This window comes from Gossypium hirsutum, chromosome D06 (genome assembly GCF_007990345.1).
Source record: "Gossypium hirsutum isolate 1008001.06 chromosome D06, Gossypium_hirsutum_v2.1, whole genome shotgun sequence".
NCBI lineage: Eukaryota > Viridiplantae > Streptophyta > Magnoliopsida > Malvales > Malvaceae > Gossypium > Gossypium hirsutum.
Genome location: NC_053442.1, coordinates 43,657,993 through 43,730,081, shown reverse-complemented (window position 1 = coordinate 43,730,081; position 72,089 = coordinate 43,657,993). Strand labels below are relative to the sequence as shown.

The 72,089-nt window shown below is 34.6% G+C and overlaps 2 protein-coding genes and 1 non-coding gene across 4 annotated transcripts; 1 reads left to right on the top strand and 2 right to left on the bottom strand.

The window, feature by feature from the left end:
• The first annotated feature begins 36,466 nt into the window (after window positions 1-36,466).
• LOC107900631 (caffeoylshikimate esterase) lies at window positions 36,467-37,853 on the top strand. Its single transcript, XM_016826301.2, has one exon. The coding sequence runs from the start codon at window positions 36,736-36,738 to the stop codon at window positions 37,762-37,764; it is 1,029 nt and encodes a 342-aa protein (XP_016681790.1). The 5' UTR covers window positions 36,467-36,735; the 3' UTR covers window positions 37,765-37,853.
• Window positions 37,854-37,915: 62 nt separating this feature from the next.
• LOC107900630 (helicase-like transcription factor CHR28) lies at window positions 37,916-46,584 on the bottom strand. Of its 2 annotated transcripts, XM_041095854.1 has the most exons (13): window positions 45,991-46,584; window positions 45,421-45,496; window positions 44,996-45,322; window positions 44,515-44,868; window positions 43,817-44,385; window positions 42,744-42,815; window positions 42,056-42,133; window positions 41,089-41,977; window positions 40,843-40,973; window positions 40,460-40,678; window positions 39,446-40,045; window positions 39,117-39,326; window positions 37,916-38,545 (listed from the first exon to the last, which is right to left on the bottom strand). In XM_041095854.1, the coding sequence occupies exons 1-13, from the start codon at window positions 46,150-46,152 to the stop codon at window positions 38,441-38,443; spliced, it is 3,792 nt and encodes a 1,263-aa protein (XP_040951788.1). In that variant the 5' UTR covers window positions 46,153-46,584; the 3' UTR covers window positions 37,916-38,440. The 2 variants fall into 2 exon arrangements, with proteins under 2 accessions (XP_040951788.1, XP_016681789.1); XM_016826300.2 differs by having other exon boundaries at window positions 43,817-44,868.
• A 16,675-nt stretch (window positions 46,585-63,259) lies between these two features.
• LOC121218779 (small nucleolar RNA R71) lies at window positions 63,260-63,366 on the bottom strand. Its single transcript, XR_005915256.1, has one exon. It is a non-coding gene; the product is annotated as a small nucleolar RNA R71 (small nucleolar RNA).
• Between the last annotated feature and the right edge of the window lie 8,723 nt (window positions 63,367-72,089).

Genomic DNA, 72,089 nt, shown 5'->3' with positions numbered 1-72,089 from the left:
GATAAGAGATGTTCAATGGTTGTGATTGAGGCGTCTTTTGGCATATTTGTTGTATGGATATTTGGTGTAGAGATTTGGTCATTTTATGCATGCTTTGGACATGATTTAGGGTCTTGGTTATATGTGCAAATGTGTTGTAGGTTCATGCTTGAATTGGGTGAAAGAAATGGCTTCATTTTGGCTTATTTCTTGTCCACACGGCCATAGGCACGGGCGTGTGTCTTAGCTGTGTGTGACACACGGCTATGCAACACAACCGTGTGTCCCCAATAGGTTTCAAAGGGTTGAAAGTCAAGCAGTTACACGGCCTAGCATACGGCCTAGCACACAGGCATATGAGGCCATTTTGAGAGTTTACACAACTTGGCACATAGGCGTGTGGCCTGGCTGTGTAACCCAAGTCAAAGAGTTACACGGGTATGGACACAGGCTGAGGCATGGCCGTGTGTCCCTATTTCAAATGTTACATAGTCTGAGACACGGGCGTGTGTTTCAGCCGTGTGAGGCACACGGCCGCGCGACCCCTGCAGTGTAAATTTTTCCAACTTTTTCCTTAAGGTTTCATATGTTCCCGATTTAGTCCTAAATCATTTATAAAGTTTTCTAAAGCCTCGAAGGCTCGAATAAGGGACGATATGTATGTGTTTGAATGAATTATGCTATGATTTATCTAATGTTTGGAAATGAATGTTTTAAGCTACGTTTTTACGGTAATACTCTGTAACCCTATTCTGGTGACAGATACGGGTTAAGGGTGTTACAATCGATATCTATGTGCAAGTATCGATACCTACGTACTTATACTGGAAATTTTGCCAAGCTGTTCTAATACATGCTCAAGTGTTAGTAAATGCTTAATTAAAGTAGGTGTAGCAATTTGTAAAGATAATTAAGGATTTGTTTGACTTAAAACTTATGCAAATGTTAAAATAGAGGATGTTTCATTAATAATGAGCCATTTTGTATTTGTATAATGTGAGACGGTGGTGTGGCATCCTGATATTCGGGCTTGGCGACCGGACCGGGTATAAGGTGTTACAAATGTGTTAAGTTATTCAGATAGTTGTGGCATCCGATACCTGGACTTGGTGATTGAGTCAGGTAACGAGTGTTACAGGCCACACCTTGGGAATTAAGTTGGATGTATCAGCATTAAAGTTTTAATGTAGAATCATAATTATTGCTAGAGTTGATAATATAGTAAATTTGCAAGAATTTATTTCTCGAATGATGAGGATTATAGCTGAAGTTAAATTTTGTCATTTGACAATGTCAAAATACTTAAATAAATCATTCTAGAAATTTTATTAAGTTATTCGGGTTGTTTGTGGCATTCGGTACCTGGACCCGGTGATCGGGTCGGGTATAGGGTGTTACACTCGTGTGTAAAAATCATTGAAGACAATATACAGAAGGTATTAATGTAATTAATGGATATTATTATTAAACCGATTTGTTCAAAAAATGCAAGTATACAAAATGAATATATTATACTTAGGGCATCAGATCCAAAATTACCCTAATAGCATATCCTTAATCTCATTGGGTTAAATTCGTTCACCTAATATGATCTATTTTATCTCATAGCGATCATTACATCTTTCTTCATGAAAAAGTCAATTACTGACAAATAGAAATTAAATAATTTGTCCTAAACAAATGACTCGTGGCCATGTTATTTTTACATCTATTATGTAATGTTAATGAGAGGATATCACTTACCATTTATTGGGGTTACAAATTCTAGTATTATAAATGAAGTTACACAATGTAGAAGTTGTATGCCGAACGTACCAACTTCTGGCTCTACTAACAATTGAACTTAGATTTTCAATACATCAAAACATACGAGTCATGCACACATAGTTTGTCACTTACTCAAGATTAAGATAAGTCACACTATGAATGTCACAAGTCAATAAAATCATAAGCTGATCTAGGAGTTATTCTACTTGGATCTTGTCTAATGTATTATCAGTCCAAAAAATCACAACTATATCTTTATGTTTTGGGAGTCATCTGCTCTAATACCCAAGACAAGATATCTCGTATTCGGACTTGATAGACAACATAATAGTATTTTGATTGATTTGCTCAATTTTGATTAAACTATGAATCATATAGATTAGCTACTAATAAAAGTTGTCTTCTCGCATTATGATTCGACCACATAATGCAACTTAATATTAATTAAACATTAGATAATCAAAGAACCAATATTTTTTTATTCATTTTGTTTTGCGTGCAAAAACTATTAAGGATGCGCACTAGATCCCAATAGTATAACTAAGGAGAGAACGCATGTTTGAATCTTAGAGATAACATTGTTGGGGGGAGAATCATGAACCTTGAGCATAGACGGTAAAACAAACATTGAAAATACTAAAAATTAAAATGAAAACAATTTGAATTATATTCTAAATTTTCATTATTTGAAATTATAGTCTTGAAATTTCATTTTATTTGAAGTAGTGTTACATATTCTTTTTTACACATATTTGGACATGGACGTAATCCTCCAATGATTCTAAAAATATGGATATGACAAAAAGATCCTGAAACTATTGAAACTTGATTTGACCAAAAAGTGAAAATTTGAACTAAAAAAATCCAAATTTGAAATGGTTTGAACTCAAAATGACCCAAAACCAAAATAGATCGAACACAAAAAAGCTCGAACTTAAAAAAAATTAAAATTAGAAAATTTTGAATTTGAATAAACCTAAACCCGAAACTAACATGAAAATAAATTTAATACTAAAATAAAATAATCAAATTTTGATTAAATATTTTATATAAGATTTATTTTTTAAATTTTATTCAAATATTTTAACAAAGTAATTAAAAAATGAAATTATTATATATATTATAACAACAAAATAGTAATTTTAGAGGGAGTATCATTATCACATGCAAACTTTATGCTAGTCACCTAAAGTTTGAGTTCTTTCTCTCTAATTTCTTGTCCTATTTAAGTCGCTTTATTTTAATTTTTTATTCTTAGAACATAAATTTACATTAGATAATTTAATTTTGTTAATTTTGATATAAGAAATATTTGTATATGATCAAGAAAGATAAAGAAATGAGGGAAACATTAAATAGCCTTTTTCGAGGAAAAGAAATAAGAAAACTTAACAGCCAGTAAAAATATTTTTAAACCATCATTTTTATTTTCCAATTACAAAAAGTCTTAACCAAATTGTATTTTTAAGTTTGAAATATGCAGCAAAATCATCATATCTATTATACTCTTTTAAAGCAAATTAGAGTACATTAAAATTCAGAATTTCTAAACGTTAAATAGTAGATCACTTATAATTAAATACTAATAAATTTATTTAAACATAATTAAATAATAACTAAATATTAATAATTCTTGAACTTAAAATCTTGGATTTAAGAGTTTAGCGTCTACTGTTTTGAGTTTAAGTTCTAGAGTCTCGGATTTAGGGTTTTAACATTTAATTATAATTAATTATAATTTTATTTTATTTAAATACAATTATTAATATTTATTTATAAACTCTTTACTATTTTTTATTTTATTTAATGATTATTATTTATCAATAGTACATAAGATTTATATATTAATAATGCATCAAATACTCTCCTAAACCAATATCGATAGTGAAGATTGAATTTTATCCAATTTAAGTTTATTTAAAAGTGATCGCTTAATGCCTATAAATTGAAGCATTATTTGAACGTGCTCAAATTTTGTTCATTAAGAGAAACTTTTCAAGAGTTCAATTCTTTCACCATTTTGTTCTAAGCTTTATAAAGGAAAGAATTAAGTGGAGAGAGTGATCACTGTAAATTAATGGGAGGAAGCTCCAACAATTTATGGGTAGCTTTGCTTAAATTATATCTGACAGTTTATATTGGATCTCCCATTAAGCAAAGTCTAGAGGTATTCAGGGATCGAGTCGGGTTGGGTTAAGGTTTAATTTTTAAAATAAAAAATTAAATTTAAGCCCATTTTTGGGCTAATTTGATTGGCCCAAAAGATCCATTTCATTATTTAAAAATTAATAAAATATTAAAATTTAATTTTTATTGATATTTTATATACTTTTATAATTAAATTTAAATTTTAAAAAATAATCTTATTATTTAAATTGCATTCGGACTAAGTCAGGTCAATTTGAGATGTGAAAATTCTTGTTCAAATCTGACCCTGGTCGGGTCGGGCTTACCAGGCCAAGCAAGCTACCTAACTCTTGAACATATCTAACAAATTCCTATAAGCATGGTTTAATTGAACCAAACTGCATAAACACCTATTTGTGTTTATTTATTTTTATTTCATTCACTTGTTATTTCGTGAGTTACAGCTAGACTAGAAACAAGTCTAAAACTTCAATACTATAAGATTATATCATATCAAATTTCATATTAATTTTAATAATAAAAGTTGAATGTCAAGTTAATACGCTTTTTTGTAATTTACAAATATATAAAAATCTTGTTTTATTTTATTCCTAGTAAAGCTAGAAGTTTCTTATTTCATAGTAAACATAAATGATAATGTATTACTTGAAATTCAAGTTTACCTGATAAAATATTTTAAATATTAGTTTAACCAAATAATAATATATCATATTTTATAGTGAATTATTTAAAATAATTAATTTTATATAATAATTTAATATTGTTAACCAATTTCATTAACAAGGAGAAGGAAAGGGTTGTTTTGGTGGAGTTTCACCTTAGGTTAATGTGAAGAGTTACTTAAATTTGGTAAGGTATTTTGGTGATGGGTTTTTAAAAATAAAAAGTGAAGAATTTGATCCCACTCGTCAAGTGCTATACACTAGGAGACCAAGATGTTTATGTGTTTAGAGTTTACTGACAATGAGATCATATATTGTTCTCTTGCAGTGACAGTAATATGATATCCTAAGATATGACTTCTTAAGACAACTGGGTAATCAATGAGTCTGGATCCTCACATGCGTTCCATGTATATCTAATGAAGGTTATCTTATACAAATTCACCACTATACCATGATATGAAGTTCACCAAGTTCATTCAGCTAAAGGTTCGCCCGTCGTTTGTGGGATAAGTAGAAGGATACGTGATTGAGGTATAACAAATATTATATCATTCTAATGCTAATAAGTAACAAGAATAAATATTGATTTTATTTAAATAATAATAAATTTTATATTACAACAAAAGTTCACCAAAATAATAATAAATTTGTTATAAAAATAAATAGACAAAGAGTAAAGAACATAGAAAATGGAAGAGCAAAAGAGAGAGTGTATTTTATTGATCAATGAGAATGATTACAATGCTTCATTAAGGTCTCTATTTATAGGCATAAGAAGTATAAATGAAATAGAGATCTATTTCTAATAACTATTAGAATTGAAAGTACATCAAAACTTATATTAACCATAATGGACATCCATTTAATAAGATCTTCATAACAAAATTAATAATTTACATTTTGATGTAAACGTTTAAGTTGAGATAAATCTTAAAATTATACATGAATTTTTATTTAATGTGTAATTTGATACATGAACTTTGATTGTAGTTCAAATATATAAATGAAACTTTCATTTTGATTAAATTATACACATTTAAAGAAATAAATATATCAAATTATTTTTATATTGGATAAATATAATTATTTTTATATGCAATAAATAAGTATAAAATGATGTTATATCGATAATTGTGTTTATATCTTATGAGAATAGGATCAAATCAAAATTTCATGAATAAAATTGTACAAAATCAAAGTTCATGTATAAAATTACACATTTGACCAAAGTTAATGTATTGTTTTGAGATTTATCCTCATGTAAGTTTTGTAGATATAATTATATAAGGCAAAACATATTTGAATTCAAATTGAACCTGAAACAACCCAAACCCGAAAAGACATTAAAGAAAACAAAGAATACAAAAAGGCCTGAACCAAAACTCGAAAGTGTTCAAATTCGAAAAAAAATCTATACAAAAAATAATCTAAATTCAAAAAGACTCAAACCTAAGTCCAACCTACTCATTATCAGCGGTTAAATACATTAAAAATTAAATATACATAATTAGTAAAGATATACTTGTACCGAACCCTTACGAATGCGAAAAACATATATTTAACATGCTTTCATCATTTATTAAATTGAATCTAATTAAATTAGCATTGGTTGTGTGCCTAAATAAGTATTTCCTACACCAAAGAAGCTCTAGTTTTTGGGTAGCATAGCCCCCATTCTTGAACTACTTCAATAAAATGCAGGCAAACTGATTAGGCCAACTCCTATATATCTATATATGAGTATGATATTGGGGTATAAATTTCAGTTGTCAGTGAAGGTTTCTTTCTACTTCCACTAAACAAATGTGAATACAACTTTTGCTTTCGCAACACTTATTTGACCTTATCTAAACATGGATAGGAATATTTCATATGCATGATGCTCTAATTGTTTTTTTTTTTTAATATTCATGTTTAATACCCCTAACGATATATATATATATATGAGGCAGTTGCTGATGACCAATAACCAAACCCACTAACACTATTATGTTTAGATACCCTAAACTAGAGTACCTCATATTTAATAAAGTAAGCCAATAAAATTCAATTAAGATTAAAGCCTATGAGTCCATTTGATAATCTACATTACCATTTACTGTGAACCAAGACACCCTTGGTTCGGCACTAAAGATAAACCTAATACCCTGAACAAAAAAAAGGTATAAACCTAATCATCTAATAAAGTAAGCCAATAAAATTTAATTTTTAGTTTAATGCAATAAATTTGATATAGTTTTTATATTTTTAATTTATCAAATTGATATATTTACTTTAGTTTATTTGTAAATATTTTCATTCTATGCTCATATTGATTTTTTTTTAAAAATACAATATTGACTTGGAGAAAAAGGAGTGTAATTTCTTCAACCCGATCTAGATGTTAGACTCGAATTCGGGAAATTACATCGGCCACTGAAATGATCTAATACGATCGGAATTCTTAAAACGGTCAATGTAAAAATATTATTTATTTTAAAAGAAAACTTAACATATTTTCAGAAAAATCCAAGAGTAAACTAAAACCAATTAATTTTAACATTTTTCTTATAATGATAACTATTTTTGAAACTTAGTTAATTTTCTATTTTTGAAAACTTAGTTAATTTATTTATTCTTCCAAAATTTATTTATAGTCTAGTAGTGAAAAAGTGATAATAGTTTATATTTTTAATAAAAATCGAAGTTCTTGCATAATTAATTAATATTCATATTAATATCCTAAAATAAATTTAAAAGACATGCATGCTAATTTAAAACTAAAACTTAAGTCCCATGCACAGTTTAAAATAAAATAATATAGTTTCTAAATAATAGAAATATCAAATAGTAATTTTAAAATATTTTTATGGTAAAACAGTCAGTCCGATCCGAGACCCTTCGAATGTCGCGTCTACATCCTAACCTTGCGGTTTATCTGTAAAGATGGAAATAAAAGGGGAGTGAGCTATGAAGCTCAATGTGAGTTCAGTCATAAGAAAATTGGAACAAAACAAAAAATAAACAAAGCCCATGGATTAGCAATTCTGGGATTAAACACAACCATAAAACACCTCAGATTAACGGTTTTTCACATAAAACACTTCACTTTACTATCTCGGTATTCACAGTTATATATGCACGTGCTTATGAAAGTAATACAGTTTCAAATTAACAGAAAAGTCCTACCCAACTTTGCTACACACCTCACTTATGAGTTCCCCAAAACTCATCTACCATATCACTCCGAATTATGAACGAGCCTGTAACAGCTCGTTTTTGGGTCAAATCAGAACAGTGGTTTCGAGACCACAAATCCAAAGTTAAAATATTAATTTTATTATTATATTAAAGTTTACATCATGATAGAATTATTAGGTGAAAGTTTTGTAAAGAAATTTTACTGTTTGAATGCTTAATTCGGTAAAAAGGACTAAATCGCGTAAAGCGTAAAAGATGAGTTCTAATAGCTAAAGGTATTAAATAGCTATAGGGCTTCAAAGTGGATGTCCTTATATGGTAATTAGCCCATTAGAGTTGCTAGTAGATTTTAATGGCTTGGCATTTGTGTAATTTTAAAGTTATTAAAGGTTAAATTAGTAAAAAGGTAATTAATGTTAAAATAAATAAAACAAATAAAGATTTCATGTTTCTTTCTCAACCAAAACCGAATGTAGAAGAAGAAATAGACATTTTTGAAGCTTTATATTCAGCCAAGCTTGTATACCCAATTGGTAAGTGATTTTTATTTCGTTTTTAATTATTTCTATGTTTTTGCGATCATTGCATCTAGTACTAGCTAGCCTGTGTCTTCGATTTCAAAATTTTTAAAGATTTTGATAGTTGCAATTGATGAGCTTATGTGTTCTTTGATGTTTAATGATAAATTATGAAGGTTTAATGTTTTGTAAAGTGATTTTTGACAAAAATATCAAAAAGGGATTAAATTGATAAAATGTGAAATGTGGTGGTTAAAAGTGTGAATAAATTGAAAATATGGGCTGCTAGTAACATTTATTAAATTCATTTAAGCATGGGTTTGTACTAAATTGCATGAATTTACAATTTTATGTGATAATGACTAAATTATAAAAATGTGAAAGTTTAGGGACAAATGTGTAAAATAGTGCTAATATGTGTTTTGGACTAAATTGAATAAATATTTGATTAAATAAGCTGATTTTGATAATATATAGATCAAGATAAGTCGAGATTTGGATTAGATTGGGGAAAAAGAAAAGTGGGCGAATAGTCGATAATTTTCATCCGAGCAACTTGAGGTAAGTTCGTATTATTAGAATCGAACTTTCATTTAATTGTAATTGTATGAAATGCATATGTATATATATGTGTGAATTGAATGGTTGAAATAAACGATATTTAATTGCTTAATTTGAAATGTATTGAGTAATACTGATCCCTGTTTGAACTATAGGAAATTGTAGGATACGAGTGACATGTCACTAAGGTTACCGTTTTGGTCAAGCTCCTGCGTTTGTTGCGGACTCACCACAGCCCGTATGAGCTTACCGATATATCAGCTCTTATGAGCTTACCATTTCACTCTCTAGAGCTTACCGTTCTTCAGCTCAGAATGAGCAAAAATGATAATGAATTGATGGATTACCAATTAATGCACATAATGTGTATCACCTGAGTATCCTTTGATGTTTCATTAGGTTCAACAGGCATTATATTGTTACTGATTATATGATTGAGAATGGAATGGAATATGATCTATGTGAATTGTATAGATGAAATATGATATGTGTTATAAGGACGTATGGAATTGGAAACGAGATTTTATGAAATGTATGAATGAAATGTTGTGTGAGTTGAAAGCCAAATTGAATCATTCATGGATGAAATGTTGGTTATATTCATATTTGAGTCTTTAACTTAATAAGGTGTATGTATGATAGGCATTTGAATATTTGAGTTGGACATATTGATTTAATTGCTTAAATTATACAATGTGGTAAGTTTAAATTCTATTATACGGGCTTACTAAGCTTTAATGCTTACTCAGTTTATTTCTTCGTTTTTTATAGAGGTTCATTAGCTAGCTCGATTCGGACGACGTCAGAGATAAGCATCACAGTATCCAGTCGATTTCTCGGTACTTTTGAACTCATAGAAGTTGTGTAAATATGACATGTATAGGCTAGTTTATGGGAATATGTTTTTGGTTACTTTAGCTTATTGTATAGTTATGTGTTTTGATGCTCTTAAGCCATGAGATTTGGCTTAATTGTTATAATGGTCAAATGTGTATAAGATGATATGTTTTGGCAAGTTTGCTTATGAAGGATTTGATGCATATGATAATAGTGGTATGTGATGAGTTGGTAATTGGAAAATGCTTGAATGTTATTTGATATTAGTATAGGTATGAGGTTGAATCATATTAGTTTGATATGTGTTTAAATGCACAAATGGTATTGATTTGAGAATGTAAATGGTTGGTTTTAAAATGGCATATATGTGCATTGAAATGGTTGTTTATAGTTGCTCATATTGTATGTGAATTTGGTACTATATGAATGGTTTAGGTACATGTGTTTTGAGGTGTGAAAAGTGGCTTAAACCAAGCCTATTTCATGCCACACGGCCTTAGTACATGGGCGTGTGACCCTTATTCGAAAATTTTTCTAAGTTTTCTCAAAACTTTTATATGTTATTGATTCAGTCCCAAACGTATGAATGCTCTATTTAAGCATGTTATGAATATGAATAGTTGATAATTACTGAAATGAAATGATATTTGTTAAATTTTTGATGAATTACCGATCTAAACTGAGTTGAAAGTTCGGTAATGCCTCTTAACTTATTCTGGCGACGGTTACTGGTTAAAGATGTTACAAAGACACCATTGATTTGCAGTTAAACTGCCACTTTGTAAAGAAAAATGTGGGTAAACCACTAGTATTTTAGATAAAAAAAAACATTTGCAATTACTTCCACTTGTTGTGAGTGCACAACATGGTTGTAAATTAAACAAACAGTCACTAGGTTTGGGGACGAGCCACATATTTGTAGTTACTACCACTTGTTTTGAGTGCACAACATATTTATAGATTAAACAAATTAGCCACTGGGTTTTGTAGATGAGTCACATATTTGTAGTTACTGTCACTTGATGTGAGTGCACATTATATTCACAGATTAAACAAACTGCCACTAGGTTTTGTGGACAAGCCACATGTTTGCAGTTACTGTCACTTATTGTGGGTGCATAACATATTCGCAGATTAAACAAATTGCTACTGGGTTTTGTGGACTAGCCGCCACTTGTTTGCAGATTTAATAAATTGTCACTCTTCCTCCGTACAATGTCTCGCCCTATGGAACGCATTATGTCATACTTTGTATTATAACAAATCAACATTAGTAGTAGACATGTAACATGTGTTCAATTCATCACTAACACTTAACATTGTCGAAACCAATTTTTTGAAAAAAAAAGTAGTCAACTTTTGTTTGAAAACTAAAATTAAAACTGGAGTCGCCACCGATTATTTTTATAAGGTGTGATCGGGTCACCTCGTAACGATTTAATTTATTAAAATAACAATTTTAGTCTACGAAATTCTGAAAAAAGGGTTCGGGAGTCGGTTACGCATGAGGAAAGATTAGCACCCTCGATACGCCCAAAATTGGTACCTAGTTGATTAATTAGTGTCTCAGTGTCGAAAATTAGAAATTTTGAAGAGATTTAAAATACGATCCTTTGTTAAAATATTGAAAATTTTGAGAAAGGGGCATATTTTACGTTAATCGAGAACGAGAATTAGGTCTAGTAAGTTAGGACACAATGTCTTGAATTCCCAATACGAGAATAAATGCCAAAAAAATTTACTTATTTGAAAGATATTTGATTATTTCGATTTTAGAAAAGACCATATTCCGTAAGTTAGAACACGATCTTTTATTAATTCCCGAGATTATTAAAAATTTATGCTTAAAAAAAGGTTCGTGTATTTGGATTTGTCGAGAAAATCGAAACCCCGTGAGTTAGGGTACGACTACTTCGAATCTCAAAATACGAAGTGTTACTTATTTTCTAATTTTATATTTTTTACAAATTTGGATAAAAATGTGTAGTATTTAAATAATATGCGAATGAGATGTCATATTAATAAATAACAATTATGAAAATAATAAAGACAATTTACAAGAGTCACAAAATATATTACTTTTAACATTAATAAGATTAATCAAAAAATAAATAAAAATAAATAATCCACATAAAAGGACAATACCAACTAAAACAAAACAAATAAATAAAATAAATATATATAAATAATGTAAGAGAAAATGATTTATGAAAATATTGAAAATAAAGAACCAAAATTAAATAGAAACGAAAATTAAAGACATAATTTGGAATAAAATATGTAAATAAATAAAATAATGAAAACCATATAATAATAGTAATAATAATGAAAGTCAAGAATAAAATAAACAAAATAAAATAAAAGCATCATTAAATATAAAATACAAAAAGAAATAGTAACTAATAAATTAAATAAATAAAACACAATAAAAATAAAAATAATTAAATCCTAAACGTAGATAAACGGGATTAAATTGACATTGAAATAAAATTAGGAGCCTAAATCCTAATAAGATAAGCTTTTAAATAAAAAGGGGACTGAAATTATAAATAAATAAGTGCAAAAGGACTAAATTGAAGTTTAATAAAAAATCAGAGTAAAAATCGAAAGTAAAAATAAGAGAGAGGGCCCAATTGAAAGGCGTGAATAACTCAGATGGACCAAATGGGGAAATACCCTTGCCCTCTGAAACGCGCCGTTTGCTAGGACCAAATTGAAAGTGAAATAAAATTAGAAGTATAAATTAGAAAATAAAAAAAGACTGGATTAAAAAACTGAAAAATACGGAAGGGCTAAATGCGTAAATTGCCCATTAATAGAAAACGCGCGGGTTGGTGGGTTGTAGAGACCAAAACGGCGTTGTTTTGGCCTCTAAACCTAAAACTCAAAACGGCGCCGTTTTGATAAGGGTATTTAAGCCCAAAATTTTTTAAAAACCTCATTTCATCCCCTTTTCACAAAAAAAAACTAAAAAATACTCTCCCCTTTTCTCAAAATTTCCAGAAATCGGTCAAGCCTCCAGCACCGGACCACCGTGGAAAAGTCAGAAAAGGCCATTTTTTGGCTTTTCGACCCTCTGACTCAAAAAGCGTCATTTTTCATCGGAAACGATGAACCTCGGCCTCACAACAGCGCAAAAAAGGTACCTTTATTCCCTTTCCCTTTTTATTTTCTCCTTTTCCTTCTAAAAACAAATGAGAACGAAAGAAAAAAGAAATAAACAATAAATCCGAATAAAAAAATGAAACTGCCTTCGAAAATGTATTTGTGTTTGAATTTGTTTGATTTTTTTGTATTCAATCTCTATTTTTGTATTAGTATTCTCTGTAAAAAAAATATAACGCTGTTTTTAGGGCTTTCATAGCCTAAAAATTACAACTTTTTTTCTTTTTCTTTCTGTTGCTATCATGTTGCTATTTGCTTATAGGTACGGAGGCCGTACGGTGGTGATGTGGAGGAGCGACGCGCGTGGGAGAGGCAGCGGCTACAGCTAAAGATGGATAGAGCTAAGGGTTTTTTGAAATGTTAAGATAGTGGGATAAGGTTTGGTTAGGTTTTGGGTTAATTTTGGGTTTGTAAATTGGCTTTTTGGGTTTGATGTAATTTGTTGTTTTTATTTTTATTTTTTGGTTTGTAATTTATTTGTAAACTGGGCCAGGGCGAAATTGGGTCATTAAAGTTGCCCCTCTTTGCTCATTGTCGTGTAATGAGAATAGAGTAAAGACTTTAAAAGGGTCAATTTTGCCCGGTCTTGTCGAGTCTTGACTTCTTCGTGTTCATTTTCTTTAAGTAGCCTCGTTCTAACCCACTGTAATTTCAGGGAGAAGAGATTTGTAGCTTCGATCTACTTCGTTGTAATTTCAAGAGATAAGAATTGGTAATTTCAACCTGCTCCACTACAACTTCAGAGGGATAAGAATTATGTCTTCGATCTGCTCCACTGTAACTTCAGGAAGATAAGATCCTCCATGATTTGTAGTTTTAATTTGTTCTACTACAACGCCAGGGAAATAAGATTCGCTGTCTTCAGTCTACCCCGCTGCAACTTCAGAGAGATAAGGCTGGTGGCTTCAATCTACTCCACTGCAACTTCAGGAGGATAAGATCCGCCATAACTTGTAGCTTTAATCTGTTCCACTACAATGCCAGAGAAATAAGATTCATAGTCTTCAGTCTACTCTGATACAACTTTAAGGAGATAAGGCTGGTGACTTCAATCTGCTCCACTGCAACTTCAGGAAGATAAGATTTGCCATAACTTGTAGCTTTAATTTGTTCCACTGCAACGCCAGGGAGATAAGATTCATTTTCTTCAGTCTGCTCCGCTGTATCTTCAGGGAGATAAGGATGGTGGCTTCAATCTGCTCCACTACAACTTCAGGAAGATAAGATTCACCATAATTTATAGCTTTAATTTGTTCCACTGCAACTACAGGGAGATAATGTTGGTGGCTTAAATCTGCTCCACTATAACTTCAGGAAGATAAGATCCGCCATAATTTATAGCTTTAATCTATTCCATTGCAACGCTAGGGAAATAAGGTTGGTGGCTTTAATCTGCTCCACTGCAACTTCAAGAAGATAAGATCCGCCATAATTTGTAGCTTTAATCTGTTCCAGTACAACGCCAGGGAAATGAGATTCGCTGTCTTCAGTCTGCTCCGCTGCAACTTCAGGGAGATAAGACTGGTAGCTTCAATCTGCCCCACTATAACTTCAGGAAGATAAGATTCGCCGTAATATCTTCAATCCATCCCACTGCAACTTCAGGGCTCTAGGATTTGTAACTCTACTAATTTGTTCTATGGGGAACATGACTTGTAGAATCCATTTCACGGACCTATTTATGCCAAATAATTAGGATGTCATGATCAGAATGAATCAAATGCTCCTAACTGGATGTGTACAGAATGTCATTTTTTGAGAACGGTCCCTTGTTAATACTTTGGTTATCATTGCTCTTTGTTCATCAAAGTTCTATCACTGACGCATTAATCTACCTTCTTGCTCGACTGGTATCTTCGACAGAAAACCCAAAGAAATAGTCTCAATTTAGACTATATTTTCTCAAATGTTTCCAACCCTTAAGTTTGGTTAGTTCTAAATAATAGTCCTATTTCAGGTCCTCGTACTATTTAGAAGCTTTCAGAGTAATATGCAGAACTCTTTTTGTTCGAATATTATCAGTCCACTAATCGTTATTTCAATGAAAAATGCTTGAAAAAGATCATAACACTGGATAAGAATAGAATTGATTTGGAGCATATCTCGAAATGAATAAATTATCAAGGATGGTAAAAAAATAAAAAATAAAAATGGAATTGATTGGGAACACATATCTTGGAAAGAATAAACTATTCTAAGAATAGCATATTCAATATAAGTAATATAAAGACTAGGTGCCCCAGATATCATAGCTTAAACTTCTTTGTACAAACTTTCTAAAAACCATTTTGAGTTTGACATGTGTTTAGGAGATCTAGAGTACTTTGCCGATGCCCCAGATATCGCATTCCCTTTTCTGTTGATTTAGGTATAGCAAGATCACCACATGCTCCATTTTGATCAAAATTTGAGCCGCCCTTTTTGGGTTTTCAACTCAAATCCCTTTGGTCTCAAGGCGCCCTTTGTGGGTTTTCGCCTTGGTCCCTTCACTTTCTTTAGGTGAAATACTTCTTGACTGAATCTGAATTTATAGGATTAGACAAGTTTTTACCATCCATCTCGGTCAAAATCAACGCTCCTCCAGAAAAGACCTTTTTTACCACATAAGGTCCTTCCCAATTTGGCATCCACTTCCCTCTAAAATCCTTTTGTAAGGGAAGGATCTTTTTCAATACTAGGTCCCCCTGGTGGAATTCTTTGGGATGAACCTTTTTGTTGTAAGCTCACATCATTCATTTTTGGTACATTTGACCTTGGTGAATAGCTTTTAGCCTTTTTTTCTTCAGGTAGGTTTAATTGATCATATCGAGATTTGATCCATTCTGGTTCATCCATCTTTAGCTCAGCCAATACCTAAAGAGACGAAATTTCGACTTCAATGGGTAAAACTGCCTCCATCCCACAAACCAGAGAGAAAGGCGTGGCCCCGGTGGAGGTCCTAATGGATGTTCGTTAAGCAAAGAGGGCAAATGGTAATTTCTCAGTCATTTTCCCCACGATCTTCTTAATATTTTTATTAGCTGCCTCTACCGCACCATTCATTTTTGGATGATACGGTGACAAGTTATGGTGTCTGATCTTGAATTGGCTGCAGACCTCCACTATTGTGTTGTTGTTCAAATTCAACGCATTGTCAGGTATGATTCTTTCAGGCATTCTGTATCAACATATGATCTCCTTTTTCAAGAATTTGCTAACTGCTAACTTTGTGATGTTAGCATATGAAGCAACTTCCACCCACTTAGTGAAGTAATCAATGACCACGAAGATGAAATGATGCCCATTAAAAGCCTTCGGCGATATTGGCCCGATGACATCCATACCCCACATTGAGAAAGGCAATAGAGAAGTCATAACATGGAGAGATAAAGGAGGTGCATGTATTTTGTCTCCATAAATTTGGCACTCATGGCACTTCTTGGCATAATTGATGCAATCTCCCTCTATGGTGGACCAGAAGTACCCGAATCTTATAATCTGTCTAGTCATTGTGAAACCATTTAGATGCGTTTTGCAGATACCCTCATGGACTTCTTCCAAGATTTTCTTAGCCTCCACAACATCCACACATTTTAAAAGTACATAATCCTTTCCCCTTTTGTATAAGATCTCCCCATCTAAGACATAGTCACTGGCTAGTCTTCTCAATGTCCTCTTATCATTCTCAGTTGCCTAATCAGGGTACTCGCGATTCTTCACATATTGTAGTAAATCTTGGTACCAAGGATGATCATCTTTTTCCTCTTCTTCGATGCTGTAACAATGAGCCGGGGTCTCATAGATACTCATTTGGATAGGCTTAATAGCCTCTTGTTTGTTTACTTTGATCAGGGAAGCTAGGGTAGCCAACGCATTAGCCATCTAATTTTCATCTCGTGGGAGATAGCAGAAAGTAATGTCATCAAACTCATCAATCAATTCGAGAACCAGCTTTCAATAACTAATTAATTTGGGATCTCTTGTCTCCCATTCTCCTTTGAGTTGGTATATCACCAATGCAGAATCCCCATATACCTCTAGTACTTTGATTTTATGTTCTATGGCTGCACGGATGCCCATGATGCACGCTTCATATTCTGCCATGTTGTTTGTGCAATCAAAATCCAATTTGCTAGTAAAAGGATAATGATATTTGTTTGGGGATACTAAGACTGCCCCAATTCCATTGCCCACAACATTTGAGGCTCTGTCAAATTTTAGCTTCCAAATGTGACCCACTTGGGAATTTTCTTCAGTAGTTGCCAGATACATCAGGTCCTCGTTTGGGAAATCAAAGTTCAAAGGCTCGTAATCCTCCAAGGCTCTACTAGCTAGAAAGTCTACTATTGCACTCCCTTTCACGACCTCCTGGCTCACATAAACTATGTCAAATTCAGAAAGAAAAATTTTCCATCTGGTCATCCTTCCATTCAAAGCAGTTGACTCCATCATATACTTTAAAGGATCTAATTTTGAAATTAGTCAAGTCGTATGGTACAACATGTACTGTCTCAGTCTCCGCGTTGTCTAAATCAGGGTGCAACATAATTTCTCAATAGGTGAGTATCTCATTTCACAATAAGTGAATTTCTCACTAATATAGTATATCGCCCTTTCTTTCCTTCCTGTCTCATAATGTTTGCCTAGCACACATGCCATAGAATTATTAAACATTGTTAAATATAATATCAGTAGTCTATCTAGACTAGGTGGTGACAGTACTGGGGTATTGGACAAATACTGTTTTACATTGTCAAAAACTTCTTGACATTATTCGTCCCATACACTTGGATTATGTTTCTTCAGAAGGCGGAATATGCGCTCATATTTCTCGGTTAGTTGTGAAATGAAACGGGCAATGTAATTCAGTCTTCCTAGGAAACCTTAAACTTCCTTCTGAGTACGTGGTGGAGGTAATTCTCGTATCACCTTGACTTTATCTGGGTCGATCTCGATTCCTTTTTCACTGACTATGAAGCCTAACAGCTTTTCTGACCTAGCTCCAAAAGTGCATTTTGTTGGATTGAGCTTAAGATGGAACTTCATCAATCTTAAGAACAATTTTCTTAGGAATTGCACATGTTCCTTTTCTGTTCTGGATTTTGTAATCATATCATCGATGTAAACCTCGATTTCCTTGTGCATCATGTCATGGAACAAGGTTACCATAGGTCTTTGGTACGTTGCTCCCACATTCTTTAATTTGAATGACATCACTTTCTAGCAAAATGTTCCCCACAAGGTTACAAATGTGGTCTTTCCCATATCTTCAGGATGCATCTTTATCTAATTGTATCCAGAGAAGTCGTAAGGAAAACAGTGAGTAGCCTGTCGTATTATCCACTAAAATATCAATGTGAGGTAATGAGAAATTGTCTTTTGGGTTGGCCTTGTTCAAGTCCTTGTAATCCATACAAATTCGTACTTTCCCATCTTTTTTAGGGACTGGGACGATGTTGGATACCCATTCTGAATATTTGACCGCTTGTAAGAACCCAGCATCAAATTACTTTTTGCCTTTTTCTTTTATTTTTAGCACAATGTCAAGCATCATCCTCTAGAGTTTCTGCTGAACTAGCTTGCAATCCTCTTTTATAGGAAGGCGGTGTACTACAATGTCAGTACTTAACCCGGGCATATCCTGGTATGACCATGCGAAGACATCTTTGAATTCTTGGAATAACTCAACTCGGTCTAGCTTCGTCTTTGTGGTAATGTCAGTTCCAATCTTCACCTCTTTTCCCTCTTCTAAGCTCACAATTTCCATTGATTCCTTGTGAGGTAAGATTTGTTTCCCTTCTTGTTCTACCATCCTAAACAAGTCCAGAGATAAGCCACAGTCTACGTCATGTTCAAAGTCATGGGATCCCTCTGAACACATGTCTTGTTCAAAAGGGGATTCTGATTCCGTAGTAGCGTCTCTCATGTCGTTGATATCCAGGCACCTGTTGTAGGTACAAAAGAATATACAAAGAATATATGAATTTAAGAATAATTATTTGTACGGTATGATTATGAATGTAATGAAAGAATAATTTGGAAGAAAATCCTAAAAGAATGAAAGAATCTAAAATAATTACTCGTATGGAAAGAATGAAAGGATATTTACTCAAAATGAACGCAAATATGTACTTCATTAAAATAATAATGTTTAAACATGAGCCTATTTCATAGAGGGGTTCTTATAGCTTCTAGGCTAAAAGAAACAAGTATGTTTTGAATATTACTCTAAGTAAGCTTTAAAAACTACAAGAATTTCTTCTGCAGTCCAATTGTTTAGCACACTCCGTGGTTCATAAGGGCGGATATCTAACAAGGTCCCTCCTTCAGTTACTTCTTCGTATATGGCATTGATGTGAACGTTTCCCAACATTTCTTCAATACTTTCTTTCCTTGGCGTCCTTCGCTCAGGATGAATAATCCCTCTCGATACAAAATTTTTGGATATGTGGGGGAAGGTCATAGGCTCTCATTTGACCTCATTCCCACTCAAACGTGCTCTCTTTCTTTCCTGTTTCTTCTCTAACTCCTTCCTTCTTTGTCTCGTATTTGGCTTGTACCCTAAGCCAAAGCGGTCATGCTTGTCCTTCAGCATTGGAGCCTTAACTCTTCCCTAAAGATGTCCCCTAGTCCTTTTCCCGGTAAGGCTCCTCTTCCTATCATCAACTGTAGACCCATCCTTATAGTCTTGGATATTTTTAGCATCGGAATCCTATTCCCCTCGGTAATAAATGTTATATTCACAAACTCTAAAGACCAAAAAGAGCATTCAACTGCCTCATTATTTGTCTCCAAGTACGGAGCATCACTGGTTACGGTCGCAATAATATCCTCTTCGGCATTTATTGTCACCAGTCGACCTTCTGACACTAGCTTTAACTTTTGATGTAGTGATGAAGGTACAACCCCTGTCGAATGTATCCAAGGTCTCCCTAACAAATAATTGTTGGAAGGCTTGATATCCATTACTAGGAAGTCTACCTAATAGGTAGTTGGACCAATCAACAGAGGTATTTCAATTCTTCCCATGACTCTCCTTTCTATGCCATCAAACGCCCTTACTATATTTTGGCATATCTTCATGTGTAAGCTATCCACAGGTAACCTATTAAGGGTGGATAGGGGAAATACGTTCAATGCCGATCCATTGTCGATCAGAACCCCCGGTAATGTGTACCCTTTGCATCTGGTAGTAATCTACAGAGCTTTAGTAGATCCCATATCCCTTGGTGGTATTTCGTCGTCGTTGAAGAAAATGAAGTTATCAGCACTTATGTTATTAACCAACCGGTCCAGTTTATTGACCGAAATATCATTGGCCACGTACGTCTCGTTTAGCACTTTCATCAATGCAATTCAGTGTACTTTCGAGCTCAAGAGTAAAGCTAGTATAGATATGCGAGCCAGTTGTTTATGTAGCTATTCCACAATACAATACTCGCTGTGTTGCAAAAACTTTAGAAATTTCTTGGCTTCTTCCTCTTTTACTGGCTCATTAATTAGCGATTCAGGTTCGGCTTCTTTTCGTTTCTTTTGCTCCACCGTCAGGGCTTTTCCTTTTATATGTTTTGCTCGAGCATATATCAGATCGTAGCATCTCCCACTACGCGTATGAGAACCTACATCTTAATCCTCTTTTGAAGCATTGGCTAAATCTTCTTTTCCCAGGATTGTCACATTGCAATCATTCCAGGAGACCCTCTTGATATCCTTATAAGCAAAAACTGCAGGTTTCTGAATTATGATCTTTGGTGTTACCTGTACTCCAGCTTCATTATTTTTAGGTCGCAAAATGATGATCACAGGATAATTGACTTTTGGAACCCCCGTCGTTAATTCTGACGTGCATATACTTCCCTTTTCTTTAACTTCTTCACAGAACTCTATCTCTTTATTGTCCATCATGCCTTGAACCAAGGCTCTGAATTGTATGCACTCTTGGATCTCGTGCCCCATTTCGTGAGGGAACTCACAGTAGTTCCTCATTTTTCTGCAACTTCCTCCTAAATTCGAAATGATTAACCCCCTTTTTACCATCTCCTTCCAAACCCATCTCAAAGGAGTTTTTACTTCTGCAATGTCTGTCTTAATTCTTCTCCCCAGATCTTCACTCATCACGTTTACCCCATTATCAATATGATTGGGTAGTGGATTTTCTGCATTAGATGGGTCATCGAATTTGACGATGTCCATATTGATGAGTCTTTTGACCAACTTTTTGAAAGCAGTGCAGTTTTCTATCAAGTGCCCTGTGATTCCTACATGGTATTCGCATTGGGCGTTTGCACCATATCATTTGGGGTATGGGGGTTGTATTGGTTTTAACTAAAAAGGGGAAAGAACATGTGCATTGAATAAACTTTGATACAACTCCCTATACGTTATTGGGATTGGCGTAAATTAGAGCTTTTCAGTGTTTTACTTTGTGTCAGATTCTTGTCTTGATGAACTTTGTTGACCAGCAACGACCTTTCTTGGCTGATTTACAGTAATTGATTTTGAGTAACCCTTATTATATGTACTTGTGTTTTTCACGTCATTTTCCTTTTTCCTTAAGGTTGACCTTTTGTTACTCTTTCCTGCATCTATCTTTCCACTTCTTATGGCATTCTCGATCATTTTGCCATTCATAACTATATCTGAAAAACTTTTTGTGGCGCTTCCTAGCATGTGTGTAATGAACGAAGCTTTTAAAGTGTTGATAAAGAGCGTAGTAGTTTCTTTTTCTAGGAGCGGCGGTTGAACTTGGATGGCAACTTCCCTCCATCTCTGTGCATATTACCTAAAACTTTCACTTATTTTCTTCTCAATGTTTTGTAAATTAATTCTATCAGGAGTCATATCCGTTACATGACTATATTGCTTCATGAATACTTGTGCCAGGTCCCTCCACGAACCAATCCTGGTACGACTCAATTGGTTGTACCATTTGGATGCTACCCCTACCGGGCTATCCTGGAAGCAGTGTATTAGTAGTTGATCATTGTTAACGTATCCAGTCATCCATCTGTAAAACATGGTGATGTGAGCTTTGGGGCAACTAGTCCTATTGTACTTTTCAAATTTTGGCATTTTAAACTTGTAAGGAAGTACTAAGTCTGGAACCAAGATCAGATCTTTAGCGTCAATTCCATGATGACTATCAGCGCTTTCCATTGCTTTAAATTTTTCCTCCAACCATTTACACCTGTCATCTAGCTATTTTGGCAATTCTGCCTTTACTTTTTCTTTTTCTGCCACTTCATCAAAATCGGGGATAACGGGATTAGTTGGGTTATCTCATGGGTTTGAACCTGATCCAGCTCAAAATTTCATCGACATCGAAGCACCGGCCTGAAATTACTGATGCCTAATTATGACGGATGGTCTTCGCGGGTACATCTCAGCTTGGGTCTGTGTATTTGGTGGAGTAAAACTTGGAGGATAGAACGGTTCCTCATTATCCTCCCCAAGATTGGCCATTGGGCCTTTTCCCTTATCTATTCCCCAAACTAATAATTGGGTCAACTGAGTCATCATGTTTCTATGAGATTCTAGCATTTTGTCCATCATGTCTTGTTGGATCTTAGCTAGCTGCTCTTGCATTTGCCTTTGTAGTTGGTCTTGCACCTCCTTCTGGAGTTGTTCAAGTCTTTCCAATCTTTGGTCCATATCTTTTGTCTTTGTTCGGATATCGTAACGATGTTTGGTTGGTAGGTTTTTATCGGTTTCCAGATTAACTGAAATGATTTTAATCAATTAGGATCTTTTAGTGGACTTTAATGCATATGATGTAATGTAATGCAAATACATGAAATGAATGCAAAAAGGTGTTTATTCTGATTTAATTCCATTTAGAAAACTTTACTAGAAAACAAAATTCTTTACATAAAATAGATTACATATATGACTTTACCCTAATACTCAAAAATTTAATTTTCCTAAGTAGTGAAGCTAGCTCTTGCCCCCGGTCTGATTCCAGTTCGTACTTTACACTTAATATATCGACATGCACTGCCAAAGTCTGCAAGTGATCTGCTACCTCCCGAATCTGAGCCACGACTTCTCCCATAATGTGATTTCTGTTTCTAACTTGGTTCTGAAAAAAATGAAGCTTTTCTTTCTGATGCTCTCCACTTGCTTCAACGAGTTCAATATGGATTTCACAGTTTTGTAATGTCGCTTATAATTCTTCTACTCTTCTTTTCACTTCCTCGATCTTGCTTAAGCTCACTCTTAGCTCCATCGCAGAATTATGATTTCGATAATGATGAAGAGATTTTTCAAGTTCAGCCACTCTAGCTTTTAGTTCACCCTTTTCATTTCGGCTTTCTGACAAACTCTTCTCTAAGGCCTCGTTTCACGTTTAAGCCTCTTGGAATTTCTTTTCCCACCTATCAGCCTTGATCTTTTCCTCTCGAATCTCTTAATGCCATTATTCTAAAGTTTTCCCCAACTCAGCGATTCTCATCGATAAACGCAACTTCTTATAATCTGTTTTCAAGCTATCCAAATCCTCTTCAGCCTTATTTTTGCCCTTTCTCAATTTCTCAGTCTCTAGTTTCTAAACATCAACATCTAACCTTAAGTGCATTTTTTCCTCCTCCAATTGTTTTATCTTCTTTCCTAGCTTTGAATTTCTCTTTTCAAAATCTTGCTTTATAATTTCTATCTCAGATGGGACCACTTGCAGATATTCCTCCATCGATCGAATGCCTTCTTGACTTGGCTCAGCGATGTTGTCATTGACCCTTTTACTCCACCACCCATTATATTCGGGGGTCATCATCAGTCCTACGGTAAATCTTTTCATCCGACGAGTTTGATTCCAGGCGTTAGACATTTCCCGAATCTTTTTCTTGTAGTTATCCCCCTTATAAGAAAATTCACATTGAGTTAAATCTTGTGTTGCCAGTATGAACTATCTTGATTTATATTGTCTTAAAATGAGCAGAGGAGTATATTCGACAGCTCCCCAAATCCCAAGCAAAGGAACCCAGTCGATGTTCCCGCATCAGTACAAAATCTCATCGGGTACCATCCAAGGAGCTCTTCATTCGACATATTCATCTTGGAGATTTTGAAGGATCGTTATCCATCTTTCCTCTGTAATGTCGTCGCGCCTCGGTGTTACTGCTAATTCTTTCAACGGAGAATACTCGATAAGAAACTTTATCTACTTTCCAAAAGTGACTGTGAAACCAAGCTAACAGTAACTGTGCACATCCAATGAATCTTCCTTCACCCGTTCTCTGACATGCATTAAAGATCTAAATGTTTCGGCCAAAATCGCCGGGACAGGTGTGACTCTCCTATCCAGTCAATCGAACAAGTCTGTAACTGTCTCATCTACATGTCCAAGCGCTTTAGGAAAAATAACCAGCCCATAAATGCTGAAAGCAAAAACATCGACCTTTTTCTTCGTATCAGGGTGTGCCAAAATCAGATCTCATAGACTTTTCCAATGGATACATTTACTTTCTCCTTTTTGCTTGATTCGTGCTGTGACCCACTGCTCACTCATTCCAGTGATATTTATTAAATTCTTTACAAAAGTAGGGACATTGACGACTCTAGAATAGGCTTTATCAGTTTGGATCCTCAGGCAACGAAGTAAAGCTGTATACTCCTCCACAGTAGGCACCAAATCTACCTACCCAAAGGTAAAGTGTAATATCCCGAAAATTGCTACTGTAATACCCCGAAAATTACTACAGTAAGAAAGTAGGTATCCTTGATAGTAAAATAAGGAAATAAAGTGACAAAAATGGAAATTTTGAGTTATGGCAACATTGGGAATTACATTATGACATATTAATTCAAGAAAGGATTAAATCGCAAAAGTGAGAAAAGTTTTGTTGCCCAAAGAGTAAATACTCGAAATTTGAGGGGTTAAAGTGTAAATAAAAAAATTTGAAGGACCAATAGTGTAAATATTTTAAGGGTGGAATAATCTAGAAACTAAGGAAAATGGATGAATTAGGACCAAATTGAAAATGTGAAGAATTTTGAGGGACTAAATCACAATTTTACCAAATTAAGTGATAACTCAAGGATGGAATTTTTAAAGATTATGAAGAATAAAATGGTCAATTAGAAGAGAGAGAAATCTAGAAGACAATGATGATGTTGGTGATATTTTAGATTAATTAATTAAATAAATATTAGTTTATTAATATTTTAATTTAATTTTTAAATGATATTTTATTATTTTATTATTATTATTATATTTAGTATACATATGGAAGGAAATATGAAGAATCTTCATCTTCTTCCATGCAACTAACGTGAGAAGAGAGGAAAAGAAAGAAAGTTTTGCTTTCTTTACAATTTGGTCCTTCCACAAAAAATTTACCATTTTCACTTAGAAATCAAAAGAATTTTCATAGCTTCCAAGAGAGAAAAATAACAAAGAGACAATGGGGAGCTAGAATATCAAGTTAGATTCAAGAAATAGAAGCTGGAGGAGAGAGAAAATCAAGTTAAAGATTGAAATCAATACACAAGGTAAGAACATCAAGATTTCAATATATTTTTAAGTTTGATATTATTGAAAAAGCATGGAAATAATGTTATAGTAGTGTTTTCTTATATAAGGTCTTATGTTATTGATATATTAGTGAAGAAAAATAATGAAAGTGATGGGAAATATTATAGAGAAAGGGAATAAGGGAGTTATACACCTAGTAATCAACATTTTGCACTAAAACAGTTTTGGACAGCAGCAGTATTCTAACTTTTAAAAATCACCATAAATCGTAAAAATTGAATTAGAGGATGAAAAAAATATGAAATTAAATCTTATTGAGTGTAGTTTCTCATAGAAGAAACAGTGTAAGCAATGGAATTGTAAATCATGAGTTATAATAAATTTTGTGAGATAAGGTCAGAATGATTTCGGGTTCCCCTGTTCTGACTTTGAAAAATCATCAAAAATTGGAGAAAAATGATTAGGGGCTTAAATTTATATGTTTAAAATAGCCTATTTTCAATAGAAATAGACGGGAACATTATCCAAATCTTGTACGAGGAGATAATTAATTTTTAGTGAAGAAGGGTCAAAACTGTCAAACAACAGAATAGGGATAAATTTAAAGAATAAGCTGTACTTATTGGCTAAACCAAAAATTCTGAAAGTTTTATAATAATAAGATATGTGAGTCTAGTTTCAGAGAAAATTTTCGAATCTTAATTCGGAGTTCTGTAGCTCAAGATATAAATAATTTTGTGACAATGATTCAAGTGGACAGCTTTGAATGAACAAATAAGTAAAGAGTGAAATTATAGATAATGTTACATATAAGCATGTTATATACATTAAGTATGTGGAATGGAGAGGAGGAGGAAAATATATGATTATTCAACTAGCATGAGTTTTCATTAAAAATGACTAATTTGCATGTTTTAGGTTCAAGGACTAAATTGAATAAAAGTAATATTTTAAGGGAAATTTGTAAAAATGTCAAAAAGTGAACAAATTGCATGAAATGAATTTTTTAATTATTTAAATTAATAAATTGTATGAAATATTAATTTATATCAAGATTGAGTGGAAATTCGAGGAAAAATAGAAAATTACCAAAATGTCCTTGAATTTTGGTATTTCTGCAATTTAGCTTGGTAAGTCCGTGTACTTGAATTATATTCTTAGATAATTGAAATATATATTGGATTGAGAAATTGATTTGAATTGTGAACATGAGAAATTGTGAATTGAATGAAAGAGAAATGAAGCTTTGAATTACATGTGTAAATATTGGGTCTCGTACGCCCTATATGTTATGAATATAATATTTTGAGGATATGTTGTAAAGAATTATAAAAGAAAGTTAATAATTTAAAAGTTTTAATTCGGATGAAATTTTGTAACTCGGTTTAATACTTATGCAAATGTATGTCTTCTAGTAATGCCTCATACCCTATTCCGGTATCGAATACGGGTAAGGGGTGTTACAATGTGACATCACCAGATTTGCTCATAACGTTTAGACCGGGTTTGGGGTGTTACATTTAGTGGTATCAGAGCTATGGTTTAGTCGGTTCTCGGACTAACATAGCGTATGTGAGTTTAGCTATACATGCCATATTATTACTCGCGATAATGTAATATCTTTCGACTCCAATGAAATTGTTTTGTAAGACAGATGACTTCTAACCGAGTTGTTTCCAATAATGCTAAAAAATAGTAATGCCTCGTACCCTATTTCGGTGTCGAATACGGGTAAGGGGTGTTACAAAGTGACATCGTCAGATTTGGTCACAACGTTTAGACCGAGTTTGGGGTGTTACATGAAGCAACTATAAGCAGAATTCCAAAATTGGGCCAAAGCACGAAACAAATGCTTGTCCACCTTGATATCGAGCAGATAGGGCAAATCACCATAATTGGAGTAAAATAACTGCTTGAATTCATCATCCTAATGGACCCATATTCCTTTCAACTACTGAAGGTTGTTCTGCGTCACACTGATACGAGTGAAGTCCCATAGTTCTGATGCATGCCCCTCTATCAAACTATCACATTTCTCTAGTTGCGTCTTCTCTGACCATATTCGGACAACCGTATTATCTTCTATTTTATCAAGAAATTCATTCTCCATGGCAAGCTCTCTATTTAGTAATTGAACGTGAATCGACACCTTTTTTATGATGAGAATGTCATGCAAACAAAATAAAAAAACAAAGCAATTCAGTACATTTAAGACTAAAATTTAAAGCAAGCAAGGAATAATAAACAAGGCACTTACTTGGTCGATTATTAATGGTTTGGTGCAATTTTACCTAGGGTAGGCTCTTATAGTTCACTATATATGGTTTGGTTCTAAAGAAAGGGTACCTGAACCGGCAGATTCCTTGATCCTCACCCATTATAGGCTCATACGGACTGAGTTCAGTTCAGGGGAATACACTTCCCTATGACTATACGGAGATAAAAATCTCACGAAGACATAGGTACGGATGTATCCCGAAAGCAATCCGTTATCCTATACAGAGGTGAAAACCCCACGAAGGAATAACTTCTCACTTCCACTTAAAAGGATATAATCGAGCGATCACCTAATGCAATGTGCAAAAGTATACTAAGAGTCTCGAACCAAAAAGAAGACATATCCAAATGATGAAAACCACAAAAAATGAAATGCAATGAAAAGATCTTAAATTTAAACCAAATTATCAATTTTCGATAAAAAGACAAACAAATAATCAATTTACGGCTTGACTCTCTTATTTAGGATCCCCGGTGGAGTCGTCAAGCTGTCGAAACCAATTTTTTGAAAAAAAAAGTCGTTGACTTTTGTTTGAAAACGAAAATTAAAACGGGAGTCGCCATCGATCATTTTTATGAGGTGTGATCGGGTCACCTCGTAACGATTTAATTTATTAAAATAACAATTTTGGTCTACGAAATTCAGAAAAATAGGTTCGGGAGTCGGTTACGCACGAGGAAGGATTAGCACACTCGATACGCCCAAAATTGGTACCTAGTTGATTAATTAGTGTCTCAGTGTCAAAAATTAAAATTTTTGAAGAGATCTAAAATATGATCCTTTGTTAAAATATAGAAAATTTTCAAGAAATGGGCTTATTTCATGTTAATCGAGAATGAGAATTAGATCCCGTAAGTTAGGACTCAATGTCTTGAATTCCCAATACGAGAATAAATGCGAAAAAAATTTACTTATTTGAAAGATATTTGATTATCTCGATTTTAGAAAAGACCATATTTCGTAAGTTAGAACACGATCTTTTATTAATTCCCGAGATTATTAAAAATTTATGCTTAAAAAAAGGTTCGTGTATTTGGATTTGTCGAGAAAATCGAAACCCCGTGAGTTAGGGTACGACCTTTTCGAATCTCAAAATACGAAGTGTTACTTATTTTCTGATTTTATATTTTTTTACAAATTTGGGTAAAAATGTGTAGTATTTAAATAATACGCGAATGAGATGCCGCATTAATAAATAACAATTATGAAAATTATAAAGACAATTTACAAATGTCACAAAATATATTACTTTTAACATTAGTAAGAATAATCAAAAGATAAATAAAAATAAATAATGCACATAAAAGGACAATATCAACTAAAACAAAACAAAACAAATAAATAAAATAAATATATAAATAAATAATGTAAGAGAAAATGATTTATGAAAATATTGAAAATAAAGAACAAAATTAAAATAGAAACTAAAATTAAAGACATAATTTGGAATAAAATATGTAAATAAATAAAATAATGAAAACCATATAATAATAATAATAATAATAATAATAATAATAATAATAATGAAAGTCAAGAATAAAAGAAACAAAATAAAATAAAAGCATCATTAAATATAAAATACAAAAAGAAATAGTAAACTAATAAATTAAATAAATAAAACACAATAAAAATAGAAAAATTAAATCCTAAACGTAGATAAAGGGGATTAAATTGACATTGAAATAAAATTAGGAGCCTAAATCCTAATAAGATAAGCTTTTAAATAAAAAGGGGACTGAAATTATAAACAAATAAGTGCAAAAGGACTAAATTGAAGTTTAATAAAAAATAGGGGTAAAAATCAAAAGTAAAAATAAGAGAGGGCCCAATTGAAAGGCGCGAATAACTCAGAGGGACTAAATGGGAAAATATCCCTGCCATCTAAAACGCGCTATTTGCTAGGACCAAATTGAAAGTGAAATAAAATTATAAGTATAAATTAGAAAATAAAAAAGACTGGATTAAAACAACTGAAAAATGCGGAAGGGCTAAATACGCAAATTGCCCATTAATAGAAAACACGCAGATCCTCCCCTTGGTCGGGTCAACGAGCGGGTTGGTGGGTTGTAAAGACCAAAACGGCTTTGTTTTGGCCTCTGAACCTAAAACTCAAAACGGCACAGTTTTGATAAGGGTATTTAAGCCTAAAATTTTTTAAAAACCTCATTTCATCCCCTTTTCACAAACAAACTCAAAAACACTCTCCCATTTTCTCAAAATTTCCAGAAATCGATCAAGCCTCCGACGCCGAACCACTGTGGCAGCCACCGATCGCCGCCGACGACGCCGCCGTCCACGATGGTCGAAAAGTCAGAAAAGGCCATTTTTTAGCTTTTCAACCCCCCGACCCAAAAAGCGTCATTTTTTATCGGAAACGATGAACCTTGGCCTCACGACGACGCAAAGAAAGTACCTTTATTCCTTTTCCCTTTTTATTTTCCACTTTTCCTTCTAAAAACAAATGAGAACGAAAGAAAAAAGAAATAAACAATAAATCCGAATAAAAAAATGAAACTACCTTCGAAAATGTATTTGTGTTTGAATTTCTTTGATTTTTTTTATTCAATCTCTGTTTTTGTATTAGTATTCTCTGTAAAAAAAATATAACGATGTTTTTAGGGCTTTTATAGTCTAAAAATTACAAATTTTTTCTTTTTCTTTTTGTTGCTGTCATGTTGCTATTTGCTTGTAGGTATGGAGGTCGTACAGTGGTGACGTGGAGGAGCGGCACGCGTGGGAGAGGTAGCGCCTACAACTAAAGATGCATAGAGCTAGGGATTTTTTGAAATGTTAAGATAGTGGGCTAGGATTTGGTTAGGTTTTGGGTTAATTTTGGGTTTGTAAATTGGGCTTTTTGGGTTTGATGTAATTTTTTGTTTTTTTTTAAATTTTTTTTGGTTTGTAATTTATTTGTAAACTGGGCTCAGGTGAAATTGGGCCACTACAAACATGCTTATCATGTACTTCGTAGGGCAATAACAAATTATTACTTTTAATTTAACAGTTTCACTTTATCAGAAAACACATAATGTTCACATATCATGTGATGTAATAAGAGCACTTAAGGAATTAAACACAAATTTTAGGATTCACACAATATCAGAGGCCTCATTAAGCATAGAAAAACTCAAAAAATAATTCAGGGAATATACAGGGATTAAACTAAACATATCATACTTTTACATAATATTAATAATTTCCATCAATCAATCATGGATTCTAGCCCAAACCATTCTGTTATGGACTTAATTGAATAAAATTAAACATTAAAAATAGTTTGGCAATTAATTAGGGACTAATCTAAACAAGATATAAAAAATCTAGGTCAAAACTGTGATTTTTGTAAAATAGGAACAAAACTGTAAAATCTAAAAAATAGGAGTAAAATTGTAAAATAAAAAATAGGGATAAAACTGTAAAATTTGTAAAATAGGGGACACATGGTTGTGTGCTTAACACGTTTAGGTTGTTTTTTGGTTCACACGGCCACAGTCTATTACACGACCTGGCGACACAATTGTATGACCCCAGATTACACAGCATTAGGTTGTTACACGATTTTGAGACACAATTGTATGATAACACCACTTGGCCTCAGCCTTGTCACACGGTTGTGTGACCCCTGTTTTAACTTTTTACCTATTATTCTGTAAATGTTTCAGATTGGTCCCGATTTAGTTCTATACTTGTATAAAGGCTTCCATAAGATCGGTTGAGACTTGTTTTGATTGTAATGCATGATTAACATGAACTTGACTTGTATACATTGATTTATTGAATGATATTGATTAACATCCTGTAGCTTAGGTCTGGTGACTAGATCGGGTATGGGGTGTTACAATTTCTCTATATACATGCAACAAAAATAAAAATGTTCAATCAAACGTCAATTCCTCAGCAACGGCACCAACAACTTGACCGCCTCTCCCTCAACCAACAAGAGAGAGAGAGATATGTGATCAACACTCAAGAATTAAAATAAGATAAAATTATTGCGACTTTACTGTAACTGTGACAGGTCAGTTGTAATATTTATAGTATTACAATGGAACACTGGAGTATTCCAAGGATCGAACCCAAGAGAATCGTGGATTGAACAATTTCTAAATAACGTGTGAGTAAAATAAAAGTCTAACCAACTAATCGCAAAAAGTTATATTACGAAAAATCATAAATTCAAGAGAAATTAAACTAATTTCTACCTATGTGTAACGCCCTGAATGATTTATTTATGTTTCTGTAAGTATTTGACACAAATGTGTATCTGCTTCAGTGGTTAAGTGTTCTGGGTGTCTGTTTGAGGTTTTGGGTTCAAGTCCCACTTTTGATAATTTTGTTATTTTTTGTCCAAGCCTTACCCTTGTGGAGTGGGCTTACATAAAATTTTTTCTTAATTTATATTAGAATGAGCCTGCTGGTTCGAGTGGAAAAAGAGTTAGTGTGTTAGAGGTTCTATGTTCAAATCCTTGTGCAAGCATGGATGTTAATTTTTACTTGGTTGTTTGATAGAGTTTCAGTAGAGTTAAAATTTTGAGGGAGTTATGAGTTACTGGGTTAGTGGGAGTAAAATAAGGGATATGTGGGATTATCTTTTATTTTTATTTCTTTTTGCTAAAAGTTCTCTCCCCTTCAAAGAAAATCTGACGTCTAATGTCTTTTATTTTTCCCCTTCTTGACATTTCTTTTCTCTTTTTCAGCAACCCTCTGTTTTATTTCTCTTTTGATTCAGCTCGTGAATCCATTGTTTGATCGTGCTATTGGAATTGTCGGGTTTTCCTTTTGGTTTAGTAAGTATAACTCTGTTTTCGTTAACTTTCGATTTGGGATTTTTAGCGATAACATTTTGTAGTGGTTGATTAGTGGTAATTCGTGTTTAGGAGTAGATTGTGGAGTAGGGAATTGCACTTCAACGATTTAATATGCGTTAGAGGTGGTTTGTCATCGGTGGTAATTGGTTTCGTGTTAATTCTTGTGTCGAATTCGTTAATCAATCTACTAAATCGGTGTTGGGTACTCTATTTTTATGTTTCAAAAGCCTCGGGATTATTTTTGCATCAAAATTGTACCAGGTGTGTACCTAAAATGTGAAAAACGAGGTTTTAGCGAAAGCAAAAAATGCTTACTGTCGACGCTACATGGGTATGTGGTCGTCGGTATGGTTGGCCGTGTGTCAAGACACGGCCGTGTGGTGGTGTGAGTATAGCCGTATGGGCCACACGGGCATGTGGACCTATACGAGCGTGTGGGTTTTTGGCCAAGCCGTATGGGCCACATGGGCAAGGCCAATCTGGGTGTGTAGGCCACACGGACATGTGGGCCCATAATTCTAAAATTATCCCTAGGGTCGCACGGGTTGTTTCGATCGACTGTGGGCCTACCAAACCCTAAAATTATATGATCTGATAGTCTGATGTTCTGCTGTGCGTATGACACTGTTATGTATGTCTAATTAGTCTGATATATATATATTTGATATCTGTATATGAGCATTTAAGCATGGTAATTCTAATTTTGTATATCTAATTGGGGTTGGATTTGTTTATGTGGAGGAAGTGTTCTGTATGGCGATCATCACTTATATTCTGGTAGCTTGGCTGCATATTATCTGATGTGTGTTGTAACAGCACGATATGGTGTGTAGGGATGGGTGGGTGCTTTTAACCCCACATGGTGCGTTGGGATGGTCGGAGTTCGTACGTAGAGGATGGGGGTAGGATTCTATATATCTGCTCTGCATATCTGTTTCTGTTATCTAAATCAGCAAAGGTCTTAGGTCTGAATCTGATTGTGTATGCGACTTCTGTGTGTATAGCATGTCTATTTCTATTTTGTTACACACTGAGTTTATGAAAACTCACATTCGTTTGTCTGTACTGTTCAACTAATCCACAGATTTAGACAGGTCGGTGTAGCGGAGGCTCAACGGTGACCATTTGATTGAGAACTATTTTAACTTAGTAATCTATGGTTTTTATTTATAATTCTGGTTTTATTTGAGATTTTCTAATTTTTGGGACTCTCCAAACTGTTGGTTTTTATTTTGGATTTGGATGTGTTTTTGACGTTTTCATTGCAATGCATGTCTAAAATCACAGTTTTACGAAAACAAAGATTTTCTAAAAATACGAACTCCATTTTTAAAATATAACGATTTTAAGACTTTCGCTGTAAATTATGTTTTGGCAAATAAACTAATTAAATGACGTTTTCAGTACTAATTATGAATGAATACGAGTTATAAAAGTTGAATGGTTTATCAAAACAACTCAGTTTTCAAAACCCGTTCTTTGTGACGTCTCCGGACTCGGCCATAATGTTTAGGCCGAGTTTGGGGTGTTACACTATGTAGCAAGGACTAAATTGTAAAATATACAAAATTACGAAATTAACAATTAAATAAAAAACGATGGTTGGTTGACATTGATGTGGTTCACTAATATTTGAATTAGGGATCCAAATTGCTTAAAGTCCCAAAATGGATCCATTTTACCTCTCAGTCTCAATTTTACCAAGTTAGACAAATTAATTTGAATTTTCTCTCGATCTCACCGGTTAACCTAGGACTAATGATTTGGTGCTCAACAATATCTCCTCTTGGTCTTACTTGCCTAAATATTCCCTTAAGGTCGTCAATCTTAAGTTTTTAGGTTCATTCAAATTAGTCTAATTTATTACGATTTGGTCCCTTATCCAAAAATCAGCTCACCACATCTCCGTCAACCAATTTCTTAAAGGTTTAGCTACTCATGCTAGAAATAAAGCTAATAAAAATATGAATTAAAAACATGGAAGCTATTAAAGAAAGCTTGAGAAAAATATAAAAGTTGAGATTTTTATGCAAGAAAACTTAAAAGGCATGTGAAAACAAACATTCAACAAGAAAATCTAAAGCAATAAACATAAAAGAAACAAACTTTAACAACTGCAAAATAAAATAAACTGAAATGCATTAAACTAAATCTAAAAATGTCTTACAACCTAGGTACAAGAACTAAAAGTACAAATAACCTTAAGTTACAGTGATAACTAACTTAACTAACACTAAAAAAAACTAAAATAAGAAGAAAAGTTGCAAAGAAATGTTAAATCTACAACTAAGGAAATGAAAATAAGAAACCCTAGAAGAAGAGAAAGAAAAGCTAAGAGAAAACCTAGAGAAAATTAAACCTAAACTAAGCTAATGTGACATTTTTTCCTCTCTCAGCCAAATTTTAACTGATATAGCAGCTATTCTGACCTAATCCAAAAAACCCTTGAATGAGCCTTCAATGACTACCTTTCTTGTCCATTTTTGTTCCTTCACGATATTGGTATCACGATACCAAGGAACAAGATATCACGACACTTTGAAAAATTTTGAACTTGGGTGTTTCTTGGCAGGTGGATATCGCGATACCACTGAAGGGTGGTCTCCAATCCCAGGTTTGTTGGAGGTATCGTGATTCCAAGGTTTGGATATCGCAGTACCCTCTCCTTTGGTGTCGTTCTTGCTCAATTTCAGTCTCCAAAATGTCCCTACATCACTTAACCATAGGTTAAGGCCCCCAATGGCATTATTGGCCAATTTGAGGTCTTAAAATGAGTAAAAACAAGACATATACACTTTTTAACTTAAAACCTAAAAAATATGAAAAAACTACAAAGAAGGCACTACTTTGCTTGAGAATAAGCTCCATAAATGTATCGAGAAAGTCAAATTTGTCATGTCAAATTACAACAGATCAAGAGCAATAAAAGATCTAACAATAAGATCTAAGAGATATGTACAAGAGAAAATAAAAGAACAAAGAATTTGAGGTTTTTCTCTTGACTTTGATGCTTGGATATGTCTCTATTGAATCTTAAAGTATTGTTGATGAGTGTTTATACCAAAGTATAAATTTGTAGACATTTATGGCCATTGGAGGTAATTTGAAACCGTTGCAAGCATGAATTTTGAAATGAAAAAAATATTTCTACTACTCAAGTCTTGATCTTTATCAAGGAGGTATTAGTACTTGGCTAAAAAGTAACCATTGAGAGGCTAAGTCTCTAGACTTGCAAACCCAAGTCTCAAGACTTGCCTAGTAAGTCTCAATATCATGCCCTTGTAGAAAATGTTGTTGGCTACTGACTTGTAAAACCCCAAATATTGATACTTGGTTACCAAAATGCCTTAGAGAACATTTTATGCAGCTTTAAATACTTTGGTATTGACTAAAGAACATTTGGAACATTATGAAACACACATAGAACATGTTTTTGAGTTTTTGCAAGTGCTGAAAATGCATGAAAAATGTTTGATAAGATTTTCAACCATATTTTTATGACTTAAGAAATATATATAATTTATATTAACAATTAATGTATTTTTTTAAAGAAACATAGCTAAAGAACTAGCTAATATGATTGAAAAGGAATAAATGGTTGAAATATTGAATAAAAATCGATTCGATTGGATTTTTAATTTTTTTATTTAACCTCATTTTGAAAATCTTAAAAATATTAGCTAATGATAATTAAGAAATATTTATAAAAATAAAAATATCAAAAAATATTAAGACATAAGAAATATATATTAACAAAAATATTAATAATGAAAATAAACCAAAGAATAAGAAAGCCCAGAAGATTATATGAGAAATTGAAAACAGAACCGAATTTTTATGTTAAAAAAAAAACGCCTATTGTACATGCTTTTCGGTTTTGTTCAAAGTTCTTACGTTTCCACGTCAAGATATTTCTCAGTATTAAGTTAGTTTTTATTTATGGATTGGAATAAATAACATTTAATTCGGATATAACTATCAAACTGTATATATCAGTTGTTTAACATTATTTTACTTTTATATCATCTTCACTTTTTCAATTTTCTATAAATGCTTTTTTTTCCTTAAATTTATTAAACTTGGGTTTTGGTGGCAATGCTATTCAAATAGAATTCAAACCCTCATCCCTAAAATTACTTTTAACAAAAAAAAAAATATAAATCTACCACATAGTTTAGCACCAATTTTTAAGTTAAGCATTTAAAAAGAAAATGGAGGTGCTTGAAGAAAAAAAAAATTTAATACCACAAAGATGGGAAAAAATGTATAATTTATATACAAATCTACGATGAAGCCGAAGGTGAAAAGAGGAAGAAAGCCTATCTCTTGGTAGCCCAACTCAACCACTAGTCCAACCCTTAGAATAAAGAAACCTCTTTAAATGACCAGCCACAAAACTATTTACCAATCAAAAGCAGACGCCCAAAACGATCTGATCTACTCAACTTCTTCTCCAAGGATGGTGGAACAAGAAGAAAACCTTCATTACTGGGGCGACATCTCAGAGGAAGAGTATTACAGGCTGCAAGGAATCAAAGGGTCAAAATCGTTCTACACTTCACCAAGAGGCCTCTTTCTCTTCACAAGATCATGGCTTCCACTCTCTGGCCCTCCACGTGGCATCATCTTTGTGATCCATGGGTATGGCAATGATATAAGTTGGACTTTCCAGTCCACATCAATCTTCCTTGCTCAGAAAGGGTTTGCCTGCTTTGCCCTTGACATGGAAGGCCATGGGAGGTCTCAAGGCCTTAGAGGCTATGTCCCACATGTTGATTTGGTTGTCCAAGACTGTCTCTCCTTCTTCAATCTCATCAAGCAAGATCCTAACTTTGGTGCTTTACCTTGTTTCCTTTATGGAGAATCAATGGGTGGTGCCCTTTGTTTGTTGGTTCATTTTGCTGATCCAAATGGGTTCCAAGGAGCTGTTTTGGTAGCGCCCATGTGCAAAATCTCAGACAAGGTTAGACCCAGATGGCCAATTCCTCAAGCCCTCACTTTTATCTCCAATTTCTTGCCCACTTTAGCCATTGTACCAACCGAAGATCTTCTGCACAAATCAATCAAAGTAGAAGAAAAGAAGATTGTTGGGAACAAGAACCCAGTCAGATACAGAGGGAAACCCAGATTGGGGACAGTTGTTGAACTCTTGAGAGTGACTCAGCTTTTGAGTGAAAAACTGCGTGATGTAAGTATCCCATTCCTAGTAGTCCATGGGAGTGCAGATGTTGTCACGGATCCGGAAGTGAGTCGGACTTTGTACAAGGAAGCATCCAGTCAAGACAAGACCTTGAAGATCTATGAAGGGATGTGGCATTCCTTGTTGTTTGGTGAACCTGATGAAAACATTGAGATTGTTCGTACTGATATATTGTCTTGGTTGGATGATAGATGTAACACAAAGATCTAAACTGGTTTAATTTACGCTGTCTCATTGGAACAACATTATGTTGACGAGGATTTGCAATTCAATTTCAATAAACTTAAATGCTATCATCATATTCGGATATTCTGAAAAACGAATGTAACAAGTAGTACAGGGATAAAGCATAGGGTTCTAATTCGCAATAATCAAGTTTTCACATTAATGAATGAATACACTGCAGGGCCATAAATAGTATACTCAAAATGACCGATGATGCTACAAATTTCAGTTTCTGTATCTTCGAAAAGAATAAGAAAAATAAAAATAGGGGACCTATCATTTACATAACTAAAAGAATAGCCCGGTTCCAACCCTATACCATCTTTGGAAGAGCCCTATCCCTATATCCATATACAATGTCATAGGTGATGTGAGGTTTGAGAACTATCAATGACCAACAAAACAAATTTAACTTTCCTTTTGTGACTATGTGGTATGAGAATTCTCCTACTATTAACAGCGTCTGTTCAAAAAGCCTTGCCCCTTGCCTGTCATAGCATCTGCTAGGCAGGGAAGACGGGTTGTGAAATGGTGTTCTACAGGAAGAAGTGGGAGATCCGACTGTCCATCCCCAACATGATGCACGGGACCCTGGGATGCAAGTCTATGCACCGCCAGTTTTGCTAATGCCAATTACTGATGTAGCTATAAAAGTGACACATCATGCCATGAACAAGTATTCCAAGTCTTCTACTGTGAGGCGAGTCTGACGCCCACCGGTTTCATCCTCCCCAAATGCTGATGCAACCATCTTCCTCTTCTTTTGCTGTCAATCACGAAAACAAAAAATAAGCAAACCCTTACTGAAAATAAAGTTCTTGGAGAAAGTAAACATGCAAGTTCTATTGATGCTGGGAAGCCATTTTAATATGGCCATTAAACCAGCACAAGTTGGTTTCAACATGAATATATTCCCAACAGCTATTGTGGTTTCCACTGGCTGTACTATATCCAGGCCAGGGATTTCAAGAGCAACCACTGCCCATATGACTGGACTTGTGACACACAAATTTAAAATAGTTCCATGCTCAGTTTTAAACTATATTTAATTACGATTATGCTAGATAGATAATGCGATAAGCATTCAGGCATTCAGGCAAGGCTTAGCCCACATGAAGCTCAAATTTTCTCCGTGGCATATGGGCAGCTTTATCCATGTTTATAACACTGAAAGTTAACTTCTCAAGACCATTAACAGCATCAGATACATCAATTCTTTTCTATGCACCAAGCAACCATATCAGCATCAAATACACTCTTCAGCTTGATAAAGCTATGGAATTAAACACGAAGAGAAAAGCAGACCATTGTGACTGCATAGGTGGGGAAAAGCTTACCTGAAGAGCCAAAATACGATCCTCAACTGTATCTTTCACAGTTAATCGTAAAACAGTTACAGGCCGAGTCTGCCCAATTCGATGTGCCCTATCAATTGCCTGGTCCTCAGTTGTAGGGTTCCACCAAAGATCAAGCAGAAGTACATGGCAAGCTGCAACCATGTTCAGCCCAAGACTGGCAGCTTTTAAGGACATAATCATAACAGATACCTACAAGCGAAAGGAATGAATTTCATGATTAAGCAGATTTGCTGAACACCAGAATATCACACTCTCTATGATAAGGTACAAAATAATAGAGGTAAAAGAAGAATAGAAATCATTGAAACCTCTGGTAGGGTGTTGAAATCTTTCACTGCTTTATCTCTAGCAGCAACTGACATAGTTCCATCAAGTCTTCTGTATTGGATGGAAGAACTTTTAAGACAGGCTTCAAATAAATCCAACATCCTTGTCCACTGGGAAAACACTATAGCTTTCTCCCCAGGTGCCTTACTGGAATCATTCGAACTTGCACCCATAACCAGATCCTTTCCATCTGGAAGGCCATTTAGTGAATCCGGAGACTGGAGATCAGAGGAACCTTCTGGGCAGCCACTAGTCCTTAATCTATTATCTTGAGGTTTAGCTAGTGATTTAAGGACATCAAGGGCAGCTTTAATTTTGGAAGAATCATTCAAACTATCCTCAGAACAAGGCCCAATTACCTCAACAACTTTTGAACCAGAACAATCAAGAGACTTATCCTCACCAGGCTGCTCAGAGAGAGAACTGTTTAAAGAGGTATTCGAAAACACTGAAGACGCACTTAATTGACCTTTGCAATTTTTGGTGGGACACTGCTTGTCATCACCAGTAAGATGTTCAGAGATGCATTGGTTGCAGAAAACATGACCACAGATGGTGACAACAGCATCTTCTGGTGGATCCTACAAAACATAAGCATGGATGTCAGAACGGAAGATTAAAACTTAAAAAGTTGAAGAATAATAAAAAATAAAAAACTAAGAGGAGAAATTATGCCAAATAGATGATTCTGGTACTTAGCCATGAAAGGCAAAACAAGCCACCATAAAGCACAATATGATCCTTCAGCATACCCCAAGCTGAAGCATTTAAACATACGCAAACAATTATTTCATCTAATCCTAATTGAATGAATCCTTATGTGATCACTCAAATCCTTTAAAGTGGTATTGTTCCTAATTGTTCCTAAAATCCTTATTTGTTCCTAGTTGAATGAAACATGCCTAGGCAATAAATAATCAAAATACTGTAAAAGAGAAGCTGTTATTAAAGTAGATGAAAACGAACTAAAGGAACAAGCCGAAAGAACCACATACATTGCAGATGCCACAGAGTTCCAAAGATGATAAACAACTTAAAAGAAATGTTAGCTTTTCCTGAGGAAGCTTCTTTGCAGTCTCAATTGACAATTTCCATGAAGAGTTTGAATCAAAACCTCTGACCAGAAGAGGATGATCACAGGCTTGGCGAAGCCGCAAAAGCATCAACAAGATATTCACATAGTTCTGTTTGACAGTCCCTGCAGCTGCATACTCCTGATAAAGATTTCAAAAATTAGCAAATAAAAACAGAACGTAATAGAAGCATAATAAAACCACATAAACAATTCATACCATTAGGTATATCCTGTAAAGCTACAAAGAAAGGTATACGATATACAGTGGATATCTAAATTTAGTTAGACTAAGAAAAACCGTACTTTAAACTGAGCACGTGAATCAGACTCCAGTCTGGAATAGAAGTCACGTTCCGCCTTTGTGAATTCCACCTTTCTCAGTTCTATCATTTTAGGTGGCAAGTTAATAATTGGTTCCCCATCAAGAAGTGTAGCTGCAAAAAGAACACAAAAAAATTAAAATAAGTGATTGCAATTAGTTGCATGCAAATAACAGTAGAATCACATTTTCACTGCACGACCAACTTAAACTAAAGAAACAGCTAGTACCTTTCGTGCGGCGTAACATTATTGTTTGCAAGATAGCTTGCAATTTTGGATAGCCTTTCGCTGGATTTTTAGCAATCGGGATCTTTATGGAAGAACAGAAATATTTGTAAGCAGCATATGGGTCATATCTCAGAAATCTGAAGTAGCTATAAAGGTCGTCAATGGCATTTTGAATTGGAGTCCCAGACAAACACCATCTTCGTTTAGCACGAAGGCCCCAACAGGCCCTAGCAACTTGAGTTTTATGGTTTTTAATGCTTTGGGCCTCATCCAGAACAATTCTAAACCATCCAACTTTTGCAAGAGGTCGAGCAGCAGAATCAAGAAGCAAATCGTCAACCTCCTTGTGCTTCGCTCCTTTTTTATTAGAACTAGGCGGGTATTTCCTTTTCCTGCTTGGTGGAAAATCCAGAGAAGAAGCACGGTCACCTTCCAACTTCCCTTTCTCATCATCATCTCCTTGAGCAGGAGGTTGTTTTGGGACCTCCATGCTAACAATTGAATATGTAGTAAGGACAACATCATACTTTGCCAACTCTAAAGGATCCCTTGTCCTGTTGCTTCCATGGTACACTAGAAAGGAGAGATTAGCTTCTTTCGTCACCTTATTGTGTAACTCATCTGCCCATTGCCGCAATACACTTGTGGGACATACAATGAGTGTTCCAGCAGCTGGCCTTCCCTTTGCTTGCCCTGATGGAGAAGAGCTTTTCTTTGAAGCACCATTTGACATGACATGACTGTTATCAGAATCTTGCTTCATCTCTTCATCATCATCCAAATTTAGTGTTTCCAACTCAACCTTTCTCACATCTTGAGAGGATGCTTTAGAAGATGAAGGCCTTTCATTAAGAATAAGTGCAATTGTTGACACAGTCTTTCCTAATCCCTGCAAGAAATAATATATATGAAAACATGATTCACTAGTTATCAACAAGCGTATGGCAGCCTCAAAAATGGAACTGACCTGATCATCTGCAAGAATTCCTCCCATACAGTGTAAGCCAGTTTTCTCCTTCTGGGTCATCCATGACAAAGCAATTCTCTGCCCAAGGATTAATTCAGAAAGAATTGGACTAGATTCATAACACTCATAAATGAACACACAAGAGAAGCTTGGAATTCGCTATGCAAGCATACAAAAGTCAGAAAAGCAACATGTAAAGAACAATTTTTGAAACAATAACACCATAATTAATAAATAGCACAGTACCTTAAATTAAACTACAACAAAATAACAAAAGTTCTTTGTCTAAGATTTCTTCTTCGACTGCATCTATGAATGGTAAGGAAATATCTAACACTAAAAGAAAATAAAAGAGAAGTCTCAAAAATTGACATTGCACCTCTCAGGAAATGAGGTTAGAAAACAATCACCACATTAACTACTTTTTTTAAGTCCACTTTTATCCAACTTGGTCCTGATAAGTATTTTTTAGCCATGCTCATTCTTTCCAGCAAACAAGTCATGCCCACTGTAGGCATTCAAATTCAAAAACCATATTTAAATGTCCTTTTAAAATGAAATCTTCAACTGGAGCCATTTTCACCTTATGCAAATACCAATTCCCAACTCTGAAGTTCAAAACTTCACAGAAGCTCAACATTCACAAAGTAAATAATAAAGAAAACATATGATGTGGAACAATTCAGACCTGATGGCGTAGAAGAGGTACTGCCAAAACACCATCCGGAGGACTAGCTTCAGATTTTGGCTGAGAAAGGCCCTGTGAGGCACCAATTTTATTAATTAGGTAAACATAAAGCCATAAACATTACATATAACATTGATTCTGATCAAAGCGGCCACAAATATAGATCAGAAACAAGGCAACATCAATGCTTTACTCACACAGAAGCATTAAAGTAGCCTAAACATCTATCCTGCAAACCATTTTCATCTGGAAATCTACACTGCAAAATCCAATTTTATGCAGAGATGAATTAACCCAAGAAGTATTTTGAGATACTCTAAACTAGTTTTGTTTGTCAAATTTTTTCATTACATATTATAACAGTTTACGCAGCAGTACTTCATTCAAAAGCTCCTCAGGCCAAAGGCAAGTCCCTTTGAAATAATAGCAAGCAAAACAGTAGTGTGGCAGAAACCAAAAAGAGGAAAGTCTTAAGAATAATCTCTTTAAAACAAATCCTTCTAAAGAAAATACTTCTCTCTTGATCACACCCTCATTAAACAGGTTTGATAATGGAAAGAACCACAATCATCTTTTATCAAGCCTTTCAGTTCACTCTCTTCCAAAGCATTATTTTTCCTTTAGGCCAAAACACCAGAAAGAAGATATCAAAGAGAACATTTTGAAGTTTTGGAAGTATTTATCAAATCATGGTTCCATCAAACTGACTGGCATATCATTAAGACCCTATTATATTTAGCCACTATATAACAGATAATAATTAACATTTTTAGCAGTCAGAGACAATAAGTTCGCATGTTTAGGAAGTAGAATTCTTTCGAAGAGACCAGTAAAACATTAGGGGCACTATTTCATTCAACCACTGCCTAAAAGATGACAATTTTTCTTCAGGTAAAAGATAACACATAACTAAATAAAGATATAACACAAAATAAGCCAAGGACAGTTTCTTCTTAGCCAGTTATGCAAAGAGCACTGTAATGGTCGAAATCCCCAGAAATTTAACCAAATTCTTTTGATTCACCAATCCATAAAAGCAAGAAACAGTGCAATCTCAAACAAGTAGCACTAACCTGCAATGCAACACGAAAAATTAACTGTTCATCGTTTCCCTTGAGCCTGATACCCCCTATTCCTGGGTTATGAAGCTGAGTACTAGATGTAGTATTCGGCAAACTTGAAGTCTTCTTCACAAGCACCAGAGATTGGTTTGACCAGGCAGGTTGACTAATGTCTTCAAGAATGCATATATCAGGGTCATCATCAACATGGGATCTGCAATCTGATGAATTGCTATGAATAGATTCAGGACTGACTTTTGAAAGACCCATACTCCTTGAAGGAATAAACTTATTCTCTCTTTCATCCTGAAAACAACTTAACTGCATCTTGGTTGAACTAATTGGGTATGCACTGGAAAAATAGTTCTCTGGGGAAGTTAAATTTAAATGTCCCTCACTGAAGAAAGATTGACTACTAACATTTAGATTAATGTCATGATTGTAATAATGAGCATCCTTGCCATTAACCATAAAATCCTGATTTGATACAGAAGGATAAATATCAGATGACTGCTTTGAGGCTTCGTCAAGAGATAATGACTCAGCAACCCTGTTAGTAGACTTTCTCCAGCTAGCTTCATCTAAAGATTCAGCAGAATGGGAGAAAATATTGCCAGATGTGATCAGTTCGTTATCTTCATTCTTTCCATAAACTGCTTGTTTGTTATTTAAAATGCAAGGTTTAGAATGAGTGAATGGCTGCAGCGAACCTTTGTCATCAAAGAGTCCATCATTGGCAGTGTATGAAAATTTTCCATAGGCTGGTAAAACATGTCCATTCCCTTCACCTTCAAAATGAAGTTTCTTTACATCAGAGAAATCAATCTCACCCTGAGAATTGAATATTATCCTACTACTGGAGCATGCACTCTCAGTGGGAAATTCCACAACTTCACCCTCCTTACTTTCTTCAAACGTAAAATTTAGGGAACCAGGCGAGTGTTGCATTGAGGAATCAGCAAAATATGCATCATCTCCATTCATGTAACAACTTATAACTGAACAGGGATCATACTGATCAAATATTAAGTTTGTATTCTCATCAACAGGGCTGTGCAAAGCATCTGAATATTCAGAAAACAAGAGTCAGCATTTCCACTAAAAAACTCGGGCACAGCAATAGGAAGCAAAAATTTCAAAATGCACAACTAATGACAATGTTTAGATTGAAGTAGCAAGTGGGTAACGTACTTTTGTAGCCAAACTCCTCTTTAGTATTCATGAACAATGAACTAGTTTTATCATCCACAAGTTCAAATCTTAAATTATCTCCATGATCTAACGCATGGTTGCCATCTATCTCAGAAAAACTAGATGCTGTACTACAGCTGGGAATCTCAACTCTCTCTCTGTAGGATGTCCCTTGACAAATTGCAGACCACTCTTTAAAACTTGCAGAGGATGTTTGAACCGGTGAACAATCATGTGCAGAGAGTTCTAAATTCCCATGATAATAAAAGGAGCCACCGGTAGACCCTGCCCTAGCATCTGAATCATCGGAATTATTTCTTAAACAATCTGCAAAAGTAAACCCCGAGCAAGGAAATATCATCAAATTTTCATTATATATATAAAAAACAGAAACTTAGAAAAATGCTTGTGCAAAGAAATTTTACCACTTTGAAACTGGATGGATTCAAGATCTGAGTCCCCTTGAGACATATTTCTAAGCGATGGATCTTCTGGATTAATCTGCAATTTAACAAAGAAAGAATAACCTATCTAGGAAAAGAATAGAAAACAAGATTGAACTTCTACCGAGAAACAAGGGCTAACAAAAAGCCATGAAATATCAGTTCCACAATCTATAACCTCGAGTTTAAGAGTGAAAGTACGCAAAGTCAATTACAATTTATGAGATGAATTTGGATTCCAGATTCGCAAATTAAGCAAGGAAGTACTTGAGTTAAATAAATTCCAAAATAATCATAGTAGAATGCGATAGTTCCAAATAAAGTAAGTTCAATTTCATTCAATTTCAAACAAGCTATGAACTATGTTCTCATAAAATCAGCTAAAATAAGCAACCATTGACTCATTTCCTAGGCTTTCCAATGGAGAGTACGTGATCTATACAACAAATTCCCTTTCAAAATTTCACAATTAAAGAGTAGGATTCCAGTAAAATCTTCACACTCCACACCCTAAAAGTGGCGCCAAATTAAACCGCAAAAGAAAGTAACTACCTGCGGAGGATCAGAGTTCTCCTCAAGAATACGATTGATGCTGTCGAGATCGATGCACATACCATCCCCAACGAAATCATCGAACTTATAATCAGCCGAGAGATCGCCACTTGACAAGATACCGAAGCTATCATTGCGGTTATCTTCCCCCATCATCAACATCAAACAAGAAGAAAGAAACCGAGAACCCTCACTTGCTTTTGGAAACCCTAAAAAAAAAGCTCTTGTGAAACCTAGCCGATTTACCGGACATAAAGAAACAAAGTATTGGATCCAATCAATACGAATCGCATCACTTCAACGAAGAAATTAGAGAGAAGTTTCCTCGACAGTTGGCGTTGGCGGTCTCAAACTTAGATGCGACTTTTTGTAAAGAAAAAACAAATGTAAGAGAATCGTGAAAGAATGCGGTGGCTCCTTTTTGGTATTAAATAAGGATTGGTTATTGTAGAAAGACTTTTGCGCAGACGAATTTTAGAATTTCCCATTTATATAAAAATATTATATATTATCTTAAATAAATAATTTGTCTCAATTTCTTCGGTAGGGCGGAGGACGGCGGCGGAGAAGACAATAAGAGGGGTGTCAGTCACGGACCCGACGTCGTATTGTACACACCTTTTACTTTTTTATTTAGGATGATTTTAGAGCGAAGTTGCGGAAGTCGGTGGAAGAGACACGCGAGTAAAACGCGCATGGTTTGATTTTTGGCGCGTGATTTGTACAAGGCTGACAATGGATGCCCAAAAAAAAAAACACCGTCAATGAGCAATTAGATTTGATTTTGGTTAGACTTATCTGATTACAAAAATAGATATAAATCGTCTCAACAAACCATTTCATTTGATTTTCTCAGTCTTATAATTTAGTTTTGATTCAAGCATTGTAAAAAGAGCTTCTTCAATTATTACAATTATAAATAAATAAATATATTTTTTTATTAGAAAGTAGAATATAAAAAGAAGATAAAATTATTTCCAATTAAATTTACCTAGGCAGAACCGGGGAGATTTCGAGGGTGGATGTCGGGGAATTTACGTCGCTTGGGATCGCGCTCTTTCTCTTACTTTTCATCAATTTCAGATTTACATAACAACGGGATTGTCCTCTACGTGAAAAACATGATGTGCTACATTAAAAACAATAACATTATGTTAAACGCATCATTAGGTATCATATCTTAAAATATCAATAATCATTGTTTCTTTTAATGCAAGTCAAATAAATGATAAAGCTATGGAAACATAAGCTTTTTTCTTTCCTCGATATTCTTAGTAACTTGCTTCCTATTATTCTTTGTTTTTATGCTGGTCTTTTGTGGTGAAAACAGAACAGTAAGCCATTGTTGACTTCTTCCATTTTTTTTTTTGAAGACAAGACAAAATAAAGTTGGAGCAACTTGTCTTTTTTAATAATAATTAATATTAAATAATTACCTTTTTATAAAAACAAAAAACATGGTTGGTAAGAGAGTTAGAGGAGTTCTAAATGTGTGTTAACATATAATCATTAAACCAATATAATATCATTCGGGTTCTTTTTTTTTTCAATTTTTTCTTAAAATAGGATGTTTCACAATTATTATTTTTAAATGTGTTTTTTTAATATTAATATTTGATACATGAATAATATATACATCACAATTGAATAAAGAGGTGATACATCGTTAAAAATGAAGTTAAATTAATTTAGCTTTAAAATTTTATGATGATGTGTCATCATTTTAGTAACCGGTGATGCACAGAATTATACATTATCAGTGTATTAAATATTAACTATTATTCAAGATCAAGCAACCTTAACATTAATGGGTTTGAAGGTCCATGCAGATAATCTTTGAAGAAAACTCAACATCTAAAAGTGCCAAGGTCCTACTTTTATACTAGAGATTCATCATGCAATATGATTCCCACCATTTAGGGTATGATAAAATAACCATACATTAACCTCGACACTTATGGATATATCATGGGTATTTTCAAAGGTTTCATCAATAATTTTGTACTTCAACTAATATGAACTTGACCTTAACTAGTTAGTTTAACCTCGATACATATCGATGTATCGTGTAAGTGTTTTTTTCTTTGTTTTAATGTTATTTGTGTTATTATTATTTTTTGAATATGTTATATACTATATTATTTTTATTTTTATGGTAGTTAATTAGTTCTTTATTGGATGATATTAAAAATTATTGAAATTGCTAGTATTGTTCCTAATATTAGTAATTTAATATTTTAAAGGCTCAAGTGGCAAAACGAGAAACCGATTTATCAACCTAGTCCATTATAATGGATTGGTTGTGATGGTTGATATAGACGTCCTATTCCAATTGGCTCATCCTATTAACATGACATTTAAGGATAATGTAGCATTAGAGAAAATGAAAAGGAGGATTCAAAGGAAAACTTGAGCTAGAAATATAAAGAGAATATCTAGTTGAAGTATAGATTTCTAGGGTCCACCAAAGGAGAAGTTTAGTATGTTGTAGTGACTTTTAATGATGATGTTAAGATAATTTTATTTGAAACTAACAACATGGTAATATTGTAGTCCAATTATATGTGGAGCTCAAAGCTGTTCACCATGGATACAAAGTTTTCAATTATCCTAGCACATTGACAGTCTTGATCCTTTAATATTAGTCGAAGATTCCCTTAACATTTCCCATTGTTAACATTTTGGAGTCAAAGATACCTTAGTTGCATCAAATGTTGGTAAATTTATCACTGTTGACTTTAATTGAATCAATCGCACAATATCAATTAGAGATGCCTTCAACCTCTGGTACGAGATGTTCTTTAATAACTTCAATGAAGCCAAGTTATCAACCTTTGGTAAGATTTAGTCTTCAATTGACACTTTTTTGAATCCCAATTATTTTGTTGATGACATTAAAGAAATGAGAGATTATAGTGAGCCTAAAGTCGAAGCCAAAGTTAAAGATATGTATGGAATTGATTCCAAGGTTGAGGAAATTCAAATCGTTGTTGTCCCTCATAGTTGTAATCCTTTGTATATTAGCCTTCGTCTTTTTTATGTGGACATTTGACATTTATGTGCTTCACGAGTATGAATTTATTGAATACGCCCATAAAATCTTGGATTTGAATTTGCTTTTTATTGAATATAATGGTGGTATTTGTGTTAGCTTACATTTTGCACTAACAGAGGTCATACTTACAACAATTAAATGACTTCAGAGAGTTAGTAAATTACAAAATGACTAAATTTATGCTTACTAAATATGCGAGCATGTGTAATGTACGGTAAAATTACAAATAGGGCAATTGAGAAACATTTCTAAAAAAGAAACTATTGGAAAATTATTTATGAAAAGCATTTTGTTACACAACGAAATCTCAAAAATTTTCATAAAAACGAACCATTTTTGTGATATCTATGGCAATAAAATTCACCAAATTTAGTACTTGTGTTTCTAGACTAAGGAGACTTGTTGATTCTTGACTTTCTACTGAACATTCTTTTCCGTTATCCTCAAACCCTTGGTTGCCACGAGAATGATTTCTTATCGCAAATCAAACACAAAATTAAAACTAAAACTTTCTAGTGGGCAAAGTTCACTTTCTCTATAGGAAACCAAAACCAAAATTCACTATCACAATTACTCATGAAAAGTAGAATCTATTTGTAGCTAAATTTTAACACCCAGCTTTGGCGGGTCTTAAGTTTTAGCGGGTAGGCTAAGAATAATCCGTGGGGCGTAGTTTTATCAGCTCAATTGTTGTTTTTGGCATAATGATCGGGCACATAGCAAACAATTAGAAGATTATGCAAGAGACTATTCTTAGAGCGTATTAAGTTATATAGAAGAAGAGATTTGTAAGAGTACTAAGAACTTTGTAAGTTAGGGTCATCACTGAAGGTATTGTACGCTCAGTTCGTTGAGTTACGGTGCTAGTTAACGAGGTAGTTGGGAATGAAACAAAGGGACGAACCAAGTATGTATAAAAATATTGGATTTTCACAACTGTAAACCACTTAAAAAGGTAGTTTTGAAAGTTTGTGACACATGTCAAGTTTCATAGGGGATTAGGATGTAATGCCCTCGACCAAATCTGATTTACTGAATTCGGATCTCAAGTGTTACATTTTCCATTACAGACCTTTTTACTGACTTATAAAAATTTACAACTCAATTGAAAAATCTTCTAGCTAAATTTACATCTAAGGCACAATATATAATTACAATGACATGATGGGCTTTACATGATGATAGTATGACTTAATTACATAGTTCTAGTCATTTACTTCTAGGTATTATCACTGGCTCGACCGTATTACTGACATGGTCTGTATATAATCCTAAGCTTTCTAAATGAGTCTCTCAGTTGTTTACACTATTAGCATCAGGCTTGATCATGCCAGTGTATGCATAATAGCCCAACGTGCCCCTCCTTAGGCGTAGCCTTGGCGTCGCCCCTCCTAGCGAAGCCTCGATCGACTTACCTGTGACAGAAGAACACAAAGGTAAGTTCAATAAGACTTAGTGAGTAAACCCTCATTTACTTGAGTCTCATTTGAGAACTTTTTTATCTAACTCTTTATCTCTTATTCTTCAACTTAACTCCGGTGGATACATCCTTTAGATTGTATTCATTATACCATGGGTGTCTTGCTTTACACAGAGGTAGTATCTTGCATTTCTTATCTTTTGTACTACTCTTGCATTCCTCGTCTTATTCCTTCACGATTCCTTAACCATTCTCATTGCAGTTGGCCTTACAGAAAGAATACCCTTAGTTCGCTACTCATGCTAGCGCACTTAAACTTCTCTGTTCTTACCTTGATACTAAACGGGGTTTACCTCAACACTTTTTACAGAACTTTTCTTTCAGAATTCGCCATACTTATTGTTCCTTCAGAAGACTTCATATGTCATTTTATCAAAGTTCGTCATGGATTCCTTTCTTTTCGTTAAGAGTCCTCCACAGAGGTGTTTCTTTCAAATGGTTGCCACAAGGGCCATTCTTTAAATTGCACCGTTGAGGCGTTCTTTTTCAGAGATAGTCACAAGTCACAAAGGCTTCCTTATTTAAGATTTTCCACAGAGGCATTTCCTTGTAGAGGTTCGCCACCTAGGCTTACGTTTCCTGAGATTTGCCACAAAGGTTGTCATTTACATCTAGTACTCGCCACAAAGGCTTTCCTGTTCAAAGTTTTGCCACAAAGGTTACCATTTACTTTCAGTACTCGCCACAAAGGTTTTCCTATCCAGGGTTTTGCCATAAAGGCTATCCTTTAACTAGTATTTTAAATGATAGGGTTTTGCCTTAACTCACACTTAGTGAAGTTTTCCCCTTATCATTCTGGGATTCATAGAAAACCATTAGGTAATAACCTTCCTTAAATTTCCCCATATGATGTCATAACCCATCAATTACGATCTTACATGATATGGTATTCTTCCCATATGATGGCATAACCCACCAATTATGGTCTTACACAATATGGTCCTTAAGTGCCATGACTATGGATTTGTCCTTCCAAAGATTCGTGTTTTGAGTCTCGATGAACCCCTTTGACAACTTTGGAGACAAATAAAGACTCATCATGCATCGACTCATCATACAATGACTTGCTTATAACAGACATATTCATGCTTTTAGACTCATATGTACATCATAATCATTCAGACTTATGCATCGTACTTAAACCATCAAACTTCATACATTTCATATATGCATAATCATGAACTTTCATTTTGTATAATAGTTATTTCATCATGCTTTGCTAGTTTCATTTTTACTATTTCATCATTTAGCACAGAACTTCTTAGAGCATACATACTATATGTAAGAGTTAGTCTAGGGACTCACCTGATAAAGATGTTTAGCAGCTTGGGTTCAAGGCATAAGGTCTTCTTAGACCTACAACAACCACTACCTTGTAAAAACAGAAGATTTTCCATCAACACCCATCAAAATAACCTTTACAATAATCCTACCTAGATAATACTCAAGGAGAGCCTTATTTTCTTCTTGCACTCATACAGATCTACTTTCGCAGAACAATAAGACTTACCTTGGCACGGAGAAATCACTGATAAAATATAGGGTCACAGAACCAAATTAAAAAAATACTATCGTTTCCTCCAGCCTTAGATTTTAATATTTTTGAAAAGAGAAGAAGATAACTCTTTTTAGTCAAACTTAAAGACTTATTGATATAATCTAAGTCTTCATTGGAACTTGACAAATGCTACATCACTATAGAATTGTCTTTAAAATGTCTACAACTTCTGAAAAACCTAATTGAGTATTTCCATTCATCTTTCAACTATCCTGGTTCACATTTGGTTAGTTTCTAACCAACTTACCTTGTAACTTAACTAGTACAGAACCACAGTTACAAAGACACTATACCACTGGTGTAACTCATATTAAAAAAATGATCTTACTTAGCCATAATTCTCATTCCTTTAACCTTAGTAACTTGACATGGAAACCTTTATTCTCTTGTAATCATTTTAGAGTTCATCCACACTATACGCCAAAATGTATTTGGATGAAAACTAGTCCACCAATTATACTTCTGTAAGACTATACGCCAGGTCTCGTGTTCGCCAAGATCGAAACGTTTCAAGCGCATTCATAAGGTTCTTATACTTCATCCAATTCTAACACTATAAATTCTCAATATTTGCTCTGTACGCCTTACTTTCATAAATAGTAATCATACACGTGGGCTTCACCGAGCGGGATGTTACATAGGATGTATATATATACTTTTATTCAAGATGAGTATGGGGGAAGTTATCTTCCTCATTTCTAAAAGGGATACTATCTGGTTCCTAGAGAACTACCAGTATTTCTTCCTCCTTTGAAAAGGAAGTTGTGATTTTGGGTTGTTATGAGGAGATATTTCATGCCTAAGTATGTAATATGACTTTTCATGTGAATTTTGAATGAGTAGGTATGTTAGATATGCTAGAAAAATAAGATAAAGATATGAGGCTTTGCTTGGGAACTTCAAATGTAAGAAATGTTAGTAAAAGGGTATATAAATAGATTTTAATGAGCTTCTATGTTCTGTAGCAGTTGTTGTTGCTGATTTCGTGACGGGAGTCCGGATATAGAGTTTTGCTCTATGGTAGGTGAAAATCAGGTGAGTCTCTAAACTTACTCTTGTGTACTGTTCATACTAAAAAATCTGTAGAAAATTGGTTAGAAGGTGATGCCGTGATCTTCTAAGTTACAATATGTGGTGTATGTTACTTTATAAGTGATTATTAAAGAATATTTATGACTATGTGAATGTTTGTTAAGAATGTTATTCATATCTGGTATGCATATGATGAGTTCTAGTAAAGCGATGTGAGGCATAGTTATATCTGAATGTCAAGAATGTATGCGTGCATCTTGGATTTATGCTATGAGGAATGTTTTGTTAAAAGCGAGTTGTGTTTCAAATGGTGAATATGGATTATTATGTCAATGCATGTAGAGTACCTATCTATGTCAGCGGTATTGTCTAAAGGAGCCCGTCGGGACTTTAAACGTGAATTTTGAAAGGAAAAGTCTATGGCCATGGCATCTTCTGAAAGGAACTAAAGGACGGTGATTACCCAATAGGATTCTCTATGTGTCTTAAGACGATGATGGGAAAACCTCAAGTAATATGAGTTTAGGAAAATCCATACCATAAAAATGTCAAGAAAAGAAGCCTTTGTGGCTAACTATGAAAAAAAAAGCCTTTGTGGCTAAATCTGAAAGAAAATGCCTTTGCAGTGAATCATGTTAGGAATACCTTTAATGCAAATCATGAAAAAAAAGCCCTTGTGGTGGATTATAAGGGAATAACCTCTGTGGCGAATCCGACAAGGATAGCCTTTGTGGCGTATTACGGATGGACTACCCTTGTGGTGTGTCTTAACTAGGAAATCATAAAAGAACTTTAAAGGATAACCTTAGTAGTGAGTTTTAATTAAGCTAATTGACTTACTTAACCTGGCTTTAAAATGTAATTAGAATACAATCAGCAAGGCATAAGTTATCTATTGATTATATAGTAAAGTATCACTTAATGTTAAGAATCGGTTTGAGAATAATGAAAAAAATATATAGAGAGGTAATGAATTAGTATAGAAACTGTAATAAAAATAAAGATGTGAAATTGTGCGTTTGAAGAAGGTATCTGACATCGAAAAATAAGTGTCACGGACTTAGAAATTTTCCTCACGATCCGTACGACCTTAGACAATTTCTTTGCTCCCAAAAATGCTTAAGTTAGCCTAACTTCAACTCTTTGAGGATCCAACGGAATCCCTATCAAAAACTAACACAAAGCGAAAGTAACTCAGAACCGAACAAAGATGAACAAAGAACAAAATAAGAACATGGCCATAGAAAGCTAAGAACACAAAAGAGAAAGTTTGAGTGAATGCTCTCAAGAATTCTTATTGCTCAAAACTCAAGTGATTTACAATGAGGGGAAAGGCCTCTATTTATAATTGAGCCTCCCTAAATCCAACGATACAGACCAAGTACATCAACGACTAAGATTAAAAGATATCTACAAATCAAATCTCTAATATTACAAAATCATATATTCTAATATTGCATATCATATATAAGATTGCATATCCTCGAAGATTATGTTTCTATATATGTCAAGCTTGTAGCTCTTCAAGCAACAGGCCAGTCCGATCAGGCCAAATAACCTCCTTCCTATTTGATGGATCGCACAAATGTGTAATGTTGCGGGCTCTCATGCGTAACCCATGACATTCTCCCCTATCGATTATAACGACGCCCTTGTCGTGTCCTCCGCATGGTACTGATCTATCTTATCTTGGAATTGCCACAAGGCTTCGACAGGTTCCTAACTTGTCTTACTATCGGGAAATCCCTTCTATCGGACTAGGTATTCATTATGAGGTTGATAGTACTTTAGTCTGATCACACGATCTGCCTCAATGTTTACAACCTCTCGATCATAGGTGACTTTTACCTTTATTGGTGCTCATTCAGAATTGCCTCGATTTTGGTCTTCTCTATCTTTATGGAATGGCTTAAGCATACTTAAATGGAATACTGGATGAACTTTGAGCTTTGCATGCAACTCAAGCTTGTAGGCCACCTTACCTACCTTTTTCACAACTCGAAATGGCCCCTCATATCGCCACACAAGCCCCTTATGCAAACCATTATGTCGTAAAATCAGGTGTAGTTTAGCAAGGACTGAGTCACCAACCTAAAATTGCACATCCCTTTGATTCTGATCTGCCCACTTCTTGTTGCGCTTACTTGCCTTATGTAGACAACCTTTAGCTAAATTATTTTGCTCTTACCAATCTCTCGTAAATAGATAAGCTGCTAGATTTGGTCCCGTATAACAAGTTGCAACAGCATTGGGTGTAAGTGGCTGTTGCCCCGTCACTATCTCAAACAGACTCTGGTTTGTCATCTCACTTTGTTGTAAGTTGTACGAAAATTGAGCCACATCCAACAACTTTGGCCAGTCCCTTTGTATGGCATGCCAAAGGTACGTCTCCAGCAATGCATTCACTCGTTCTGTTTTCCCGTCGGTTTGTGGATGCATGCTAATGAAAAATTTCAAGTTTAAGCCCATTATCTTGAACAACTCCGTCCAGAAACGGCATGTGAATCGCCCATCTCGATAACTAATGATAGACTGTGGTACTTCTAATATTTCTCCACATGTCTAAGAAACAAACGAGTTGCCTTCTCAGCAGGACACTCCTTGGTTGCGGGGATAAAAGTTGCATGCTTCAAAAACTTGTCCACCACAACAAAAATATTTGCAAACCCATCAGATTTAGGCAAACCCATAATAAAGTCCATGGATAAACTCTCCCGTGGGCGCTCTGGAATGGGCATAGGTTGTAACAAACCGGCAGGAGCCTTCAACTCGACCTTATCTTGTTAGCACACCAAACAAGTTTTCATATAGGTCTCCTTATCATTGTCCATGTGAGGCCAATAAAACTGATCCTCCAAGAGAGCTAAAATGCGTTGCATCCCTGGTTGGCCAGCCCATCTTTAATCATGACATTCCTTCATGACTTCCTTGTGCAAATTCCCATATTGAGGTACATAGAGACATTGTCCCCGAGTGTATAACAATTCTCCCTTGAGCCAAAACCATCTCGCTTTTTCGTCTTTGGCAAGCTCTATCAAATTCTTAGTTGTGGAATTGTGGGACAACCCTTTTCGAATGCACTCTAATAAGGGACTATCAGGTTAGCTTATCGTTGCAAACTCTATTTTTTGACTCACATTTTAGCCACAGTGTTGGCACTCCCCGGTTTGTATTTCATGCTAAAATCAAACTCAGCTAGGAAAACTTGCCAACGAGCCTGCTTGGGAGACAACTTTTTCTAGGTTAGGAAATAACTATTTGCAACATTATTAGTGAATACCACGAACTTGGAACCCAGTAAATAGTGCCTCTATGTGCGTAAAAAATGTACCACAATTGTCATTTCTTTTTCTTGAACCGTGTATCACCACTCCGTCTCATTGAGCTTTCGACTCTCAAAAGTAATTGGATGCCCATATTGCATCAGTACTCCCCCAATCACATAGTCTGAAGCATCCGTGCGTACTTTGTATGCCTTTGAAAAATTTGGAAAAGCAATTACAGTTTCACTCGTCATTACTTGCTTTACTTGGTTAAAGTCCTTTTGCACCGAGGGTCCCAATTTGACACTTTACCCTTCTTCAACAAGTCCATAAATGATGTAGTGATCTTGGAGTAGCCTTCAATGAAACATCGGTAGTAATTTGCTAACCTAAGGAAGCACTGCACCTTCGTTAACTTGGTTGGTGGCTCCTAATCGGTAATGGCTCGAACCTTGCTTTCATCTATTCGAATCGTGCCACCTCTCACAATATAGCCTAGAAATGGCACCTCTTATTGGGAAAATGCGCATTTCTCCTCATTGACATATAGCTTATTTTCTCGCAAGATTTGGAACACCTCCTTCAAATGTCCCACATGCTCTTCATGCTACTTACTATACACCACAATGTCATCAAGATAAACAACCACGAAACTCCCACATGCTCAAAATATCCATATCGTGTCACACAGGCAGTCTTGGGCTCATCCCCTTTGGCTACTCTCACTTGGTGGTAACTCGATCGCAAATCCAACTTAGTAAACTATCTCGCACTACCAAGTTGATCGAACAAGTCTGCAATAAGAGGAATGGGATACCTATTTTTCACAGTGATCTTGTTTAATGGCCTATAGTCGATGCACAATCTCAAGGACCCATCATGCTTGTTTTGGAACAACACCAGCGCACCAAATGGGTCTTTAGATAGTCTAATGAACTCGACATCTAAAAGCTCCATCAATTGCTTCCGTAATTCTTCCAACTCAGGCAAAGACATGGATATGGTGCCCTTGCTGGCGGCTCAGTATTGGACAATAACTCAATCTTGTGATCCACCTCCCTCTTAGGTGGTAACTTTTTGGGCAACTCCATAGGCATTATGTCTTGAAATAACTTCAACAACTATTTCACTTCCTTTGGAATTTCCCCTCAGATTTCTCATCCACTTTGTCCTTCAAAGTGGCTAAATAGGAGACTTCATCTCTACGTACTCCTTTGGCAAATTGGATTGCCGACAATATTTTTCCCCCATGCTTCCCTTTCTTTTCATTCACATTATACATTGATGGTTTGAATCGGAGATCATCATGTAATTCTTAGAAGGATAAATACATGCATTAACTCGGTCAAGTAAGCTTAATCCAACTACAAAATCATAATTATCAAGTGGGGTTACCTTAATGGTTGCTTTACTGGTTCACTCATCAAGCTTGAGTTCCACTCCTTTCGCCGCACTCGTTATGGGAATGCTTTCTGAGTTCACCATTTTGATTCAACCCGAATCATCCTTCATTTTGAGATCGAGTTCTTTCGCCATCTCTTTGGACATAAATAAATCAGATGCACCAGTATCAATAAGGGCATTCAATCTTCTACTCGCCACGATGATGTCCACAAATATCAGTCCATTACTCGCCTTGTCTTTGACACTACCCAATATCGCACTAAGACTTTTGGTGCCGTATTTGGCCTCTTCGCGTACTTCCATGGCATTAAAAGCGGCTTTCTTCGGACAATCCATCATCCTATGTGGGCCTTGACAAAGATAGCATCTCATTGGCCCTTTTTTATCCCATGGCTTACCTTAACTATCCCTTGGGCCTTCGACATTCTTTTCTACTTAATCTTTGTCTCCCCCACCATTGCCTTTGGGTCTTGACTTGGGCTTGGACGACTTAATATTATCAAACTTTCTTCCCCTAACATCGTAGAAATTTTCTGCCTCAGTGGAACGACGGAAATGTGCAAGTGTACACAATCGCAGCAAGTAAGAAAGTGACAAGTTAATGTCGAGTTATCGTACCCACAGGGACTGTGAAAAGAATTATTTATGAATGCTATTTAAAACACTTTGGTGAAGAAAAATATTTTTTTTGAAGAGGGTGATTAAAAACTAATATTTTAAACTAAGTAAACTAAATAAATAAATAAATATCAAATGGACGATTTCAAAATACGATTTTAATCAAGATGACATAATTGTGTTAGATTAATTACATTTCTTAACTTAGAATTATTAAACTCATGTTTATATTGTTATGAATAAGTTCACGGCAACTCGGTAATTTGCTAGCATATGAACATACTCACTTACCAAAATCCATTTATCTCTTGACTATATTCCTACGTCAATTCAATCGATTAAACAAATCTTAATAGACAAATATGTTATTGCACATACATACTTACTAAATCAAAATAATCTCTTGTACATATCCCTATGTCAATTCAAACAATTAACTCGATTTAATAAGCACATAAAAGACTATGTGAGGTAACAAAGTATCCATATCTTGAAACAGTTTAATCACAATAATCTTACAAGTTATGCAAGGAAAATGTATCGTCAGATACCATTGCTAATCTAACCCTCAGCTACCTTAGATGATTAAACATGCACCGATTAAGTATTGTGTCCATTAATTACAATTTCAATCCATTTAAATAATTAATTCATTAGTTACCTTACAATTGTAATGCAAGAATAACTTAGTCATGATTTTAGTTAATCAAGCATCTTACTGAGGCCTATAACAACATAAACACAATTTTAATAATTTTAGCAAACGAAATGCAATCAACCTAACACGAATTAAATTCAAGATAAATTGATTAAATTAACCATTCCAACAACATAAAAATTCATAAATATGTTCAGCATAACAACAAAAAAAATTAAAGAGATAGGGAACAAGAATCAAATCCGGTGTTTTTCTGTGGCTTGACTAGTTGCTCCGTTCTTCCTTCTCCGTTGTCCTCGTCGACCAAGGCTGCTATGAACATTTAATTGCTGCTCTAAATAGCTGATGAATTCCCCTTTTCCAAGAGGAGAAATCAGCAAAAGAGCAAGGGAATTTTGGAATGGAAAAGAAGAGAGAAAGTGGAGAGAAGAGAGGAAAGATGTGAATGCTTGAGGTGTGTTTTTAAAATGACCAGCCTAAGGGGGGTTTTTATAGCTGAGGAGGGTTGCTAAAATAGCTAAAATTATCAGCCAAAGAGCCCTCCCTTGGCCGGCCCCATATGTGGCAAGTTTGATAGTTTCAACTTTGCTAATTTAGGCTTGGGGCAAATCTATAAAGCCACCAATTGTGGAGGGGTTTGAATGCAACTTAAACAAGTCTTCAAGGGCCTCTTTGCAAGCTTAAATAATCAGCTAATAAGCTGATTTGGGTCAGCTCTTGGGACGGTTTTTGGGCTGTCCATTTCTTGGTCGGTTCGGTTCACTCGGTTCAGTTCAATTGGACCACTTTTTCATAATTAATTAATAATAATTTATTAACCCAAATTAAATTGGATATAAATTAAAATTAATTATATTATGAATTAATACATATAATTTTGGACCGTCTTAGGCTGAAATTTAGTTTTCCTCGATACTTCAAATTGCTTCTCGATTTTGCACTTCTAGCAGAGTCTACCGAGCCATTTTTCACCTTTTGTGCAAATAAGTCGAAAATAACCTAAATTCATCAAAATTAATTATAAAATTAACTAAAATTCAACATGTTCATATTTTTAGTGCACTTTAATTATTTTGTAAAAATTAATTATTTTTTCGACAAGAATTTTATCGAAACTATATAATTTTAAGTTAAAAAGGGTATGTAAAAATGTGTAAATTTTCATGTTTCCACACCCCAAACTTAATTCATTGCTTGTCTCGAGTAATGAAAAAATTAAAAAGAATTACTCAGAAAACACGTTTGAAAAATTCTTTCAGAATAACCTTCTTCCCAGAATTATGAATTTAATATACTTATGCTCAAAAATAAGAAATTTTATAGTTATGCTACTTAAGTATACATATCGTTCAAATTAATCTCAATAATTATTATGATAGCACAATTAGACTAAATGCTTCCTTAACAAGACATGTTAACCCTTACCAATTTGATTTTATTTCCTTATTCAAGATTAAGCTGCAATCATTAAGTTTTACTTATGCCTTCATATGTTGAACATAGCAATTTCTCTCCACTAATGTAGGTAGCATAGAAAACTTGAATCAATAGGTCTTTAAAAAGGTTGTAACGTAGCTAGGCTAGAGGTAGGTAAAAGATAAATAAATTTAGGCTTTTAAACCCTAGACTCAGCTTCAATCAGACATTTGGAATAATTTTCCTTAATACACCAACTTACTTTGCTTTCTGTAAATGAAAAAATATATAGGATTTTTCCTATATAATTCATCACCTTTTTACTTAAAATTGTTGTTAAAACCAAGTAATTGTTTAATAAATTAATGAAATATGTAAAAATATGAAATTAGGACATAGAAATTTTTAAAATGTGATTTTATGTTTTATTATGTAGTTTTAATGCATAAAATGATTTATTTTATATTAATTTAAGCATATTATATTTTTAAGATATGAAGTGGGCCATGCATGATTAAATTAAATAATAAAATATAATGCTATATTTTAATAATTCATTTTAAGTATTTCATTAATAAAATTGGGTTTAATTGATTAGGTAAACTGATTAATTAAAGCGGTTAAATTAATTCATTTGGTCCTCTAAACTATCTGCTATTTTTTACAGGTCTGAGAGTTTTCTTCAAATTGCAAAACTGTCCAAACTAGGGACCAAGTCAACCCAATTTTCGGCTGCACATGGCTGATTATAAACCAATTTTTGGTTTAATTACATAAGGCCCTTGAAGAGTTAAAGAAATTAGAGATTTACCTGAAGATTTGCTGGAGACCGAGTCTTAGTCCTGAGTTGTTGTGGCATTCAAATTGACAAAAAATCAAGGAAAAATCAACCACATTTCCTCAATTCATGGCTGACCACTCTTGGAGGAGGTTTCAAAGGATGAACACTCCTAATTTTAGCAAACTAGCTCCCTTGCCTCACCTATAAATAAGAGCTCATTTCTCACTTCATCCCTCATCCCTCATCCCTCATCCCTCTCATCTCTCATCCTCTCTCTCAACTCTCTTAGCTCTCACGCCTATCATCATCCTTGCATAAGGATTTTAGCAAATTAGCATCTTAAAGAGCCCTTGGTCAGCCACCTTGGAGAACCATCAACAAAGGAGCAACGCAAAGAAGCGAAAGAGCTTTGCCAATTAAAGTCTTGGGTGACAGCCACTCTGAATTGGGTTTAATCTTTCTTTTAATTTAATTTAAAGATGTTTGCTATGAGTCCTTTGTTCTTGTTTACAACAATGATAGCTTAATTTTATTTAAGCTAGGATGATTATTTTAATTAAATAATATTTATTTGATTCATGCTTATAATGTTTGTGCCTCAATCGATCATGTTTTCAATTAAAATCAAGTCTGTATTTCGTTCATACATGATTGAAATACACCTGAATTAGCTGAGCGATCCTAACTAGACGACGGCTAATGGACGCATAATTGAAATGTGGATGCTCAATTTAGATCCTAACCCGATTAAATTGTAGGTTGCATAACAACCCTAACCAGGCTCTGTTATCTGCATAGTTTTTAGATTTGTGTGATTAAATTGTTTCAAACCTAACACATCCCTGTTACCTCACACGAATGCAAATAAAACCATAGTAAATAACGATCAATAAAATACGTATTTACTAAGTAAAGGTTTCCGAAAGGACCTAATTTGGTTTCCAAACTCATGAAAGATCGAGTTGCCATGGAATGTTTTTCCGAATATTATTAAGCATGATGATAATAAATTAAGTTTAATTAAAGTAATTGTCCTAGTTTATTTATGTTATAATTATTGCAAATTGTGTTAAATTTTGCTAAAATATATTTCATTCATATTGTCTGCATATTAGGATAATTTACATTAGGGATCATTGCATCTAGTTTATACCACTTCTCAACTATATTTTGTTTTTATTTTTCAAATTGTTAATATAATTTTACAAATTAAGTGACTTAGCACAAATACAATCCCTGTAGAGACGATAACTCGATACTTACTTATTACTTGATAACGACTGTGTACACTTGCACAAACCCGAGCGTTACAAGCTTTTGGCGCAGTTGCCGGGGATTGTTAACTATTGCCATAGTCATTTTTTTCGTGAAATTATTTATTTTCAATTTGATTTATTTTTAACATTACTAACTTATTCTTTTTAATTTTTGCGATTTTCTGTTCAGATGTTTATGAGCATAGATCGAATTATTGACTTACTCCCTATAAACCCTGAAATTGATCGAACTTTCAGACAAAGAAGACGTGAATGAATAGCTCAAAGACAAGTCAAGATGGACCTTGGGAATCAGAATCAAGACCAAGGTAATGAAGCCGATCATGTACGAAATCCCATCCTCATTGCCGATGATAGGGATAGATCCATCAGACAATATGTTGTGCCACTTTTTAGCGAGTTAAACCTAGGAATTAGAAGGGCAGATATTGAGGCAACCCAGTTTGAATTGAAACTAGTGATGTTTCAAATGCTACAAATGGTGGGCCAATTTAGTGGTATGCCCACGGAAGATCCACATCTCTGCATTCAATTGTTTATGGAGGTGAGTGATTCATTCAAGATAGCCAGTGTGACTGAAGACACACTGAGGTTAAAGTTATTTCTGTACTCGTTGCGAGATCGAGCACAAACATGGCTCAATTCATTGCCACCAGTTTCCATATCTACATGGCAAGAATTAGCTGAGAGATTTTTTGTTAAGTATTTCCCACCTAGCAAAAACGCTAAGTTGAGGAATGAGATCACAACTTTCTAGCAACTAGATGACGAGTCTTTGTATGAGGCTTGGGAGTGATTCAAGGAGTTACTTCGTAAGTGTCCTTATAATGGGATTCCTTATTGTATCTAGTTGGAGACATTCTATAATGGTCTCAATGCACATACAAGATTGATGGTAGATGCTTCTGCGAATGGTGTAATTTTTTCTAAGTCTTATAATGAGGCTTATGAGATCATCGAGAGGATTGCGAGTAATAACTATCAATGGCCAACAAATCGAACAGCTTCAAGAAGACGAGTAGCCAGAGTTTATAAAGTTGACTCTCTCACTTCGTTATCGACTCATGTATTGTCTATTTCCTCTATGTTCAAATAATTAACTGCTAATAGTACTAATAATTTTATAGCTCAGCCACCAAGTCCGTTTGAAGTAGTTTCCTATGTATACTGTGGGGAAGGTAATTCTTTTAAGAATTGTCCATCAAATCTCGAGTCAGTGTACTATGTGGGGAACCAATATCAAAATAAGAGTGGACAAGGACCCTAGTCCAACTTTTACAATCCTTTATGGCGTAATCATCCTAACTTTTCTTGGAGCAACTAAGGAAATAGACCAAAGGCATCAAACAGTTTGAAGAACTTGTTGAAAACGTACATGGCAAAGAATAACGTTTTGATCCAGAGCCAAGCAGGAACACTGAAAAATTTGGAAAACCAAATGGGTCAGTCAGCTATGGAGCTACGTAATAGATCGCAAGGAACCTTACCGAGCAATACTGAGAATCCAAGGAATTTGAGTAAAGAACATATCAAGGCAGTGGTATTGCGAAGTGGTAAGACTCTGGAACCCTGATTGATTGATGTCAAAGATAAGCATGTTGAAAAGGAGGAAAGTCAACCAGATATTGAAGTTCCTACACCAAAGGAACAGAATCTGCAAAGTCTGAAAAGGTAAACCCTGACCTAGTGAATATTTTAACATCTCCTTTGGATGCAGATTTACCTATTCAGAAAAGTTGTCCGGTTCAATCGAAAGTTTCATCACCTCTATATTCGTAAAGATTGCAGCAACACAAGCAGAAAAAAGGAGGTGCAATTCAAGAAGTTTTTGGATGTTCTGAAGTAGTTACACATCAATATTTCATTGGTGGAGGCTTTAGAACAAATGCCAAATTATGTGAAGTTTTTGAAGGATATACTATCCAAGAAAAAAACGACTAAGTGAGTTTGAGACTGTTGCTTTGACAAAGGAGTGCAGTGCGTTCCTGTAGAACAAACTACCACCGAAATTGAAAGACCCAGGGAGCTTTACTATACCCTGTAACATTGGTGAATCTTACTATGGTAAAGCTTTGTGTGACTTAGGAGCGAGTATCAACTTAATGCCTAAGTCTATTTTCAAGATGTTAGGGATAGGTGAAGTAAGACCTACAATTGTAACGTTTCAGCTAGCGGATCGATCTTTAACATATCCCGAAGTAAAGATCGAGGATGTTTTGGTAAGAGTCGATAAATTTATTTTTTTTACTAATTTCATTTTTTTTAGATTTTAAAGCAGATAAAGAAGTACCAGTTATCCTTGGAAGACCTTTCCTAGCCACGGGAAGAAAGTTAATTGATGTGCAGAAAGGTGAACTCACCATGCGAGTTCAAGATGACCAGGTAACTTTTAACATTCTTAAAGCGATGAAATTTCTCGATTTGACAAATGAGTGTTTAGTTATGAAAGAGATAGAAACCTTGGTTTCTATGGAAAAAAATTTGAGGAAGATCCATTGGAGAAAGCCTTAAAGTTTGACCTTTTGGAGGATGAAGAAGGTGAAGAAAACATGGCTTTGATGAAAGCCAATCTGAGAAATTATATTTAATCTACACGGTTTGAACTGTTGGAGTTGGAAGTCAGAGAATTTGTGCAACCCAAGTTGTCAATCGAAGAACCACCTAAACTCGAACTAAAGGTACTTCCTTTCCATTTGAAATACGTGTATTTTGGTGATTGTTCTACTTTGCCTGTGATTATTTTAGCGAAACTAACAAAAGATCAAGAGGAGCAACTAATTGTTGTTCTTAAGAAATTTAAGAAAGCAATTGGTTGCACCATAGCTGATATTTGAGGTATAAGACCTTCATTTTTCAGGCATAAAATCATTTTAGAAGAAGGTGAAAGAGCTCGAATTGATGGGCAAAGGAGGCTCAATCCTATTATGAAAGAAGTTGTGAGAAAGTAAGTGATTAAATTGTTAGATGCAGGAATCATCTATCCTATTTCAGATAGTTCGTGAGTAATTCCGGTGCAGTGTGTGCCGAAGAAAGGTGGAATCACAATTTTTGAAAATGAGCATAACGAGTTAATTCCAATGAGAACTGTTACCAGTTGGAGAATCTGTATTGATTACAGAAAGCTGAACAAAGCCACTCGGAAGGACCATTTTCCATTGCCTTTTATGGATCAGATGTTAGATCAACTGGCAGTCAATGAATTCTATTGGTTTTTAGATGGCTATTCAGGATATAATCAAATAGTTGTAGCCCCGGTGGACCAACATAAAACAGTCTTTACTTGTCCGTATGGTACATTTTCTTTTAAGCGAATGCCTTTTGGTTTATGCAATGCACCTGCAACTTTTCAACGATGCATGATGGCAATATTTACTAATATGGTCAAAAATTTCGTCGAGCTTTTCATGGATGATTTTTCTGTTTTTGGTAACACTTATGATATCTGTTTGAGTAATTTGGCTAAGGTACTGAAGAGATGCGAAGAGATGAATCTTGTCCTTAATTGGGAAAAATGTCGTTTTATGGTCAATGAAGGAATTGTCTTAGGTCACAAGATCTTAATGACATTTTTTGTAAAAATGTCATTTTACAAAAAAGGAATTAAAGTTGACAAAGCAAAGGTGGACGTAATTGAAAGATTACCGGCCCCAATTAATGTGAAACCATTCTCTGGATGCATTTGTTGATTCTTGAAGATACTCTCGTGTCTTGCTTTGGCTTCTTCACAGTGGAACTTGTTTTGTGATTTGTTAATTTGGGCAGATGCCCGAGTTCTCTTGCGAGGCATGATTAACCTGATCATAAGATGGTAACAATTATTTTCTAAAAAATTTAATTAATATAAAATATTAATAATTCAATAAATTGAAAAATTAGATAATGAAATTAAAATTTAGGAGAAAAATTGGTCTTACCACCTTTTTTGTAAAAATTAAGAGCTCTTAAGAAAAATCATTTTGAATCAAAAGATGGCAAATTAAAATAGGTTGAGGGGTTTTTGGCTAAGGATAGGTAAAAGGGTAGTGTGCGGCTTGGGTATGCAAGGCAGCAACGCGCAGCAAGGGATGGATCTGAGCAACGTGCAGATCGTTGAGTAGGCCTGGTGTGGGTGCGCGTCGTGTTCTACTGACTGATTAGCTGGGCGATGCTGTGGCTAGGGAATTGTTAGGAGGTATCCGCACTTAAGGGTTTTGGTGTTTTTGGAGGGAATGGTGTATGAATGAAAAAAAAATAAGAATAGATGGGTGAAATTTATAGTGAAAGGATTAGAAGCTAGAGTAGAATTCTTAAAAAATTCTAAGTTCTAATTCTACTCAAAGTAAATAACAATTAATAATTAATATAATGCACATTAAATTATTATTTGCTATTAATTTATTAAGAAAAAAACTTATCGAATAAAATATGATTAAATTAAAACTAATCCTAACTCTAAATAAAGTTGATAATAATTAATAAATATTATAATGGATATAATTATATATTAATAATTATCATCTTTTCTTTTTTTTCTTTTTCTTATTGAACTAAAAAATTTATTCTAGATGCTTTTTGAAAATATTTACAAAAATGAGGCATCTAATTTTTAAATTTATAAAAAGAGCAACCAAAATTTTAAAAATAATTCAATTAAGTTCCTAGACTTAATGAAAATTCAAAATTGAGCTGCAATATAAAACATGGATCAAAATTGAACCTTTTATTTGAAAAATTAAAAGTTTATTTTGTCATTTAGGGAATAATTTCTTGGGAAATTATGTTCAAATCAATTCCCAGGAAAGATTGGAGAGGTCACAATCGGTCCCGCTTAAGTTCCAATCTTCTAGACAGAATTTATTTAAACATACTAATCCCGAAAATATACCCTCAATCATTTATTCAAACAGAAGAACAAGAAAAATTAAATATCTAATAAAATGAACGAGATTTGATTCTGTTCAATTTTATCTCCCCAGTAATGTTTCAAACGTTGAGCATTAACTTGAAAATTACCTCATTTACCTTGAAGTTCAACAACTCCGTATGGATAGACTCGATGTATCATAAATGGACTGGACCAACGTGATTTTAACTTACCTGGAGAGAACCTTAATCTAGAATTGAATAACAAGACTTGCTGACCTGCTTTAAATTCTCAAACTCGAATGTGCTTGTCATGCCATTTCTTGAGTCTCTCCTTAAGTAATTTGGCATTCTCGTATGAAAACATTCAAAATCCTTCTAACTCGTTAAGTTGAAGCATCCATTTCTCTTTGGCACTTTTAAGATCCAAGTTGAGTCGTTGGAGATCCTAGTAAGCTTTGTGTTCTAACTCCAAGGGTAGATGGTAGCCTTTCCTAAAGACTAACCTATACGGTGACATCCCTAAACATGTCTTGTATGCTATCCTGTAAGCCCATAAAGCATCATGTAGTCTTTTGGACCAATCTCATCGGTTCGGGCAAACTACCTTCTCAAGTATGCCTTTGATCTCCTTGTTTGCTAGTTCAGCTTGCCCATTCGTCTGCGAATGGTAAGCTGTAGCGACCTTGGGTTTCACTCAATGTTTATCTAATAACCATTTCAACAACTTGTTCACAAAATGGGACCCTTCATCACTGATGATGGCTCTTGGGGTTCCAAACGTTGTGAACACATGTTTCTGCAAAATCTTTATTACAACCTTAGTATCGTTTGTCTATATGCCTCTGCCTCAATCCACTTAGACACATAGTCTACTGCTACTAATATGTACTTGTGACCAAAAGACAGAGGGAAAGAACCGAGAAAGTCAATACCCCAAACATCGAATAATTCTACCACAATGATGTTTGTTTGAGGCATCTCATTTATGTTGGTGACATTTCCGACCCTTTGATATCGATCACAACTTTTTACATAAGCATATGCATCTTTAAATAGTGTTGGCCAAAAGAATCAGGCTTGCAATACCTTAGCAGTAGTATGTGTACCTTCGAAGTGTTCCCCAATCGGAGTTGAGTGATAATGGTATAAAATCTTATGTACTTCATCTTCTGCCATGCATCTCCTGATCATTTGATCTGCACACTTTTTAAACAAATACGGTTCTTCCCAAAAATAGAACTTCACATTGTGAAGAAACTTTTTCTTTTGATGATACGTTTTATCAATCAACATCAAACCACAAGCTAAAAAGTTAGCAATATCAGCAAACCAAGGGGTATTATGGACATGATTTACCTTCAGTATGTGTTCATCTGGAAACGTCTCTCGAATTGGTATAAAAGGAGAGTTCACTTCTTGCGGCTCCAATCTGGACAAGTGGTCTGCTACTTGGTTTTCCACTCCCTTTCGATCTTGAATTTCTATATCGAACTCTTGAAGTAGAAGTACCTATTGGATCAGTCTCGACTTAGCGTCTTTCTTGGTAAGAAAATAGTTAATTGCCGAGTGGTTCGTATAAACAGTCACTTTGGTACCTACAAGATAAGATCGAAACTTGTCAAAAGCAAACACAATAGAAAGTAACTCTTTTTCTGTTACTGTGTGATTCAGTTGAGCTCCTGTCAGAGTTCGACTCGCATAGTAGATGGGATGAAAAACTTTGTTCCTTCGCTGACCCATGACAGCTCTGACCGCGAAGTCACTTGCGTCACACATCAATTCAAATGGCAAATCCCTGTCTGGTGTGACTATTATGGGTGTTGAGACTAACCGACTCTTCAAATCATTGAAAGCTCTTAAGCACTCCTCATCAAATTTAAACACCGTGTCCTTCTCAAATAATTTGCATAAGGGTTTAACAACTTTGGAGAAGTTCTTAATGATTTTTTGATAGAAACCGGCGTGGCCCAAAAAGCTCCTAACACCCTTTATAGATATTGGAGGTGGGAGTTTGTCAATAACATCTACCTTTTCTTTATCTACATCGATTCCATGTCTTGTTATCCGATGCCCTAGAACAATACCTTCTCGTACCATGAACTGACACTTTTCCCAGTTAAGTACAAGGTTTGTTTCTTCGCATCGCCTTAGTACATTGGCTAGATTGGCTAGTCAATCATCATATGTATCTCCAAATACTGAAAAATAATCCATTAAAACTTCCAAATATTTCTCAACCATGTCAGTAAAAATATACATCATACATCTTTGAAATGTAGCAGGTGTATTACATAAACCAAATGGTATGCGCCTAAATGCAAATGCACCGTATAGACAAGTGAATGTTATCTTTTGCTGATCTTCGGGTGCTATTGTAATCTGATTATACCTCGAGTATCCATCAAGAAAATAGTAATAGTCTCGCCTTGCGAGTCTATCCAGCATCTTGTCCAAAAAGGGCAGAGGAAATTGCATAATGTAAAAATTTGTTCCAATGGGTCCTCAACATAATTGAGGTCCTTCTACATGATTAAATCTTCTAAATCAGACACTGCAGAAAAATCATCAATTGTGTCAAGAAATTGCATGGACTTAAAAACGTTAAATGTTACCTGATCATCCTGAACACACATAGTAAGCTCACCCTTCTGCACATCAATAAAGGGTCCTTCCGGTTGCTAAGAATGGTCTTCCTAGGATGATTGGCACCTCTTTGTCTGCTTCAAAGTCTAGAATCACAAAGTCAATAGGAAAGATAAATTTGTCTACACGTACCAATACGTCCTCGATTTTTCCTTCTAAATGTGCTAAGGATCGATCTGCTAATTGAAGTGTAACCATAGTAGGTCTAACTTCACCTATCCCTAACTTCCTAAATATTGACATGGGCATCAAGTTGATACTCACACCCAAGTCACATAGTGCCTTACCACAATATGCTGCTCCAATATTACAAGGTATGGTAAACATCCAAGATCCTTCAATTTTGGGGGTAGTTTGTCTTGAAGATATGCACTGAATTCCTTCGTTAGGGCTACCTTCTAAAATTCTCCAAGCCTTCATTTTTTTAGACAGGATATCCTTCTTAAATTTGACGTAGTTCGAAATTTGTTCAAGTGCTTCAACCAACTGGATATTGATATGAAGTTGCTTGAGTATGTCTAGGAACTTCTTGAATTGAATTTCCTACTTCTGCTTCTGAAGTCTTTTAGGGTAGGGTGGTGAAGGTTTCTTTACTGGAACAAGTTGATTCATTTTCTGTGGCAATTTTGTATCTAACGGAGTTATTAGCTGATCAAAATTAGCTGGTTCAGAAGTTACCTTATCAGATTTTACAGATTCAGTTTCTGATGAAACTAAAATTTCAACATTCAGTTAAAATTCTTGTGATTCTTATGCGTCAGCTGGCTCCTTCTCAACTTCGACGGAATTAGGCTCTAAAGTCTTTCCGCTCCTCAATGTCAACGCTTTATAATGCTCCTTCCCTAGATTCCTCAGATTTTTCATATCACGAGGTAAAGCACCTTGTGGTCAGTTTCTGAGTTCAGTTGCAAGCTGGCCCACTTGATTCTCCAAATTCTTTAGAGATGCATCATTTTTTGCCATGTATGCCTTAAATAGATTCTCTAGGATATTGGATGGTTCAACATGGGTTGGTTTCTGAGCTTGTTGGGAAAAATTAGGTGGCTGGGTCGATCTAGGTTGGACATAATTTTCACTGGTTCCTGCCCCTTGGTTACTCTAGGAAAAATTCAGGTAGCTTTGCCATGATGGGTTATAGAAATTAGATTGTTGCCCCTGCCTTCCTCTGTAATGCCCCAAAAATCTAAGTCTTTAATTTTTGCATATTTTGACACAACTACTTGTTTGTTTCAGTGGTTAAGTGACTTGGGTGTGTTTGGGCGTGTTTGAGAAGCCTGAGTTCAAGTCTTGGCTTTTGTAGAATTTTTAGTTTTTCTATTGAATGAAACTGGAGATTGGCTTATAGGCATTATAAATAATAGTGTTGGTTTTATGACACAAAAAGAGCCTGTGGTTTAGTGGCAAGGTGGCGTGTTGTGTAACTGTGAGGTCTGAGGTTCAAGTCCTGGGTTGTGCAATGGAGTATTTTATTTTGCTGCTTGAGCTGTGTAGGTAGTGGAGTTGGACTAAAATACAGCTAAGGGTAGTTTGAATAGAATTTGAATGGAGTTGTTGGTGGAGTAAATCAAGGAGGGATAAGGGGAGAGATATTTGGAGAAAATCAAGGAATTTGATTAGGATGTTGAGTGTGTGTCATTTGGGGAAATTCAAGCCTTGAAAATTTGGCTGAGGGGAAAAGGTTATTGTTTTTGGAATTTGGAAGAACTTTTTGGGGTAGTATATGTCAAATTTGGTCTCTAAGTACTAAAGATATTCGGTTTTGGGTGCCGAATTTTGCCAAGTTTTGGGAAGTACCTCTTGGGTTTATCCTTTGCTACTTTTTTCTTTCCTCTTCCCCCTCTCCTCTTGTTGCTGAATCCTCCTTTCTCTCTCCTTCTCTCTTCTCTTTTCTCTTGGCCGAATCTTCTTTCTCTTCTCTTCTTCTTCTTTGGTCGAATATCCTTCTCTTTTCGTCTTTGATTTCTACCTCCTATTTTTTCCTTTTTGATTTAGAGCTATCTCCCTTTATTGTCTGTGGTTCAGTCGTATATCACTCTTCTCTGACGGTTCAAACTCCTCGAGGATTGAAG

Excerpts from the sequence above, each read along its gene's own strand:
- LOC107900631 (XM_016826301.2), top strand. The coding sequence starts at position 36,736 with ATGACCAGCCACAAAACTATTTACCAATCAAAAGCAGACGCCCAAAAC.
- LOC107900630 (XM_016826300.2), bottom strand. The coding sequence starts at position 46,152 with ATGTTGATGATGGGGGAAGATAACCGCAATGATAGCTTCGGTATCTTG. Across the intron at positions 40,974-41,088 it reads AATGTTACGCCGCACGAAAG|CTACACTTCTTGATGGGGAA; the intron begins GTACTAGCTGTT and ends TTCTTTTTGCAG. Across the intron at positions 38,546-39,116 it reads ATCGTATTTTGGCTCTTCAG|CAAAAGAAGAGGAAGATGGT; the intron begins GTAAGCTTTTCC and ends CGTGATTGACAG.